The sequence below is a fragment of the Bombina bombina genome, chromosome 1, assembly GCF_027579735.1.
Source record: "Bombina bombina isolate aBomBom1 chromosome 1, aBomBom1.pri, whole genome shotgun sequence".
Lineage (NCBI taxonomy): Eukaryota > Metazoa > Chordata > Amphibia > Anura > Bombinatoridae > Bombina > Bombina bombina.
Genome location: NC_069499.1, coordinates 700,959,155 through 701,031,243, shown reverse-complemented (window position 1 = coordinate 701,031,243; position 72,089 = coordinate 700,959,155).

Below are 72,089 nucleotides of genomic sequence, written 5' to 3'. Positions count from 1 at the left end.
AAAAAACTTTGCCCACAATTTTGGCGCAAAAAAACGTCTGAACGTCAAAAAATAGACGCAACCATGCATAAACTTCCGGCGTCAATTAGGGTGCCGGAAATGAATTTTTTGCTCCAAAAAAGTCAGCGCCAAGAATGACGCAATAAATTGAAGCATTTTCAGCCCCCGCGAGCCTAACAGCCCACAGGGAAAAAAGGTCAATTGAAAAAAATTCTTTAAAGGTAAGAAATAAATATTTCATATGCATTATCCCAATAATGAAACTGACTATCTGAAAATAAGGAATACTGATTATCCTGAATCAAGGCAAATATAAGTTTAAAGACATATATTTAGAACTTTACATATAAAGTGCCCAACCATAGCTTTGAGTGTCATAATAAAATAAGACTTACTTACCCTAAGACACTCATCTACATATAGTAGACAGCCAAACCAGTACTGAAACGAGAATCAGTAGAGGTAATGGTATATAAGAGTATATCGTCGATCTGAAAAGGGAGGTAAGAGATGAATCTCTATGACCTATAACAGAGAACCTATGAAATAGATCCCGTAGAAGGAGACCATTGAATTCAAATAAGCAATACTCTCTTCACATCCCTCGGACATTCACTGCACTCTGAGAGGAAAACCGGGCTCCAGCCTTGCTGCGAAGCGCATATCAACGTAGAATCTAGCACAAACTTACTTCACCACCTCCATGGGAGGCAAATTTTGTAAAAACTGAATTGTGGGTGTGGTGAGGGGTGTATTTATAGGCATTTTGAGGTTTTGGAAACTTTGCCCCTCCTGGTAGGAATGTATATCCCATACGTCACTAGCTCATGGACTCTTGCTAATTACATGAAAGAAATGCAATATTCAATACACAGGAGAAACAGAAAGGACCATACTTAAAAGGTTAAGAGAACATATTTTGTCTATTGAGAATTCAGAAGATAAAAGTAATCTAGAACTCCCATTTCCAAAGCACTTTAGATTGTGCAATAATAGTTATCTAAAAAATTTTCACTTTACTGCCATAGAAAAAATAAGAAAAAGTTGTAGGGGAGGAAACCATTCGAAAACACTCCTACAAGCAGAAGCAAAGTGGATATTCCAATTACAAACACTACAACCAAAAGGTGTTAATATAGATTTCAACCTAAATAGCTTTTTCAAAGACTAATAAATATCAAAAACAGGTTAAAAAATGTTTTTTAAATGATCGTAGTAAACTTCCAATATATATATATATATATATATATATATATATATATATATATATATATATATATATATATATATTTATTATATATTTTTTTATACATTTTTTGTATACACATTCTTTCCAAATATTATGTATGCATCTGTCTATTGCACATATATTGATAGACATTTTCAATGACTCAGATCCATTTTTGATCCATCAGTTTTGATCAATATTTTTACCAATCTACATCATCCAATTAAAAGCAACCATTTACTAATTTATTTACTATTTATTTTACTATCTATTTTTCTATTATAATAAAAAAAATTAGATCTTTTTAGATCTATATTTATATTGGAAATCGTTGCACAAAAAAATGAATTGATAATTAATTGATATTTGCAGTGTACAACCTTCTTTAAAGCAACAGACATGATACACAAGTTATATTACATTATTTTATCTAACATTACTAGCAGCCTTCCCATAACTATATTTATGTCCTAATTGCCCCGGCAACATATATCTTCGCCCAAAACTCCAATTTGTATACCAATGAATATAAACACGATATACAGACACTTTTTTCTGTCCACCATTAATAATAGTAGGATATGAAACTCTTTTAACTTTTTTGACTTTTATTATTGTTGTTGAACGGAATTAATAATTTTTCTACTTGATGATAATATGCTAGATAGCTACTTTATTCACAAACTGTAATTAAACACTTCACCAAATACTAGCAGCAGCTTAATATGTACCTTCTTATCAACGTTTATCATATATTAGCAACTGTCTTTATGGAAACAGATACTGCCATATAAAAACATTGTAAACATGATTGAGAAATTCCATTGATGTATACACTCGTCTAATCATCTGAAGCATGAGTTTCAAGTATTCCAGACGGTTTCTAAATAACATGCAAATTGCCAAACACTGCAATAAGTGAAAGACTTCAGAGTTATTGCCTAATTGCTTAATTGTCCGACAGCGGTTAGACAGAAAGAATAAAAAGCCAGCCAATAATCTCAGCAGTAGTAATGCTTGAAAAAAGCCGATACTCACTACCAAAATGCGTAGCGAACTACTGCTCTAAAAACTGTCTAAATCACATTGCTAGAATCCACTAAGTATCCGTACGGAATTTCATTTTCTACAACCTAACAGCTGTTTGAGGAAGCTGAAAGCAACAGTGGATTGAGGAAGCTGAAAACAAAACCTTACTAAAGATCCAGCATATGGAAAAGTGTATCCCTTGCGCTCAAGTTCCCCACAGCGTTTAGGCAGATACCTCTACTATAACTACACAGAAGATTGGGGACTTCATCTACACTAAATCCGAGGAGAGGCCGCAGAGCCGAGGAACACTAGACACCACCCGAATCTACAACCAGGCTCCAGAATCGGCTAAGAGACAGTAAGTAAAAACTTTGATATTGCACCGCTTCTTACTGTGTTCCTCTCTTAAGCCCGTAGAGCCCTGGCAACGTACAAAAACATTTGCACATCTACTCATTGCTATACAATACTGGCTCCAGAACCGGCCTCCCCGAAAGCAAACAACAGAAGGATATACAACCCCATCATAATTTGCACATACGAATCCACTGGTGGTAGAACATTTTAAACAACAAAAATGTCTTTTAAAAAAGGAAAAGCTTTTTTCTGTACAGTCGGCCGACTGCATTTTTACCTGCACTTTTACCTATATTTTAACTGCATTTTCCTGTTGATTAAGAGAGTATTAGCTTCTACAAAGTGGCATTTTATTTGGGTACTACTTATACTATTGGTATTATCCACATTATTGGCAACACTTACAGTATTCGTATCTTTTGCAACATTTGCAACATCTGCAATATTACACTAAGTGTATCAATGCACTAGATGTAACATCTGCACTTCCATTTATCCTACTTTCATTTTGTTTGTATTACACTAGGTGTTTCAATGTACTAGGTGTAACACATAAATTATTTACATATATTATTTGTTTTATCTGTTTAATTGGATATCAGTGTTTCATATACTTCCTAGAGTTATATATATTTATATATTTTTTTCAAAAATAATAATAAAAAAAAAATTCTATAGATTTCAGTGTCATCAAATTGATATATCCCTAATGAATAGCAACACTTAAGAAATACAGATTTTATTAAATAAACACATACATCTATTTGTTATTAAATTAATACACATTTGTCCTCAAAGGTTTTAGCATTCATTTGCGCTCTATACTCCAAACCTCTTTTTTCCCACACATTCTTAAAAGATATCTCTTGGGGAAATATCATAGGAGTTAAAGCTTACTTCTAATAGGCAGCACAGAAAAGTTTTAATTATCCCATTCTTCTTCAATCATAATCTATCTGTTGTTATTGCATGGAGCTGAAATTTTCTTTATACGTTTTAACAGGTTCTCAAGACCATTTTACATTTACTGAATTTGACTCCTATATGCACTTGATATCATCCTGAACTGGGCTTTTTGACATATTTGCAAGTAATCCCAGACAATTTTAAATAATTATATTATGCTACACATATGCAAAACACTGAAATGGCCACAGACAAAACTGTAAAGGAATATTTGTTTACATGGTTTATATTCAAAGCTCTGTTCATCACTATTGTATAGTCAGACTGCAGCAGTCAGGGCACCAATTTACATATCTATATGTCTTTAATACATGATATCTCATACAGTTAAAGAACAAGGGAGATCAGAACCTTAAAATCTTGTAATGGAGTTCAGCAATCACTTTCTGTAAAACTTTGTAATACACAATCACATTTTAGTCACATTCAGTACAGTTGTCTAATGGGCTTCCAAACAGGAATACAGTTTACAGTATGAAAAATGTTAAAAATCACATTTAAGAAGATAAGATATTTTGTGGCCACTTCCTTGTAATAGAAACCTATGTTCTTTTGATATCAGAATATTAAAATATTAAGGGCCAGATTACGAGTGGAGTGCTATCTTATTGTGAGCACCTAAACGGGGAAATTTGCCTGTTTACGGACGAACGTTAAATAAGCAGCCATTACGAATGGCTGGTTAATGCTACCGCAAGTTCACAGTTTCACTTTGCACTAGAAATCATTAACCAGAGATCATATCTGGTTAGTGAAAAAAATTACCCCAATTACCCCCAAAATAAAGAGGTCAGTAGTGTATTATTAAATAAACATAAGTAGCTTTATTTTTTTTATTTTTTTAAAACCGCACAAAGCGGTTATAAAGGGTTAAAGTGAGAGGATGTGGGGTGTTAGGGAAAAAAGGCGCTGAAAGTGCCTTTACATGGAGGTCAATGGGAGACTGTGTTTTCACTATAAATATATGTGTATACAGGGAGTGCAGAATTATTAGGCAAGTTGTATTTTTGAGGATTAATTTTATTATTGAACAACAACCATGTTCTCAATGAACCCAAAAAACTAATTATATCAAAGCTGAATAGTTTTGGAAGTAGTTTTTAGATTGTTTTTAGTTATAGCTATTTTAGGGGGATATCTGTGTGTGCAGGTGACTATTATTGTGCATAATTATTAGGCAACTTAACAAAAAACAAATATATACCCATTTCAATTATTTATTTTTACCAGTGAAACCAATATAACATCTCAACATTCACAAATATACATTTCTGACATTCAAAAACAAAACAAAAACAAATCAGTGACCAATATAGCCACCTTTCTTTGCAAGGACACTCAAAAGCCTGCTATCAATGGATTCTGTAAGTGTTCTGATCTGTTCACCATCAACATTGCATGCAGCAGCAACCACAGCCTCCCAGACACTGTTCAGAAAGGTGTACTGTTTTCCCTCCTTGTAAATCTCACATTTGATGATGGACCACAGGTTCTCAATGGGGTTCAGATCAGGTGAACAAGGAGGCCATGTCCTTAGATTTTCTTCTTTTATACCCTTTCTTGCCAGCCACGCTGTGGAGTACTTGGACGCGTGTGATGGAGCATTGTCCTGCATGAAAATCATGTTTTTCTTGAAGGATGCAGACTTCTTCCTGTACCACTGCTTGAAGAAGGTGTCTTCCAGAAACTGGCAGTAGGACTGGGAGCTGAGCTTGACTCCATCCTCAACCCGAAAAGGCCCCACAAGCTCATCTTTGATGATACCAGCCCAAACCAGTACTCCACCTCCACCTTGCTGGTGTCTGAGTCGGACTGGAGCTCTCTGCCCTTTACCAATCCAGCCACGGGCCCATCCATCTGGCCCATCAAGACTCACTCTCATTTTATCAGTCCATAAAACCTTAGAAAAATCAGTCTTGAGATATTTCTTGGCCCAGTCTTGATGTTTCAGCTTGTGTGTCTTGTTCAGTGGTGGTCGTCTTTCAGCCTTTCTTACCTTGGCCATGTCTCTGAGTATTGCACACCTTGTGCTTTTGGGCACTCCAGTGATGTTGCAGCTCTGAAATATGGCCAAACTGGTGGCAAGTGGCATCTTGGCAGCTGCACGCTTGACTTTTCTCAGTTCATGGGCAGTTATTTTGCGCCTTGGTTTTTCCACACGCTTCTTGCGACCCTGTTGACTATTTTGAATGAAATGCTTGATTGTTCGATGATCACGCTTCAGAAGCTTTGCAATTTTAAGAGTGCTGCATCCCTCTGCAAGATATCTCACTATTTTTGACTTTTCTGAGCCTGTCAAGTCCTTCTTTTGACCCATTTTGCCAAAGGAAAGGAAGTTGCCTAATAATTATGCACACCTGATATACGGCTAGATTTAGAGTTCGGCGGTAAAAGGGCTGTTAACGCTCCGCGGGTTTTTTTCTGGCCGCACCATAAATTTAACTCTGGTATCGAGAGTTCAAACAAATGCTGCGTTAGGCTCCAAAAAAGGAGCGTAGAGCATTTTTACCGCAAATACAACTCTCGATACCAGAGTTGCTTACGGACGCGGCCGGCCTCAAAAACGTGCTCGTGCACGATTCTCCCATAGGAAACAATGGGGCTGTTTGAGCTGAAAAAAAACCTAACACCTGCAAAAAAGCAGCGTTCAGCTCCTAACGCAGCCCCATTGTTTCCTATGGGGAAACACTTCCTACGTCTGCACCTAACACTCTAACATGTACCCCGAGTCTAAACACCCCTAGCCTTACACTTATTAACCCCTAATCTGCCGCCCCCGCTATCGCTGACCCCTGCATTACACTTTTAACCCCTAATCTGCCGCTCCGTAAACCGCCGCCACCTACGTTATCCCTATGTACCCCTAATCTGCTGCCCTAACATCGCCGACCCCTATGTTATATTTATTAACCCCTAATCTGCCCCCCACAATGTCGCCGACACCTACCTACACTTATTAACCCCTAATCTGCCGAGCGGACCTGAGCGCTACTATAATAAAGTTATTAACCCCTAACCCGCCTCACTAACCCTATCATAAATAGTATTAACCCCTAATCTGCCCTCCCTAACATCGCCGACACCTACCTTCAATTATTAACCCCTAATCTGCCGACCGGAGCTCACCGCTATTCTAATAAATGTATTAACCCCTAAAGCTAAGTCTAACCCTAACACTAACACCCCCCTAAGTTAAATATAATTTTTATCTAACGAAATAAATTAACTCTTATTAAATAAATGATTCCTATTTAAAGCTAAATACTTACCTGTAAAATAAATCCTAATATAGCTACAATATAAATTACATTTATATTATAGCTATTTTAGGATTAATATTTATTTTACAGGTAACTTTGTATTTATTTTAACCAGGTACAATAGCTATTAAATAGTTAAGAACTATTTAATAGTTACCTAGTTAAAATAATTACAAATTTACCTGTAAAATAAATCCTAACCTAAGTTATAATTAAACCTAACACTACCCTATCAATAAAATAATTAAATAAACTACCTACAATTACCTACAATTAACCTAACACTACACTATCAATAAATTAATTAAACACAATTGCTACAAATAAATAAAATTAAATAAACTATCTAAAGTACAAAAAATAAAAAAGAACTAAGTTACAGAAAATAAAAAAATATTTACAAACATAAGAAAAATATTACAACAATTTTAAACTAATTACACCTACTCTAAGCCCCCTAATAAAATAACAAAGACCCCCAAAATAAAAAATTCCCTACCCTATTCTAAAATACAAAAATTACAAGCTCTTTTACCTTACCAGCCCTGAACAGGGCCCTTTGCGGGGCATGCCCCAAGAATTTCAGCTCTTTTGCCTGTAAAAAAAAACATACAATACCCCCCCCCCCAACATTACAACCCACCACCCACATACCCCTAATCTAACCCAAACCCCCCTTAAATAAACCTAACACTACCCCCCTGATGATCTTCCTACCTTGTCTTCACCATGCCAGGTTCACCGATCCGTCCTGGCTCCAAGATCTTCATCCAACCCAAGCGGGGGCTAGACATCCACTGAAGAAGTCCAGAAGAGGGTCCAAAGTCTTCCTCCTATCCGGCAAGAAGAGGACATCCGGACCGGCAAACATCTTCTCCAAGCGGCATCTTCTATGTTCTTCCATCCGATGACGACCGGCTCCATCTTGAAGACCTCCAGCGCGGATCCATCCTCTTCTTCCGACGACTAGACGACGAATGACGGTTCCTTTAAGGGACGTCATCCAAGATGGCGTCCCTCGAATTCCGATTGGCTGATAGGATTCTATCAGCCAATCGGAATTAAGGTAGGAATTTTCTGATTGGCTGATGGAATCAGCCAATCAGAATCAAGTTCAATCCGATTGGCTGATCCAATCAGCCAATCAGATTGAGCTCGCATTGTATTGGCTGATCGGAACAGCCAATAGAATGCGAGCTCAATCTGATTGGCTGATTGGATCAGCCAATCGGATTGAACTTGATTCTGATTGGCTGATTCCATCAGCCAATCAGAAAATTCCTACCTTAATTCCGATTGGCTGATAGAATCCTATCAGCCAATCGGAATTCGAGGGACGCCATCTTGGATGACGTCCCTTAAAGGAACCGTCATTCGTCGTCTAGTCGTCGGAAGAAGAGGATGGATCCGCGCTGGAGGTCTTCAAGATGGAGCCGGTCGTCATCGGATGGAAGAACATAGAAGATGCCGCTTGGAGAAGATGTTTGCCGGTCCGGATGTCCTCTTCTTGCCGGATAGGAGGAAGACTTTGGACCCTCTTCTGGACTTCTTCAGTGGATGTCTAGCCCTCGCTTGGGTTGGATGAAGATCTTGGAGCCAGGACGGATCGGTGAACCTGGCATGGTGAAGACAAGGTAGGAAGATCATCAGGGGGGTAGTGTTAGGTTTATTTAAGGGGGGTTTGGGTTAGATTAGGGGTATGTGGGTGGTGGGTTGTAATGTTGGGGGGGGGGTATTGTATGTTTTTTTTTACAGGCAAAAGAGCTGAAATTCTTGGGGCATGCCCCGCAAAGGGCCCTGTTCAGGGCTGGTAAGGTAAAAGAGCTTGTAATTTTTGTATTTTAGAATAGGGTAGGGAATTTTTTATTTTGGGGGTCTTTGTTATTTTATTAGGGGGCTTAGAGTAGGTGTAATTAGTTTAAAATTGTTGTAATATTTTTCTTATGTTTGTAAATATTTTTTTATTTTCTGTAACTTAGTTCTTTTTTATTTTTTGTACTTTAGATAGTTTATTTAATTTTATTTATTTGTAGCAATTGTGTTTAATTAATTTATTGATAATGTAGTGTTAGGTTAATTGTAGGTAATTGTAGGTAGTTTATTTAATTATTTTATTGATAGGGTAGTGTTAGGTTTAATTATAACTTAGGTTAGGATTTATTTTACAGGTAAATTTGTAATTATTTTAACTAGGTAACTATTAAATAGTTCTTAACTATTTAATAGCTATTGTACCTGGTTAAAATAAATACAAAGTTACCTGTAAAATAAATATTAATCCTAAAATAGCTATAATATAATTATAATTTATATTGTAGCTATATTAGGATTTATTTTACAGGTAAGTATTTAGCTTTAAATATGAATCATTTATTTAATAAGAGTTAATTAATTTCGTTAGATAAATATTATATTTAACTTAGGGGGGTGTTAGTGTTAGGGTTAGACTTAGCTTTAGGGGTTAATCCATTTATTAGAATAGCGGTGAGCTCCGATCGGCAGATTAGGGGTTAATAAGTGTAGGTAGGTGTCGGCGACGTTGTGGGGGGCAGATTAGGGGTTAATAAATATAACATAGGGGTCGGCGATGTTAGGGGCAGAAGATTAGGGGTACATAGGGATAACGTAGGTGGCGGCGATTTGCGGTCGGAAGATTAGGGGTTAATTATTTTAAGTAGCTTGCGGCGACGTTGTGTGGGGCAAGTTAGGGGTTAATAAATATAATATAGGGGTCGGCGGGGTTAGGGGCAGCAGATTAGGGGTACATAAGTATAACGTAAGTGGCGGTCGGCAGATTAGGGGTTAAAAATTTTAATCGAGTGGCGGCGATGTGGGGGGACCTCGGTTTAGGGGTACATAGGTAGTTTATGGGTGTTAGTGTAGTTTAGGGTACAGTAGTTAAGAGCTTTATGAACCGGCGTTAGCCAGAAAGCTCTTAACTCCTGCTTTTTTCAGGCGGCTGGAATCTTGTCGTTAGAGCTCTAACGCTCACTGCAGAAACGACTCTAAATACCAGCGTTAGAAAGATCCCATTGAAAAGATAGGCTACGCAAATGGCGTAGGGGGATCTGCGGTATGGAAAAGTCGCGGCTGTAAAGTGAGCGTTAGACCCTTTAATCACTGACTCCAAATACCAGCGGGCGCCCAAAACCAGCGTTAGGAGCCTCTAACGCTGGTTTTGACGGCTACCGCCGAACTCTAAATCTAGGCCATAGGGTGTTGATGTCATTAGACCACACCCCTTCTCATTACAGAGATGCACATCACCTAATATGCTTAATTGGTAGTAGGCTTTCGAGCCTATACAGCTTGGAGTAAGACAACATGCATAAAGAGGATGATGTGGTCAAAATACTAATTTGCCTAATAATTCTGCACTTCCTGTATGCTTATAAACATATATTTTTATGTGCTAATATATGTATATAAACATATAAACACATAAATATTCATGTATATATTCATATAGATACATTATATATTTATTGCTGTCCAAGGCTGCACAAATAGTTCCCTGCACTGCGCTAGGTGATTTGCTGTGTCTTTCAGCATCAGAACAAAGCTCCCATTGAAGTCTATGGAAGCGAGCTCTTGTGAGGGCAAGGCTTCCAGGCAATGCGAGCGCAAATTTGTGTTCGCATTGCACCTCACTTGTAATACCACTGCACATTTCCGTGCACTGGTATTACTAAGTAAAGCGCAAATATTGCACTCGCTTAAGCGCAATATTGCGCTCCACTCTTAATCTAGCCCTAAAAGTCTAAAATTAAAAATAGTGTTGAAAGTTAGGATTTATAGGAAATTGATTTCCTTTTGTGTTTTTACTCACATTAGGTGTACCACAAAAGTTAATTTTCTTATTCAATTATTAAACATGTCAATATAATTCTTGAGCAAACATACTCATTATACCCATCATGCCTCACAAATAGAATTCATATTATTTTCCTGTTATCAGTATGGATTCAGATTACTATAGGTTAATCTCATGTAAATCACATGTAAATTATGATTTTACTTGCACAAAGGGCTTTATTTTAAATACATGTAGTGTAACCTCAGGAGGTGTGAAAGAGTAAATGTATATGTCAGTTTCAATTGGATTCCCAGTTTCATTCACACAAAGGCCAGCTGTTATCAACTGCCGGATGGACAGTGTTCGCTCGCACAAACCTGTCCGCCCAGTTGCTGCCCATATTTAACATTGCTCAAGCGGTTATCAATCAACCCGAGGGGAATGTACCTGGGGTAATTTAATCCACCAACAAATAGCTGACATACTGGTTTGGAATCTGTGGTCAGATGAAAGTTGCTTCCTAATTTTCGGCCACAGGCTCACTCATGCAAGCCTGCAGCGATGAGCCCCCAGAACTGCATACATGCTTGATAAATCGGTGTCTAAATACTTAGCAACCAAAAACAGGTTTTCAGGATTTTTTCTTTCAAAAACTTGTTTGTAGCTGTGATCTTTTAGTGGACAGATCTATTTTGGTTTGTGATCACTCAAAAAAACATGCTTCCCATATCAGTCAAAACTGAAGTATCGGGAGCAGTTATCAGAAATATTATCATGAAGGTCAGGGTTATCTAGGGCTAGCAATGATATTATATGTTCAAATCAGTAAGTGCATGAAATTTTAGAGTGCATACATAGGGCTAGATGACGAGTGGTGCACTAACTGTTGCACATGAGTCATAAGGGATTTTATTGTGGCTCTTTGCGTGCGTCGGATGTAGTGTGCCTATTACAAGTTGAAAGTAAATACCTTCACCTGAACTTAATTGAATAAAATGTGCATCGGAATATCACAACTTCAGAGCACTTTTTAACTGTTAGAAAGTTAAAAAAAATTGACAAAACACATCAAAAAAACATAAAAAAGTACAGTTACACTCATGGTTACACTGTCTAATAAAAAAAAAAATTATAAGGGCTCAAAGATATTAGGCCTCATGTGTTAGGAAGAGATACAAACATATACATGTCTAAATATGTATATAAATATATACCCTGTATATATATATATATATATATATATATATATATATATATATATATATATATATATGTGTGTGTGTGTGTGTGTTTGTGCATATGTATTTATGTGTATATATGTATATATGTCCTACCGACTGGATTTCGGTTAGAAGCTATTATATGCTTGGAAATGTATGGTTAAAGACACCGTCATTTACGGCTGGAAGTCTGTGGTAATCAGAGGAAACAGATGGTAGACAGCGGTTTGGTGGTAAGACTTTTTTCACTACTACTATATTTTCTGGGATTTAAACAGGTACTCTCCTGGTTATACAGTGTATATCTCTATAAAAGATACAAATTATTGTAACAAGAGCAATCAACACAAACACCCCACAGCTCTGAATTATCAAAATTGATGTAATTTTCTCCATAAGGGATTGTTTGATGTCTGCTGATATCGTCCCAGAAAGATTTAATATGGTGCTTTCTAAGGAATCGGACAGGAGAGCAACGTTTGTCAATTTATTTAAAGGCACAGCATCGGTCACTGATTTTAAAGAAAAAGAGGATTTAGGTACTCTATTCTCTAAAAAAGAGAAATTGTCTATTAAAGAATAGAAGTTGTGGTGGGGCATAGAGTTTATTGACTTGTATGTAAAAGAACAGAAAATACCCAGGGGACTGAGAATGAAGAAGTTTCCAGCTTTCCAGAATATCCTGAGTTCATGATAGAGTGGAATTACACACTGTCAGACTGCTCTATCATCTTAATGGAGAAATGAATACACTTCAAGAAGGAACAGCAGAAAGCAGTCCTATTGGAGATAAAAGAATTGGATATAAAAATGGAAGATTTGAAAGAAAACATCAATTTTGAAATGTTCCAGAAACAACTCGATGAAACTTGGAACAACTGGGAAATTAACTTTCTGATAACAAATACAAAAAATATGAAAGGGATTAAAAGGACTATGAACTGACAATTGTTTATAATTGGAATACCGCTAATAAATTACAAAGAAACAAATTTGCCAAGAACAACAAAAAAGATAAGACAAAGAGTCCAAAATAGTAACTTTTTCAAGTTTTGAAAGTTCTATTGCATCATCTGGGAAGGAATCAAGGAGGGTTCTACCAATGGGACAGCATCCACATCCACCCCAATTAGTCCACAAGAAAGCCCAGTGTAAGCACTAAGAGCAAGGCCAAAAAACGGGGGAGCGATACCTTCAAGAGCAGAGGCCAAAGTGGTGGTGACAATAGAGGCTCCTCAAGTGCCCAGGTATCCAACTCTACAGAACCAGAGGAGGAGAAGAAATGTAAAAAATTTAAGATCATCAACCTGTCATCTGTACAACTAACAAATTATGAAGAGTCATTTTTTTCTAAAGGTCTGGGGTTTTCTCCTGCCTAGGATTTCAATTTATTTGACACCATTCTTGATCTAAACAAGTTTGTAAGGAAAATTACTTTAAAAAAACAATAATGTAATGAACAAGATCATGGGGAGAGTTCCATGTGTTTGGGTGATAATAAAAAGGTAATGTTATATGATAACTGTGGGTTTGATGAATTATGTGATATAGCAACCCTGTGTAATCTACAGGAGGATGCTAAAAGATTAGAGTTTTACACTACACAAAAACATATACAAAAGTCTAAATCTAGTTATTTTTACCCTTTGCATGCCCGTAATGACATTATAGAGGTTTTTCACTCTATTATAGAACAGGATCTGATTTTCTTATCCCAAAATATACACACTAGGAATAAACCTAGGAGAAACATAAATATAAAAGAACAAAAAAGCCCTTGACAAGTTAAAAAAAAATCCTGATAAAGTAGTTGTTGATTCAGACAAGGAAGGCTCAATAGTTGTACTTGGCAAACAACAATATATGGATGAGTCATACAGACAATTAGGTGATAGGGAAACTTATAAAAAACGTACTTTTAATCCTACGAAAAAAATTACAGAAATAATTACAGTCTACTGGATACAGGAGTTGAGTGCAAAGTTCTTAATAACAGACTATGTGATTACATAAACGTTGAATCTCCCAGGGTACCGCTATTTAAATATCTGCCTAAGGTACACAAATCCCTTACTAATCCTCCAGGGCACCCTAGTATTTCAGCAATAGGGTCCCTAGGTGAAAGACTGGGACAATGGGTGGATGCCCAATTGCAACCAGTGGTACAGTCCTTGCCTGGATTCTTAGGGGATACTAAACATCTAATAAGGATATTAGAAAACTTTGAATGGAGAGATAGCTTTATGTTTGTTACCATTGATGTGGTTTCTTTAAACTCCTGTATACCACATGCCTTAGGCATTAGATCTGTGAGAAGAATGCTAGAGCGATACTCTGACTATGAACCTAGCCTTATTGATTATACACTAGAAGCGATTACATTCTTGTTAAGTCAAAACTATTTTGTTTTAATAGTGATTTTTTTGTTCAGAGGCACTGGGATGGGGGCAAAATTTGCCCCCTCGTATGCCAATTTATTCTTAGCTGATTTTGAAGTATGGGTAATATTTGGGGAAGGTAACCCTGTCAGACAAAATATCAATTTTTTTTACCAGCTATATCGATGACATGCTATTGGTATGGGAGGGCAGTATTGAATCCTTAAATGACTTTTTAATACATCTAAATATGAATAATGACAATCTAAAATTTACTTACAGTCATTCTAATGTAACTATGCCCTATTTGGATGTCCTACTTAGCCATGATGGAACAAAAATATCAACTGAGGTCTACAGAATAAAGATTTCAGGTAATACCATACTCAGAGCAGATTCCTCACATCCTATGCACCTGAAAAGAGGTATACCAAAGGGTCAATATATGCGACTGAGACGTAATTGCACCAGTTTGAAAAGTTATTGGCATCATGCAATCGATGTAACTGAACAACTTATTGAAAGGGGATATGATGCTCATATGTTAGCCAAGATATCTAAAGAAATTTCCAGTTTGACCAGAGATTGCTAGAAGATAGGTTGAAACCTGAGGGTAGTAATGATGGCATTAATTTTATAACTACATATAGCAATCAGTACAATGACATTTGTAACATTGTTAGAAAAAGACTATCAATACTAGAAAGGGATAAATATCAATGTATACTTCAGAATAAATGTAAATTTATCCCATGTAGGTCAAAAAAGATTTGTGATTTAATAAGGAAGGATTTCAGCATCAGTGGTACAAAAGAAAAATTAAGGAATACAGGTTGGCTTTCAACACAACCAGGTTTCTCTAGATGTGGAATTAGGCCGTGCAAAAGTTGTAAGTATGCAAAAGTAGGGGATACTTTTATCTCTGCACAAACTAATATGACATATAAAATTGCAATTCAACTTATATTGTATATTTGATCACCTGTAAAGTGTGTAATTTTCAATATGTAGGCCTTACCTCAAGAATGTTAAAGCATAGAGTCAGGGAACATCTATTGTCACTTGATGCAGAAATACCTAAAACTCCAGTGGCAAAACATTTTGCCTTACATGATGTAGGATGTGAAGCGTTTAGTTTCCAAGGGATTGAACAGGTTTCATTGGAACTTAGAGCGGGCGACAGATACCAAGCGCTCAGTAAAAGAGAGGTCTATTGGATTTTTTTATGTTATTTACAGGATCCCCTCTGGGCATCAAGAAAATCAGTTACATTAAGTTGTTTATAGATGATGGGTTAACTAGTAAATCTAATAGCCTATAGTCTGTTGTTTATTTTTTATTTTATATTTCATATTCTCTGAATGGAACTTACATATGCCTTAGAATGCAATTATTTCTGCTGTTTGCATGGGGATAATTTGCTTTTTTTTACTCCTAATGTCTTAGTATTGATATTCAACTTGGTTTGCTAAATGCTATTATAAGAGATTTGAGTTGACTGTTCTATATTAAAATAGGTTAGGATTGATGATGTATTATTTGACATTTTCCTCTAAAACAATCCACTCAGTTCGTGTTTGAATCTCCGTACTTACATGTATACTGTCATGGAGTTAGATGTACAGTCAAATTTATCTTTACCTTTGTATAGTATTTGTCTTTTATAAGCGGACATGTATTTTGTCTGTGCCTCTACCCTATCATGGTATTTGTATTGTATGTAAAATACGATAGTACTATGTGATAATATTATGTGGGTGGATGTTATTAATATTATGGAACATCATTGTAATATCTGTTTATATATAGAGACGAGTATCTGAATGCTCATTGTGCAATTAGAATTTTGTATCTGATAACAATAGTATTTGTCTTTTAAATTAAGCTATTTACACTTGATATAAGTGAAGAGGTTTCTTTTTCAGCTAAGTTAATAAGGTTGTTAACGTTGGATATATACATGAACTTAAGGATATTTAATTTAATATACAAGTCGTATGCAAAAGTTTAGGCACCTCTGACAATTTCCATGATTTTCATTTATAAATAATTGGGTGTTTGGATCAGCAATTTAATTTTGATCTATCAATTAACTGAAGGACGCAGTAATTTTTCAGTAGTGAAATTAGGTTTATTGGATTAACAGAAAATGTGCAATATGCATCAAAACAAAATTAGACAGGTGCATACATTTAGGTACCCCAACAGAAATATTGCAATAATATTTAGTAGAGCCTCCTTTAGCAGAAATAACATCCTCTAGACACTTCCTGTAGCCTGTAATGAGTGTCTGGATTCTGGAAGAAGGTATATTGGACCATTCCTCCTTGCAAAACATCTTCAGTTCAGTTAGGTTTGATGGTTGCCGAGCATGGACAGCCCGCTTCAAATCACCCCACAGATTTTCAATGATATTCAGGTCTGGGGACTGGGATTGCCATTCCATAACATTGTACTTGTTCTGCTGCATAAATTTTGAGCAGTGTTTTGGGTCGTTGTCTTGTTGAAATATCCAGCTCCGGCGTAACTTCAACTTTGTGACTGATTCCCCAACATTTTTCTCAAATATCTGCTAATATTGAGTGTAATTTATGCGACCCTCAACTTTAACAAGATTCCCAGTACCAGCACTGGCCACACAGCCCCACAGCATGATGGAATATCCACTAAATTTTACTGTGGCTAGCAAGTGTTTGTCTTGGAACAATGTGTTTTTTTGCTGCCATGCATAACGCCCCTTGTTATGACCAAATAACTCAATCTTTGTTTCATCAGTCCACAGCACCTTCTCCCAAAATGAAGCTGGCTTGTCCAAATGTGCGTTTTCATACCTCAGAAAATAAACTACCAATAGCCATTAAAAGGGTCTTTTGTAGGACATTGCCCTAAGTTAAACAGCTCTTTTACCTGTAAAAAAATACAAAGTCCCCCCAACAGTAAAACCACCCAACCAACCCCCCAAAATAAAAAAACTTAACTTAAAAAAAGCAATCTATATATTGCCCCTAAAGGGGCATTTGTGTGGGCTTTGCATTCAGCTCTTTTACTGCCCTTAAAAGAGCATTCAGCTCTTTTAGAATTGCCCAAAGCCCTAATCTAAAAAAAAAAAAATGAAAAAAATGAAAGAAAAAAAAAAAACCCCATAAAATCTACTCACAGTAGATTTGATTCTTCAAATTCAAATAATCCAATAGGATGAGAGCTTCTGAAATCAAATCAGCCAATAGAAATGCAAGGTATGCCATTTTAAAATGGCTACCTTGCATTGAAGCTTCAGTGTACCGCGGTGAGCGTATGAAGAGGACGCTCCGTGCAATATGGCATCAGCTTCCAGGATAGCTCAGCTATGCCAGGATGAAGATAGAAGATGCCCCTGGGATGGAAAGACTTCTCGCTGCCTGGATAAAAATGGATGTCCAGACTTCAGGAACCGTGAGTAGATTTTATGGGGTTAGTGTTATTTTGTAAAAAAAATTTTGGGGTGTGGTTTTTTTTAGATTAGGGCTTTGGGCAATTGTAAAAAAGCTGAATGCCCTTTTAAGGGCAATAAAAGTGCTGGATTTTTTTAAAATTAGCCTTTTTATTTTGGGGGCTTGGTTGGGTGGTGGGGTTTACTGTTGGGGGACTTTTTATTTTTTTACAGATAAAAGAGCTGCTTAACTTAGGGCAATGTCCTACAAAAGGCCCTTTTAATGGCTATTGGAAGTTTATTGTAGGCTAGGGGGTGTTTTTATTTTTGGCTGCTTTTTTATTTTTTTAGGGCTATTAGATTAGGTGTAATTGTTTTTATTTATGATAATTTAGTTTATTATTCTTTGTAATCTTTTTGTATTTTTTGTAATTTAAGTGTTTTTTGTAATGTTAGATTTTTTAAATTATTTTGTAGGATTAGTTTTTTATAATTTGTAATTTAGGATTTTTAATTGGTAGTTTTTTTTAATTTTATTAGAATAGCAAGGTTAGGTTAATTTATAGTTTAATGTTAGGTTTATTTTTATTTCACAGGTAAGTCGTTATTTATTTAAATATAGTTATATTGTAATTTTAATTTAAATTTAGGGGGGTGTTAAGTTTAGGGGTTAATAGTTAAATTGAGTGTTTTGCAATGTGGGGGGCTGGAGGTTTAGGGGTTAATCTTTTTTTTAGTGGCTGCGATGTGTGAGGCCAGAGGTTTAGGGGTTAATAATAATATTTAGTGGCAGCGATGTCGGGGAGCATCAGTTTAGGGGTTAATAACTTTTATTTAGTGTTGGCGATGTCGGGGAGTGGCGGATTAGGGGTAAATCACTTTATTTAGTGTTGGTGATGTCGGGGAGCAACGTATTAGGTGTTAATTACTTTATTTAGTGGCAGCGATGTCGGGGGTGGCAGATTAGGGGTGTTTCTATGTTAGGGTGTTAGGTTTAAACATAACTTTCTTTCCCCCATAGACATCAAGGGGGTTGCATTATAGCGATCACCATTCTGCACTTCAGGTGTTAGTTTTTTTTTTCTAACACTTTCTCCCTATTGATGTCTATGGGGGAAAGCGTGCACAAGCACGTCAAATCAGCCCTCAACTTTTGTGTGGCATGGAGCTTAATGCAAAAAAACACACAGCATAAGAAGGCTTTTCAGTAACTTGTAATGACAGCGATATGGAGAGTGAAATAACTTAAAAATGTTGGCGTTAATTTTGCACCATGTTTAGCACAAAACTCATAATATAGGCGATAGAGAATTAAAAACTCTGTAGTATACGTATATGTCATTAGTGTGCTGCATTGTATAACAGATAATACTATAAAAACAAAGCATATATATCCCTAATAAAATTGAAAGCAATTTTTTTATATGTTCATTAATAATATAAATGCCTTTTTTATCTACATTATATTTTTTATATAAAATCCTCTATCACAAGTCTCTGTTAATTGGCTTAACTCTCTATACCTCATTGTTGAACTTACAATTATGTCATTCAATAAACATTTTTTATTTTAGTTCTCAGTATATACCAAAGGTTACTAGTAAAGTATGTATGCACATGTCCTTTTGTAATAATACAGTTATGCAATGGAAATTATATATACTTAAAAGCAGCATGTAAATACTGTGAAAATAAACTGTATACATCTCTGGAGTGTTGAAAACTAAACCATCTCATATTATATCTTCAATGTTCAGAATGTCACCCCATAAGATTACCAAAATTGCTTCCTTAAAATTATCCTCATTGAGATCAGTTAATGGGATTAGCCATCTATGTAAAATACTTGCATACATCTGTAGAGATAATTTTCTGCATAATGATTAGTCTATTATTTTAGATAAACTGCATTTTAACGTCTTCAAGCTGTAGTGTTACCAGATGAATTTACAATTACAATGGAGGGTCCAGTCACACTTGATTTATAGTTAGTATGTTAGAGCAATTTTAGTAAGCTTGACCCCTCTAATAGGTACTTCCTTGAATAAAAACACAACTCAAAATCTTGGTTACAAAGGCCGCAGCTTTTATTTTAACAATTACATTATAACCATAAATAACATTAAATACCCCAACCAGTGCTTGCCCCCATAGCATCCCCATTTTACCAGATAACATTTCAACCTATTCCTCTCCTAAAATCAGGAGGTACCCATACAAATGCTATTCCACCAAGCAAGCACTCCGCCACCACAGCTGTGACAATCACCTCTGCTCTTAAAATAGGGGAGGGAGGGTGGGAGCTTTCTTCCACACTTACCCTCTTACTCCAACTTTTGGCTCTCTTTTTAGCCCCTCCTATCTGTTTTATATCTTCTACCAAGCCCCACCTATCTCCACCCTTTATCTCCCATCAACTTATCCTCTCTGCACACCTATACAGGGGTCAAAATGCCCTTCGCCTGCATAGATGCCGTCCAGGGCTTGCTTGACCCCCTCTAATAGGTACTTCCTTAAATAAAAACACAACTCAAAATCTGGGTTACAAAGGCCGCAGCTTTTATTTTAACAATTACATTATAACCATAAATAACTGAAAAATTAAAATACCCCAACCAGTGTTTGCCCCCATAGCATCCCCATTTTACCAGATAACATTTCCACCTATTCCTCTCCTAAAATCAGGAGGTACCCATACAAATGCTATTCCAACAAGCAAGAACTCTGCCACCAGCAAGGCCTAATTCCCACCCCGCCAACCAACTCCAAGGCCTTTGAAACCTGTTCCTTCACATTAAAATTAAAAAAATGCAAACCCACCTCGTTCAAATGAACCTCATATTTTAGGAAGACACATTTCCCAGACTCCCCTTCAAACTCAACATGCCGTAGAGACAGCCCACCAACCCCTTTTACAAAAACCATCCTATTCACTTTTCTCCATGATGCATCCAATTTCTTCCCATCCCAAGCTGCCCTCCAATATAGCCTTGGTTCAATCTCAGACCACAAGATCACCAATTTCGGAAACAGCGTAAGTAACCTCCTCACATCCCTTTTCATCTCATCCACCAACTCCTTCTGAGACCTGGCACCCAAATCATTCCCCCCCCAGGTGTATCAATAAAATATCTGGAGGGCAAAATAACCTGGCATATTCCACAATTTTTTAAATTAATTGGTCCCACCTCATGCCTCTGATTCCAAACCAACGGATGCTGACCTCTGCAAATGAAAACCCCATCTGGACCCCATCCTCTCTAACCATAGCCGCCTTCCTAGCCCAGTAGATATAGGAATGGCCCATGAGCCAACACTGTATTGAACCTGAAACGAGACAATAAGCATCACTAGACTAAAGCAGGTCTAACATATGAAACATATCTGTTTGAAGCTCACCTCCCAATCCTCTTGATCCCATCTGCCCCCATCCCCAGTGCATGAGCCTCTGTGGCTTCCCCGATTCTAAAGGAATGCATGCCAAAATCCCTTGGGTTTAAACCATTCCTCTCTAAGCCTTGTCTAAGCACCGCTTGAAATTGAAACAGTGATAATGAAGAACCATCATTATGCACAAACAGTGGGCAGTTCAGATATCCTAAATGCTCCGAAAAAAGCTACCACAAAAGCTGCTTGGAACAATGCCTTTTCATAGTCCGAGCTACACCACCCTTTGTAGGTTTGAGAAAACCACTGGTCGCCTACCATCTGTCACCACCCTTGCCGCTAACTGCACCAGTAAATGTTTCAACACATCCTCCCAACCCATAAACTGAAACAAAAAGGCCATAGCAGCCAGCCACCTTCTCACCATGGACCTTGATATTATCTTGGCCTCCCTTCATGCATCCACTCCAACAAAGCCCTTACCCTTCCTTCAGAAGAATCAACTGGCCCCCACTCTTGCAGCCTCTTACCCCATAATCCCCATACCTGGGTCTATGCCCTCCATGTTCCCAAAGTTATTTCCCGCAGCTCCTCTGGAAACCGTTCCCCAAAAACCTCTGCCTCTGGGCCAAATGATGAAACTGGTCCCACTGCAAATGGGAAAGAGCATCAGCAACCTCATTTTTCTTCCCCGGAATATGTACAGCTCTAAACAAGACATTGCATTGCATACATTTTAGCACAAATATCCTTAACAACCGTACCACCGGAGGGGACAATGCTGACAATCTATTCAAAGCCATCACCCCCCCCCATATTGTCAGAATGGAATATCACCCTTTTATTGGCCAATTGCTGCGGCCATACATGCAATGCCACCACCAATGGAAAAAGCTCCAGGAGCAACAAATTCTTAGTAAAACCCAATTCAGCCCACCCCTCCGGCCACTGTCCCACACACCACTTGCCATTCAAATATGCCCCGAAACCAATGGCCCCTGAAGCATCCGTAAACAAATCCAGATCTGTGTCCCTTACACCTCCTTCCTGCACCATTGCCCTCCCATTAAACTCCCTCAAAAAACCCAGCCAAACTTCCAAATCCTCCTTGAGCTCCTTCTTCAACCAAATTCGGTAAAACGGCTCCTTCACTCCTACAGTCGCCTGGGACAGGCTCCTCAGAAACACCCTCCCCACCGGAATGATCTTGCAAGCAAAGTTGAGCTTCCCAATCAATGACTGGAGTTCCCTTAATTTGAGCTTCTGCTTCCCCAAGGCCCTGTCAATCGTTTTCACCAAGTCAACTAGTTTCTCCTCCGGCAACCTACATTCCATCCTGACTGAATCAATTTTGATAAAAAAAACAACAAATACTCCAAAAGCGCCAACTAGAGGCAAAGGAAGATTCTAACAAATAAATCAATGATAATCAGACATTTATTTGACATATAATTAATAGCATGGATCCATGTAACATATATACTAAAAATACAATTGTAGATAATAATAACATGCAAATGAAAAATATTAAAAACAATATTAAAAAACAAATAATGTCACCAATTACGGAGATAAACTAAATGTGAGTCACATGAAATGATCTCTAGAAGAAGGATAAGAAAGTCCAATAAGTTATATAATTCCCTTGGTATAAAAAATATATTTATTAAAAGTCAAGTGAAAAAATCCAGTGAAGAAATCCAGTGAAAAAAATCAGATGAAAAAAGTGAAAATAAACTGATGAATCAAAGAAAAAATATGTGTGAAAAAAATTATGTGAAAAAAATTGATATAAAAAAATTGTCTATATATGTGAAAAAGATAACAATAAAAGTAAAAAAATAAATAAAAAATAAATAAAAGCGGGGGACCCCCAAAAAAGTAAATATAAAAATAATATAAAATGAAAAATTGTAAATAGTGTTAAAAATAAGTGTGTGTGAAAAAAGGTGTTTGAAAATCAAAAATAGTATATGTAAATTGAAAAAGTGTGGTATATAAATAATCCAAGTTAAAAGTGTCAGTTATTAAATGTTAATGAATATTCCTCCTTATGAGTGATGATGCTAAATTCTCCCCTGCTACCTGTAGGAATGTTGCCATGAGGTGCCCACAGTCCCTTGACCCCTCCGGGCCCACAAATAGGAAATCGTCCAAATAATGGACCAATGACCTCACACCCGTCTGCTGGCTCACCACCCACTCCACGAAGCAACTGAATTTTTCAAAATAGGAGCAGGAAATCGAACACCCCATGGCAGGCACAAATACACAAAATATGAATCATCAAAAATACAACCAAACAGATGGTGACATCTGGGGTGCACAGGTAACAGGTGGAACACAGCCTCAACATCAACTTTAGCCAACAATGCCCCCCTACCTGCCGACCGAACCCAACCCACCACCTTATCGAAAGATGCATAGCAAACTGCCATCAACTCAGCATCAATCCCATCATTCACAGAAGCCCCTTTTGGGTAGGACAGATGGTGTATCATTCTATACTGCCCCAGTGATTTCTTTGGCATTACCCCTAACGGGGGAAATCCTTAGATTAGCCAAAGGCAGCGCCTGAAATGGACCCGCCATCCTACCCAAAGAAACCTCTTTCTTTAACTTGTCCCTTAGAATCTCCGGGAATTCCTCTGCGGATTTTAAATTTCCAGATGCCCTGGCCTCCGCCCCTTCCATGAACGGAATCCAAAACCCCGAACTAAAACCTGTTAACAGCATCTCTGCATCTGCATTCCTCGAGCCCCCCCTAGCATAACGTTCTAACCACGGGACCATCCTTACGACCTACACCGGCATCTGCGCCCTGTACAGCCACCTCCCCTGCTCTATCTGGCAACCACCCTCGCTTGAAACACTTAGAGAAAGAGTGGGCCCCCCCACATCCCGAGCACTCCTGTTTATACTTACATGTCCCAACGCACCGACATTGGCCATCATTAAATTGGAAACACAGTCCTTTTCGGAGCGCCACTGCTGTTGTTGTTCCGGCCCCACCAGCACTTGCTCCTGCCCCGGGAAAGGACTGCCCGCCACGAAGATGTGTCATCATCTTTAACCATATCCCCATGTCCCGGTCATCCCACTTCATATCCGGGCGCACTGCTATCCGTTGGCGGAACTGCTCATCGTACCGCCACCACGCCATGCCACCATATGTTTGGTATGCTGCTGATATTTCTTCACACTAGCCAGGATACAGAATGCCCGCAATCAATTGCCAAACATCTTTGGCAGCTTCCTGTACCTCTTTTTGTGCTCCTCTTCCTCCTTTTTCCCTTCTCCACTTTCGGGTCCTCCTTAATCTCCACAAATTGCTCAAGAGGAAGCAGCAAAAAGATCTCCAAAAACTCCCTCTTCCAAATCTTGTCCTTAATCTCCTGTGTCAAATGTATGCCCAATGGCCCAATTGTGCACAGACACTGCCTGCTCATGGCTACTTCTGCCACCTTAATAATGCCTCCCCCCGACCCATTGGTCACCGTGGGTGCTGCCCCCCTGAGCTCTGGACCACTGGGTTCTGGACCCCTTGTTGACCCCACACACCAGCCACCCCACTTCCTTAGCTGCACTTTTTTTCCACCTGAGCAACCAAATCTTTTAACCCCTTCAACAATACCAAATTCAAACCCCCCCTCCCAGTGGCCCCTGCGTTGTTGGTTACAGCAGTGTTAGCCCCAATCCCTGGCTCCTCACCTGTCGTAGTCAGAGCCGTAGCTGGTCCCGAACTGCTGCTGCCCCTGCTGTCCAGCTCCCCTGTTTCCGTCCTCCTAGCTCCCTCCCCTTATCTTCCAGATGATCTCCTGATTATCTCCCTCCGTCGCACCGGTGAACGTGCCATCCGTTGATCCCTATCCCTTTCTGGGTGATTCCTCCTCCCTGGAGACCTGTCCAGTCTCCCCCATGTTGGTGATGTGTGCATGGCTCTACTCCTCCATGCATCCACTGGTGAGTGGGAACTCCCTTGCCGTCTACTGCTCCCGGCCCCGCTGGATCCTTGGCCCCCACTTCTGGGGCCGCCCTCCCCTCCAGCATGTGAAGGAAACAGAACTTCAGAACTGGTCCTACCAGACCGTCCCGTTCCATTCCCGACCCTGCCGTCCTCCCCACAGTGCCTCCTACCTGTGCCCTGGCCATTGCTCCCCTCTGCCTCCACCATGCTCCTGGTAGCACTAGGTGACCACAACTGTAAAAACTGAGCCAAAGCCCTCACATCCTATACCTGGTCCACCGTCCCAGGTCCGGCCTCCTCTACCCTTCCTTGTCCTTCTTCCTCAAATTCATTTTTAGGAATCCCCTAGAAATATGGTGTCCATTTCATTGAAGTCCAAATCCTGCAGGGGCAGCGCCCGCCTGGCAGGCCCACCGTCACTGGTCCCGGGTAACTCTGGAGGAAGGAGAGAGGGAAGTGGGGAAAACAGCCTCACGTCAATGCCTTAAACAACTACTGCGATGTGGGGGGCTGGAGGTTTAATGGGTTAATAGGTTTATTTAGTGGCTGCGATGTGTGAGGCCAGAGGTTTAGGGGTTAATAATAATATTTAGTGACGGTGATGTCGGGGAGCATCAGTTTAGGGGTTAATAACTTTTTTTAGTGTTGGCGATGTCGGGGAGTGGCGGATTGGGGTAAATCACTTTATTTAGTGTTGGCGATGTTGGGGAGCGACATCTTAGGGGTTAATTACTTTATTTCAGTGTGGGGGTGGCCGATTAGGGGTGTTTTTATGTTAGGATGTTAGGTTTAAACGTAACTTTCTTTACTCCATAAACATCAAGGGGGTTGCGTTATAGTGATCGTCATTCTGCACTTCAGGTGTTAGTTTTTTTTTCTAACACTTTCTCCCTATTGATGTCTATGGGGGAAAGCGTGCACAAGCACGTCAAATCAGCCCTCGACTTTTGTGCGGCATGGAGCTTAACGCACCATAAAGCACAGCATGAGGCTTTTCAGTAACTCGTTATGGCAGCGATATGTTGAGTGAAATAACGAAAAATTTTGGTGTTATTTTCGCACCATGTTTAGCCCAAAACTCGTAATATAGGCGATAGAGAATTAAAAACTCTGTAGTATACGTATATGTCATTAGTGTGCTGCATTGTATAACAGATAATACTATAAAAACAAAGCATAGATATCCCTAATAAAATTGAAAGTAATTTTTTTACATGTTCATCAAAATATAAATGCCTTTTTTTATCTACATTATATTTTTTATATAAAATCCTCTATCACAAGTCTCTGTTAATTGGTTTAACTCTCTATACTTACAATTATGTCATTCATTAAACATTTTTTATTTTAGTTCTCAGTATATACCAATGGTTACTAGTAAAGTATCTATGCACATGTCCTTTTGTAATAATACAGTTATGCAATGGAAATTATATATACTTAAAAGCAGCATGTATATAGTGTGAAAATAAACTGCATAAATCTCTGGAGTGTTGAAAACTAAACCATCTCATATTATATCTTCAATGTTCAGAATGTCACCCCATAAGATTACCAAAATTGCTTCCTTAAAATTATCGTCATTGAGATCAGTTAATGGGATTAGCCATCTATTTAAATTACTTGCATACATCTGTAGAGATAATCTTCTGCATAATGATTAGTCTATTATTTTAGATAAACTGCATTTTAACTTCTTCAAGCTGTAGTGTTACCAGATGAATTTACAATTACAATGGAGGGTCCAGTCACACTTGATTTATAGTTAGTATGTTTGAAGAATTTTAGTAAGCTATATTTTAGTATGGCAGGCAGGCTGCAGTATTCAAGACAAAGCAACAACAACAACAACATCTCTTTTCTCTCCCTATTTGTTTCTCTCTCCTTCACAAACTGGGCTCCATTTATCAATCTGTGGGCAGCAGATTGGGAGCCTTTGCAGTGCCGGTGTATTTAGCAAGCCAAGTTAAAAGGCATCTGCTTTCTGAACTCTCCACCACTTCAAAGGTGGCTACGTTAAATCCTCCTAGATTAATTTGTTTCTGTTTATTGGTAAGCCCTGCGCTTGTACAATTGGTTTTGTAAGAAAAGGAGGTGGTGGTGCAAAAGGCTTGTGCAATTTTAAAGGTGGATAGTGGATGCTGCTTTGCAAGTCCTAAATGTGAGCAGACAAATTCCCTAGCACACTGTCTCTATCTTATCTTCACATTCTTGGTAGCTCACAGTACAGGCAAAATAAACAAATAAACAAATAAATACATACACAAATAAATAAATACATAAATAAATGGCAGTATACCCTCTCCCATTTTCTCTTTTTCTCCATTATTCACTGTCTCTCTCTATATATATAGGTATAGATATTTAAAAAAAAAACACACACACACACACATATATATATATATATATATATATATATATATATATATATATATATATATATATATATATATATATATATAAAGATGTATATAGTAATTTATATTAAAAAAATAAATTCCCATCCACAGGACTTCTACAGAATGGCCCCTATCTTGTAGAACTCTGCCTCACTCCACAAAACTCTCCCCTAGTTTTGAAAGTTTCAACCACTCCCTAAAAACTTTACTATTTAGAGATGCATACAACCTACACTAACATGTCCTAACTCCCAGTTCCTCTCCTCCTTTGTTATCCCCTTGAACCTCCTTAGCATGTAAGCCATTGAGACCTGCTGTTTGTAGATCACCTTCATAAGATTCAGCGCTGCAGAATCTGTTGGCGCTCTACAAATACCTGATAATATTAATAATAAGAGCTGACTACAACTCTCAGCAGGTCCTTCTAGACACTTGATACCTATAAATGTTACCTTGCATATCATGCCTATGTTTATAGCGCTAGCAATCTGTTGGCGCTTCACAAATAACTAATAATCATAATTATATTTGAATAATGTTGGAATGTAAAATATGCATAACTACCTTTGGCTTCAACAATATAGGTCTAACGCAATATCGGGTTAGTGCACAAGCAATAAGCCTTAGGATTTTTAAAAGTGCTCTAAAGGGAGAAGACATTAACACGATTGTGATATCCGAAGTCCTGAAGTTAGCGTGCATCTGGTTTTGCTTGTACACAATCTTTTTACTTTCAACCTGTAATACACAAGCTAATCCACCGCAAATTAAAAGCTAACTACTAGCAAAATTAGTACACCATTTGTAATTTGGCCCAATGTGTAGCGTTGTCGGTACTGGAACCAAAGGTCCCTAGCTTTCAGAATTCAGAGCTCCAGCTGATCCCTTGCCCTCAATTACTAACCTCTATACCTCATAGATCTGGCTGATGCCAGGACCTCCCTTCCTAGCCTCCAGAGCCCACAATTCCAGCTAATCCCAGGCCTTTCCTTACTAGCCTCCAGACCCCACCTTCCTCTAATAGCACTTCCAGTCCCACAAGATTTTACAAGTTGTGCAGTGACCAAAGCAAAATTAGCCAACAGTTGTCTGTTGTGGGGATATATAGCTGTCGTATCTGGAAAATATAGTCCCCCTATAACAGACCTCACATATATATGAAAATACATGCACCACTGTGCATTCCATTTCATGACATGTCTTATTGCCCATCAGTATTCCAAGTTTCATAAAAGATACATTCAGCCATGTTTTCATTAAAGCTTGTCAGAAATCCCAAGTGAAAAATAGCAGATGTCTTATTTTGGGTTCAAATATTCTGATAATCCCTAATAGGGACAAAAAATAGCTTTTTTAACATTCATCTACCATTCATATATCTCAAATGAGTTAGCACATTTATTTTAGATATTATGGTTGTTAGTAATACCCATTTTCTTACGAATACATTATTAAAAAATGTAATTTATTAACATTTACAAAATTAGTCTTATATTGGAACCTTTAAAACAGTTTATATAAGATTAAAGATTAAAAGTAGAGCACTAAATTATAGCGCTTCCACACACGGGCAAATTTATACTACAAGTGGCTGTTATTGCTACCGAAACCTGGTTAATTTTCTAAAATTTTCCCAAATGCCCTCAAAATAGAGGGCATTGTAGCTTTTTTTAAAATAAAAAGCAACTGCACTAGGCAGTTTTTTGGGGTCTAAAGTTGGTGGGAGTTGGTGTTAGAAAAAAACAGCACTTAAAGTGCCTTTACATTGTGGTCTAAAATATATATGCATATATACATATATATTTAAGTGTTATTAAGTCTATATATATATATATATATATATATATATATATATATATATATATATATATATAGTGCATAAGAGCATTGTGAACGTGAAAGGCAGACCAATTGTGTCTGGTATCGGTTCGCTTTGCGAACCCCTATCAGAATGGCTGGACAGCATACTGCAGCCACTTGTTATTACCTTACCAAGTTTTCTGAAAGACACTAAACATGTACTCCAAATTGTTGATGTTTTTACATGGCAAGAAGATTTTTCTTGGCTAACAGTAGATGTTGTAGCATTATACTCATCTATCCCCCACACTATGGGGATCCTTGCTGTTAAATTCTATCTGGAGAATAAAACAAATTACACCAAAGAATTTATCCAATTTGTTCTAGATGTGTTACAATTTTTATTGACACACAACTATTTCAAGTTTGATGACTCTTTTTATCTCCAATTGCAAGGTACGGCAATGGGGGCGAAATTTGCGCCCTCATATGCTAATCTAGTAATGGGTTGGTTTGAACTTAGCATGATATATGGGGATCAGAACCCCTTTCTCCAGCATATTAAAAGCTACCATCGTTTTATTGACGATTTACTGTTGATTTGGATTGGCCAGCCCTCACTCATTGAAGAGTTCATTAGATATCTAAATGAGAATGAATGGGGTTTGAAGTTCACTTTTGAAACAAACAAAACATCTATTAATTTTTTAGATGTCCAGCTAAGTAATTCGGCCAGTACTAACAACATAAAAACACAAATTTACAGGAAGCCTATATCAGGCAATACACTCCTACATGGTAGGAGTAACCATCCTTTAAATGTTCCTTATGCCATAGCAAAGGGACAGTATATCAGAATAAAAAGGAACTGTTCTAAAAAACAAGATTGTGTTGCACAAAGTGAAGACCTCACCCACAGACTCATAAGTAGGGGTTATCACAACACTGCCATCCAAAAGGCCAAAAATGAAGTGGATTGTCTAGATAGGAAAACTCTGCTGGCTAATAAACCAAAAAGGAATGAATCCACTAGTGACCGGGTTACCTTTGTTACCCAATATTCATCTGACTACAATAATATTTGTAAGATTGTTCGCAAACACTTACCTATGCTCAAGGCAGATGAGGGATTGGTTCCTTTTATTGACAAAGGATGTAGATTTTCCTATAGAAAAGGATGCACTATAGGAAATATTATTTCCCCAAGTGCTTTACCAAAGGAAAAAGCACCTACAAGCTCGTGGTTACAATCTAGGGGCATGTACAAATGTGGATACAGTGCGTGTATTCCTTGCAGCTTTATCCACAAGGGAAAAGTCTTTTCTTCCACCACTACGAACAAATCATACACGGTGCAAAGTTGCGTCATTTGCCGAACAAAATTTGCAGTATATATGATTTGGTGCACATGTACCCCTAAACAATATGTGGGATGCACCTCAAGGGAGGTAAGAGAACGCATACGACAACATCTATCCGATATCAAACGATCGGAGCCAGTGTCCGATATGGCTAAACATTTAATTCAGAAACATGCCAGTAACAACACAACCATTAGATGGATGGTTATTGATCATATACAAGTACAAAATAGGGGAGGTGATCGTAACAAAGCCCTTTTGAAAAAAGAGGCATTTTGGATCTTCACTTTGAAATCACGCATCCCTGATGGATATAATTCCAGTAATGACATTATCAACTTTTGGGAATAATTCATCAAAGTATTATATGAACATGTATCTATCCAATCATTTGTTTTGGAATAGTTTTTTACTATTATTCATACAAAATGGGTTTCTATATGCCTACTACACAATATAGCTTTCGCCCTACCCCATACGTTTGGACAACCTAAAATGTCTCTTTTTGAGCAAAGTAAGCAATTAATTAATTTAGCTTCAAGTACAATTTTTAACACATATAGGTTGATCACTCTGATTGCATTTTTCCCCTTGTATTTGCTCCATATACCATAAGTATGATCTGTGTCATTATGACATATTCTTCAATCGTCAAAAGTCTCTTTTCTAGTATTAAACTATTAAAACAACCTATATATATTAAGCTTTAGATGACTAAACTCCCCTTGTGTTTGTTTCTAACACTAACAGGAAGATCTGTGTTACTAAACAAAGGTGATCATTATTATTATTATTTTTGTTAATATGTATTCTTTCATTTATAAATATCAGTCTATAAAACTGAGGTGATCTTTATTTATTTTTGTTACATGTAACAGCGATCACAAGCAATTATTTCAGGCTGATGTATTTACATATAGGACCACTAGTGCTTTGGATTACACATTGCCAGAGTCCATTAATGAAAATATGCCTTTTATGTTTTATCGGTGCAACATTGCATTCTGTCTGTGTTTAATTCAATTTAATTTAAACTAGCTGCTATATATGGTGTATTTATTATTTTGTCTGAAATTTATATGCAATTTATTTATGTTAATACCATATGGGCTTGCAGCAATTATGTGTTTATTCAACAGTACTGCCAGTTAGGTTCTCCACTGTGTTTAAATAAATTAACACTTGTTACCTGTTAGCAATTAATGACAACCAATAGATACTCACTACTGCTTTTAAATACTGGCGGTTTTCACTAAGAAAATGATGTCTATGAGTAAGGCCGTGTGCCGAAACATGTTAGACTTTTTCGTTTGAGTACTGTCAATACTTTTAAGATTGACCAATAAACTGGACATTTATTTAAGACCGCATATGGCTTTGTTCTTTCTACATTTATATAAACATATAAATATATATATATATATATATATATATATATATATATATATATCTCAAAGTCAATAGAGTAGAGTAGGCACTCCATATTCCAAAGAATCAACTCCCAGGGTGCACTCCAGAGAAAATATCCAGTACAATGATATAAAAGGCACTCACTGGTATAGGTAATAAAACATAACATTTAATTCAGTCCATTAAAAAGCATAACGTTTCAAGAACATTACGTTCCCTTTGTCAAATGCCAGATATAGCAAAAAAATAAATAAATACAGAGCTATATAGCCCTGTATTTATTATTTTGCTATATCTGGCATTCGACAAAGGGAACGTAATGTTCTTGAAACGTTATGCTTTTTAATGGACTGAATTAAATTTTATGTTTTATTACCTATACCAGTGAGTGCCTTTTATGTTGTTGTTTTACTATATATATATATATATATATATATATATATATATATATATATATATATATATATATATATATATATATATATATATATATACATATTAACACATAAATATATGTATATAGTCATATTCATATTTAAAAATTGCTGCTCTGACGGCATCAGAATGAGGTTCCCATTAGAGAGCTCTCATGAAGGCAATGCTTCCCAGCAATGTGAATGTGAGCTCGTTTTTGCATTGCTGTAAAACCAGAGCACATTAGCGTACTCTGGTATTACACAGTGGAGCACAAATATAGTTTTCATGAAAGCAATATTTAGCGCACCACTTGTAATCTGGCCCTAATTATGGCATAAAATAATTTAAAACAACTATCTACTGAACAACATTTATGAAGTTTAGGGCACTTTCACCTGCCTTTGGTCTTTGCACTGGGTTAGGCACAAAAAAAAACAAAAAAATCCTAAAATGCATATATTTGAATTCTCCTAAGCATTAACTATGAATATTTTAAACTTAATACAATCTCGTTGGCCCATGTGGCACATATGCATATTTCTTTAAAACCCATACAAATATTGCATTTATTTCCTCTACTAAAAGGCATACATTAGTATAGTCACTCAATAAACAATTTAAGTCTCTTTGTTTTCTATTTAGCATTTTAGAGCATCTTAAACAGACAAGATGAAATATGTTTGGTGTTTTATAGTAGCTGAACAGATTTTCAAACTGTGTTGACTGTCATCTTAGTCTATCACATTACATTTTTAGAAACCTAGGAAAATGTTATATTTGTTGTAAAGAAAGCAAAATAAATATTTGTCTAGGTAACAATCTTTATTATGAAATAGCTCCAAGTTGTTTCTTCCTTTCTTTTTTTTTATTTTTAATTCCTAACACAACCAAGTATAAAAAGTTTTCCTGCCAAGCATTTCTAAACAGTAGAGGCAATAGCACAACTGAATTGAAAAATAAATAAATACATTGAAATTAAATAAATGGGGTGTCCTTTTTTTTAAGGAGCAGCTTCAAATTTGAATAATAAATTGGAATAGAAGAAAGGCTAATTTCTAGCATGACTCCCTCACACTCAATACCTCTGAAAAATTACTTAAGATTTAACAAAATACGACATAAATTATCCAACTTCTGCATGATACAAAGATAATGATGTATTTCTGAATTCAGACGAAAGGATGAAAATATCATAAGATCTATTGGAGAGGTGATTGACAGCTCTAGAATATATGGATGCCACACCTGTAAGGGCCAATGTGGAACTCCAACTCCTAACAATGCTAAAATACATGATAATACCATTAACCTCTTAAGGACATATGATATTTGAGCAAACTGAAAGCTGTGTCCTTAAAGGGTTAATACATCCAGAGTTGTGTGTTTACATAATTATTATCAACAAATGTCAATAGCCCAACGCTATAGTGTAGATATCTCAATTAGTTTTACTGACTGAAATTAATTGTAATGGCTTAAAAAAATGAAGCAAAAGAATATTTAATTATACTCAGTAAACTTTCATTATTTATTTTGCCTGATTCCCAAAATTTTAATTTAAAAATGTCCACTGCCTACAGAGAGGCTGGAGTGCATTCTGTGGAATTCCGAGTTTTGTTCCACCTACATGCTGCATACTGATTGCTTGATATTTGCAACAAAGCATTCAAGAGGTATTTTAAGGTGTGTGACCTTTTATTGCAAAACAATACACATTTTGCTAACAAAATTACTGTTTTAAATATTTTTATTGTATTTTTTTGTCAATACATTTAGGGCTAGATACAAAGTGGCATGCTATCAGTAACACATGATTATCTTACCCACGTTACCTTGTGCATGTATTACAAGTTGAAAGTAAATGCGACATCACAAGCACAAACTAGATTTGCGCTCATCGGTTTAGTTCGACTGAAGCCCTCATGTAAAGGGTTAGGGCTAAATAAAAAGTTGCACCAAACACAACATACATACATTATAATGCACTCAAATATTTAAAATATCTGACAAATATCTGACAAAAATACATATACAGTACATGTCTTAATATATAATAGTATGTATGTATAAATACATTTGAATATATATATATATATATGTGTGTGTATATATGTATTTGTGTATATATGTGTATACATACATAAATACAAATATGAAAATATATATACACATGTATACACACACACACACACATATATATATATATATATATATATATATATATATATACTGTATATATACACAAACACATATGTAAATATAGTTTTGAGACCTTTTCGCTCAAATACCTGAAAACAAGAAAAATAATTTCATTAAATATTAATAACCATCACCTAGATTACAAATTTTGCACTATTGAGGGTGCAAAACGAACGCAACAAAAGTTGCGTTATTTATTTCACTCTCCAAAGCGCTGCAATTGCAAGTTTCTAGAAAGCCACCTTGTGGTTGCGATATGGTTGCGATGAGCGCCATATCGCACAAAGCCAAGGGCAGCTTTGACATTCTCGTGTACGCTTTCCCCATAGACATCAATGGGGAAAAGGTGTAAGAAAAAAAACTAACACCTGAACCGCGGAATGGCGATCGCCGTAATGCAACCCCATTGATGTCTATAGGGAAAAAAGTTATGTTTAAACACCCTGACATAAACCCCAAGTCTAAACACCCCTAATCTGCCTCCCCCGACATTGCTGACACCTAAATAAAGTTATTAACCCCTAATCTGCCGCTCCTGACATCGCCGCCTCTAATAAAAGTTATTAACCCCTATTCTGCCACTCCCCCAACATCACCGCCACTATGATAAAGCTATTAACCACTATTCCCCCGCACCTCAACATCGCCCACACTATAATAAAGCTATTCCACTGTTCCCCGACATTGCCGTCACTAAATAAAGTTATTAACCCCTAAACCTCTGGCCTCCAAACTTCACCACCTCTAAATAAACCGATTAACCCCTAAACCACCAGCCCCCCCACATTGAAAAAAACTAAATTAAACTATTAACTCCTATACCTAACTACCCCCTAACTTTAAATTAAAATTACAATAGCCCTATCTTAAAATAAATAAAAACTTACCAGTGAAATAAAAAAAAAAACTAAGTTTAAACTAACAATTAACCTAACATAACTATTATACTAAAATTAAAATATTTACCAATTAAATAAACTAAATTACACATTAAAAAATTAACACTACTAAAAAAAATTAAATCTAAAATTACAAAAAATAAAAAATAATAAATTACAAAAAATAGCAAACACTAAATTGCAAAAAATAACAAACACTAAATTACGAAAAAGGGCATTTAGCTCTTTTTAAAAAGCCCAAACCCTAATCTAAAAAAAAAAAACACCCAAAAAAAGTAAAAAAAAAAGCCCTAACACTAACCCCTGATGATCCACTTCCAGTTTCTGAAGTCCGGACATTCAGGTGGCGAGAAGTCTTCATCCAGGCAGCGAGGTCTTCATCCATCCAGGAGGCATCTTCTATCTTCATCCAGGCAGCATCTTCTATCTTCATCCCGGCGGCGTCTTCATACACTGAATCTTCAATGCAAGGAATCCTTTTCAAAACGGTGTCTCTTGCATTCCTATTGGCTGATTTGATTTTTGAAATTCAAATCAGCCAATAGGATGAGAGCTACTGAATTACTATTGGCTGTTTAAATCAGCTAACAGGATGAGAGCTACTGAAATTCTATTGGCTGATTTAAATAGCCAATAGGAATGCAATGAATGCCATTTTGAAAAGGCTCCCTTGTATTGAAGATTCAGTGTACAGCAGTGACCATATGAAGAGGACGCTCCGCGAGGATGTCTTGAAAGATGAACACGCTCCACGCCGCCGGGATGAAGATAGAAGACACCGCCGGGATGAAGATAGAAGATGCCGTCTGGATGAAGGTAGAAGTTGCCGTCTGGATGGATGAAGACCTCGCTGCCTGGATGAAGATTTCTCGCCTTCTGGATGTCCAGACTTAAGAAACTGTAAGAAAATCGTCGGGGGTTAGTGTAAGATTTTTTTTTATCTTTTTTGGGTGTTTTTTTTTTTATTAGGGTTTGGGCTTTTTTAAAAGAGCTAAATGCAAAAGTGCTAAATGCCATTTTAAGGGCAATGCCCATACAAATGCCCTTTTTAGGGCAATGGGTAGCTTAGGTTTTTGTTAGAGTTAAGTTTTTTATTTTGGGGATTCCAACAAAGGAAGATAAGGTGTACACCAGTGTCTTGTTTCCTTAAAAGACTCTTTATTAAGTAATTTTAAAACTTTCTTGTTAGTTTAAAAAAAACAGCTTATGATCACTTTGTCTCTTGGTTGGCTGTGACAAAAGCTGACATTTTTCGGCTACTTCTGCCATAATCATAGCTTAATTTGTGACCTGCAAACCAATGTTTAAAAAAGGGAGATATTCACCCTAGTGGTTAAAACAATCTGGCATTCAACCAATCACCAATCTCTAACAAATTAAATTAAAGGGCCAGCTCTGAAACCTTTACAAATAGCTGTGTGTTATTTAAGTATCACATTTAATTGGAATTAAAGTAATCTGTTTCTCACTCTTTAACTTTACACTAAGTTAATCATTACCTCTTATATGTTAATTGCCATTCTTGTTCCTATTTCCATTTATATTTTATAGTCTTACATATTTATAAACTCATCGCTTTTAACGTTTTCTGCTTATTAATTCCAATTACAGGTCCGGTTAAGCTATTGAGTGCATCATAGTTAGCTATACCATAATTATGCCCCATACCGGCAATATTTTACAGTGTATGCTTGGTAATAAACGATTAGCAATACAGTATCGTACTATTATTTTTTCGTCTATCAATTCCAATAATTTATCAAATCATATTCACTGTTCAGGCCTGTTGGTTTTCTAGTCTTTAATCTCAGAATCCAATATCCTTCCTGCCTGGCTAGTACTTGATCCCTGTCCCCTCCTCGTTTTGGTGGGGGAATATATTTAACTATAGTCCACCTCAGGCTATTAGGACTTCTTTTGTGTTGGTAATAAAGTGCATGATCAAGGGTGTAGTCAATATACCTGATTTTATATTGCCTACATGCTCATGAATTAGTGACCTGACCTCCTGTGTGGTCATACCTACATACTGTAGGTTAAAAAGGGAGCATGTTAACAAATAAATTACATCGGTATGTCTACAGTTGTAACATTTTTTGTGTAGAAACGTTTCCCTAGTTGCCTCACTTTGAAAACCATTGCCTTGTTGTACATGTGCACAGGCTATACAATTAGTTTTATGGCATTTAAACACCCCTTTTGTTGTCAACCAAGAACTTTGAGTACTTTGTTCATTGCTCTTTAAATTGGTAGGAGCTACTCTGTTTTCTATGGTTAAACCTCTTTTAAAGGCAAACCTACAACCCTTCCTAGCTGTTTCCGCTAAATCATCATCTGCTGATAAAACAGAGAAATGCTTAGAAACTATTTTGCAAATTTGGCAATATTGTTCACTATAAGTGGTCAGGAATGTTACTCCTTGTCTCCCATAGTTTGCCCGTGGATGTGTACTCTTTTTCATGTCTAACAATTCACTTATTTCTCGTTTTTCTACCTTTTCCCTGATACCTGTTACCATTTCCCTAGGATAGTCTCTTGACACTAATCTTTCTGTCAACTCATTTGCTTGTCTTTTGAAAATGGTTTTATCTGAACAGTGTCTTAGTGTTAGTACAAACTGTTCCTTTGTGATTTTTTATGTGGCCCCCATTCTCATCTAGCACTCCATTTAGTGTAATACTGGATCTATCCAGTTCATGTGTAAAACTCAAACCTATTACATTGCTGTTTAGCTCCTCCATAAAAATTTGTTACCTCATTTTCATTTCCCCTCCAGATCAGTATCAAATCATCAATGAACCTCTTATAAAAGGTTATTCTGGTTCTGAATGTGTTATTCTCTCCATAGATTTGGGACTTCTCCCACCAACCCATGTAGAGGTTGGCGTATGATGGTGCAAAATTAGGCCCCATCACAGTCCCACATCTCTGGAGAAAGAACTCACCCTCAAAACAAAAATAATTGTGAGTGAGCAAACATTTGGTCACTCTAAGTATAAACTCACATTGTTCTTCATTAAACTGACTTGATCTGGCAAGGAAATACTCTACTGCTCTAAGGCCTTTCTTATGAGGTATGGAGGAGTACAAAGATTTCACATCAATTGTAAGCCAAATCATGTTGCTGGTCCATTCCCGTCCTGTTAGTAACCCTACAAGATGTTTTGTATCCTTTAAATGGTTTAACAATCTCTCAACAAATGGTTGAAGGATGGCATCTAGCTATTGGGAGAGCCTTTCATTTAATGAACCTATCTCACTGATTATTAGGCGACCCTGTATATTCAGATCCGGCTTATGCATTTTAGGCAGGTGATTGAATACAGGTCTAACTGTGTTAATTACTTGCAAATATTCAAAGGTGTTGTCATCAAACATACCTATGACCCTTCCTTCATCTAACAGATGTCTTAGCTCTCTATCAAATCTTAATGTGGGGTCACTTTTTAATGGGGTATATTGCTCCTTTTCATCTAATTGTCTTCTAGCCTCATTCACAAAGTGTTCCCTACTCATCACTACTATTGAGCCCCCTTTGTCTGTGGCCTTAAGGATTAGATCTTTATTGTCCTGCAAGTTTTTTAATGCTATACTTTAATTTCTGGATAGATTGTGATTGTTTGTAGTTGTTTTTACTTTTTTCTGATAATTTTGTTTCCAGTATCTGACCTCTTGACTGTATAGGGTAGAAAGAGGACTTATTTTTTAACTCAAGTAGCCTAACAGGTTCCAGAGGACCCAACGCTCCTGTAGAGTATAATTCATTCAATGCAGTAAAGTCACAATCTTCATCAAATGTTAGGTACTGACCATTCCCAACAATCACACCTGAGTTGTCCCCTTCCTCTACTTCATCAGTTTTGTAAAAAAAAATTAAAGTCAAGTTCGTGATAAGCTTATTCACATTGAAGTTAGAGGAAGGTAAAAAACGTAATAATTTATTTTAAACCTTTCCCTCCATCTCACTTAACTCATAATCTGAGATGTTAATTACATTGTCAAATGGTATTTTGTGTAATGTCCCCTCCTTTGGGGATACCGAGTGGACCTGGTTTGTGCCTGTAATTGCTGATTCTGTTTGGGGACTGCTTGTTTGCATACTAGTACCCCCCTTTCTGGTCCTTTTGGCCCCAACTGAAAAACCTTGTCTATGTCACTATTGCTGCTGCTAACATGTATTACTTTCTGCATAGGTTTGTACTTACTATTACTGTTCATATTAATATCATCCCTATATTCTTGTCTCATTAAGGGATGGGTTAGAATGGACTTAACCTTAGGTCTGACTACCTGCTCTTCTGTGTTGGGGTCTTGTGTGCGGGGGTGCAGAAATCATATCAGTTGAATTAATTGTCAGTTCCTCACCGCCTGACGCTGAGTACTCATCTATAGACTCTGCCTCACTTTCTGAAAACTTTCCTATCTTCATTATAGTGGTTGTTTCTACCCCTTCTGCCTCTCTCACATATCCCTCTGTATCCCCTATTTGAATATTGGTTATTCCTAAATTGGGACCGCTCCTTTCTGTTCCACACATACAATTTATTTTGGTCATAGTCAGATTGATTTTTGAGGTATTTCTTGTGTTTTATTTCTAATAATAACTTTTCTGCTTCAACAATACTTTATCAAAACTTAGAAAATCAGGTGCCTCTTGTCTTTTATTGAGCTCCGTCTGAGTTAGACCAATTTGCACAGTAATTTCCCTTAACAACAATTCTTTGTATTCAACAATTTGCAAAATAAATTTAAGGGAACATTCAAATAATGTGTAATTCCTACGTGTAATAAAGTCCTTATCGTCAGTTATAAATGTAGGATAATTCCCATACCATGATATATTTTCAAAATGTGTATATCACATTTAATTTTGTTTTGTTTTTTCAACCAGACTTCCATCTCTTCAAAAAGTGAACTAAGTGATAACTGAGACTTGTCCGTTGTAAATACTTTCTCAAATTCTTTATCATTTCCATGTCTTTCCACCGTTTTTTGAAGGAAAAATTTCACAGTATTCATTGGTTTCAGTCATTGTCACTGTTATAATAAAGATAGCCCAAATGTTAGTCTGCTGTTTGAACAAAGCTTAGGGAGTCTTTGATTAATTACCTTTTGGAAGTCTGCATATAACATATATGGTAGTATATCTGTTCAATTGAATCAATAGATTCACTAAAATACTGAACTCACAGCACCAGGGATTAATGAGGCAGCCAGATCCCCTATCCACTCAGTGAAATTTATTAGCTATTTTATTCCCTGGGCTGTTCCACATTCAGTGCCTATTTTCCGCATACCCTCTTTATGACCAGGATCTTTTTCTGAATCACTTGGTTAACCGGAGGTACCACGCTGCAAACCACGCTACAAATATCCCTTTTTATCTTTTTAAAATGGGATTGTCTTTTTATAGAAAACCACTTAAATGCTTTAGCATTTGGGTGGTGGGATTTACTGTTGGGGGGGGTCTTTGTATTTTTTTTACAGGTAAAAGAGCTGATTTCTTTAGGGCAATGCCCTACAAAAGGCCCTTTTAAGGACTATTGGTAGTTTATTGTAGACTAGGTTTTTTTTTTTTTATTTTGGGGGGCTTTTTTATTTTTATAGGGCTATTAGATTAGGTGTAATTGTTTTTATTTTGGATAATTTTGTTTGTTATTTTTTGTAATTTAGTGTTTGTTAATTTATGTAATTTAGTGTTTGTTAATTTATGTAATTTAGTATTTTTTATTTTTTGTGATTTTAGATTTACATTTTTTTAGTAGTGTTAGTTTTTTTAATGCGTAATTTTGTTTATTTAATTGGTAGTTATTTTAATTTTAGTATAATAGTTATGATAGGTTAATTGTTAGTTTAAACTTAGGTTTTTTTAATTTTACTGGTAAGTTTTTATTTATTTTAAGATAGGGATATTGTAATTTTAATTTAAAGTAACTGGGTTGTTAGGTATAGGGGTTAATAGTTTAATTTAGTTTTTTGCGATGTGGGGGGCTGGCAGTTTAGGGGTTAATAGGTTTATTTAGTGGCAGTGATATTGGAGGCCAGAGTTTAGGGGTTAATAACTTTATTTAGTGGTGGCTATGCCGGGAAGCGGTGGAATTGGGGTTAATAGCTTTATTATAGTGTCGGCGATGTTTGGATGAGGGGGAATAGGGGTTAATAACTTTATTATAGTGGTGGCAATCTCGGGAGCATCGGAATAGGGGTTAATAACTTTTATTAGTGGCGACAACGTCGGGAGCGGCAGATTAGTGATTAATAACTTAATTATAGTGTTTGCTATGCGGGAAGGCGGCGGAATATGGGTTAATAGGTAGTTTATGGGTGTTAGTGTACTTTGTAACATTTTAGTTATGAGTTTTGTGTAACAGTTTTGTTGCGCAAAACTCATAACTACTGGTCTCAGATAGTAGAACGGATCGTGTTGGTATAGGCTGAAACGCATTTTAGCCTCACTGCACATCTTGTAATTCCGGCGCTATGGAAATCCCACACAAAATTTTTTTTGAGTGGGGGATTGACATTGCGTTAATGGCTAAAATGCTTATGGTACAGCTATACCGACAAGACTCGTAATGGCTGCATTACGGTTTTTACGCTGAAATGGCCATTTTTCAGCGTTAAAACCGTAACACAAAACTCTTAATCTAGGAGCATGTATTTTACTGTGTTTTACTCAAATTAACGTGTGACTAAAAGATGTGCGCTCCATTGATGTCTATGGGGAGAAAAAAAATAGTGTGGTCACGATATTCGATTTCCTGGAAGATAGCATGCGTCAGCTTTTACTAACCTGCAAACAATTTACTTTCAAATTGTAATATTTTTATAAATTAGAATGAGACCAGTTATATGTTGCTTACATGCTTACAGTACAGCTAGATCAACATTCTGATATAGAATGTGATAAAAGACATTGAGACTTACGTTGCATATTATGTACAAAATGTGCTCTCTTGTAAGAACAAATTCAATGACAAGTGTTGCTTGTAGATCACCCTTGTCATAACCTAATACATCTTGAAAAATTCAAACATCACTCCTAGAACACAATATTTAGAACCAGCGGAAAAAAAATGTCAACTCCTGCATAGACCTAAGAGGCCGATCTAAAAGTTCAGGGAAGCGTGAAATGAGTTTAGAGTTTTCTTTTTTTGTTTTCATTCAAACTAAACACAAAGCAGTATATTTATTTTAGTTATTTTAACTAAAAAAAAAGATTTGCATTGACTTCAAATTTTTAGCTCTACTTTATAGCTTTAAATTAAATATCTAATTGCATATTCAGATCAAAGCAGAAAAGTATTGATTATGTAGATATGTGTTGGAAAACACATTCCACGCAGTTTTTATTTTTTATAAATACAAAAATTTTAACCACTTGAAATCTTATTTTTACTTGATTCAAATACTGTCCATTGGCTGTTTAATTTTTTATGCATATTCAATTTACATTTTAACACTTGGTTGTTGTTTCTTTGTTCTATAAAATTATACAAATATATATAAAACAATACAAATACACATGAAATCAACTAAAGAATAAAACTTGTACACAGTGAAAATACATTCAGAATGTTCATTTTTCATTGCAATTACTTGTTTGAATTTTTTTTTTTTTTTTTTTTAAGTGTTAAATACAAAATACCTATAAGCAGCCCTGGAAAAATATGAAGACCAGACATATTTTCTGTTGAGTTGGTAGAATGCACATGCCCCATTCTTCTCAAAGGGGTTTTTAATATTTTTAAGAATTAAATTGTATTCCTTTGTATTAAATACAGTTGTCAGATTGATATTCTATAGCAACCCTACAACCCAATTGCGTTTATTAATCACCCCTTTAAATTGTTGTTTTCCAGCCCCAGCTTCTGCAGCCCACCAGGAAATCTCCTGGTATCCTGGTAGGCCAATCCAGCCCTGCTTATAATGAACATTTGCAAAGCCATTTCTTGAAAAGGCCACTGACTATTGTATTTGTCATAAGGGTCCTCTTTCATGGTAACTAATATTAACCAGTCATTATTAGTGATGTCGCGAACCTACAAATTTAGGTTTGCGAACGGCGGACTCGAACTTCCACAAATGTTCGCGAACCGGCGAACCGCCATTGACTTCAATAGGCAGGCGAACTTTAAAACCCACAAGGACTCTTTCTGGCCACAATAGTGATGGAAAAGTTGTTAAAAGAGGACTAACACCTGGACTGTGGCATGCCGCAGGGGGATCCATGGCAAAACTCCCACAGAAATTTACATAGTTGATGCAGAGTCTGGTTTTAACCCATAAAGGGCCTAAATCACATAACATTCCTAAATTGTTTGGAATAACGTGCTTTAAAACCTCAGGTATGATGTTGTATCGATCAGGTAGTGTAAGGGTTATGCCCGCTTTACAGTGACAGACCAAACTCCCCGTGTAACGCACCGCAAACAACCGCAAATAGTCCATTTGCACAACTACGAGATAGATAGATTTGATAGATAGATACATTGAAGGCATCTTCAATAAGATTACACTAGCAGACTGATGTTTCACAGTCAAAAAATATTTTTTTTAAATATTTACACTACTGTTATAACAAATATGATTGGTGGCACTAGTTGGCAAGTGGGCCTGGCACACACGCTGGGAGGACGGCAACTGCAATTTAGATTACACTAGATGACTGATGTTTCTCAGTCAAAAAAGTTTTTATTTTAAATATTTACAATACTGTTATAACAAATATGATTGGTGGCACAAGTTGGCAAGTGGGCCTGGCACACACGCTGGCAGGCAGGCAGGCAACTGCAATTCAATTGCACTAGCAGACTGATGATTCACAATCAAAAAGGTTTTTATTTAAAACATTTACACTACTGTTATAACAAATATGATTCGTAGCACTAGTTGGAAAGTGGGCCTGGCACACACGCTGGCAGACAGGCAACTGCAATTAAATAACAATAGCAGACTGATGTAAAAGTTGTTTTTTTAAAGTTACACTAATGTTACAACAGATAGGAGTGATGGCACTCAGGATAGAAGTAGGCACAGTATGTGCTGGCAGCCTGACACACAGGCTGGCACTAGTGGCAGGCTGGCCTGGCAACTAAAATTAAATAACACTAGAAGACTGATGTAAAAGTTTTTTTTTAACAAAATTTAAACTAATGTTACACCAGATAGGAGTGGTGGACTGGCACTGAGGATGGAAGTAGGCACAGTATATGCTGGCAGCCTGACACACAGGCTGGCACTAATGGCAGCCAGGCTGGCCTGGCAACTAAAATTAAATAACACTGTAAGAGGACTGATGTAAAAAAAAAAAAATTAAAAAAATTTACACTAATGGTGGTGGAAAAAAGAGCTATTAATTACACTCTATGATGTGGGCCTGACACACAGGCCTGATGGAAAATGAAATTAGATTACACTAGCAAAATGATTTAAAAGTTTTTTTGTTTAAATTTACAATATTGTCAAGCAGATATGAGTGGTGGCTGTCACAGAGCAATTAACCACAGTATATGCTGTGTGAGCCTGAGACACAGGCCTGATAGAAAATGAAATTAGATTACAGTAGCAAAATGATTTAAAAGTTTTGTTGTTTAAATTTACACTAATGTTAAGCAGATATGAGTGGTGGCACTAATCACAGTATATGCTGTGAGCCTCACAGACAGACTGAAAGCCAGGCAAATGCAAATAAAATTACAAATAATAATAAATAAAAAAAACGACTGAAGTTCTAGCCCTAAAAAGGGCTTTTTGGGATGCTGTCCTTACAGCAGAGATTAGATGAGTCCTTCAGGACTGTAGTGGACACTAAATACACTAGCCTAGCTATTTATTTCCCTATGTCAGCAGCAGCAACACTAAACCTCCTCTCACTAAGAAAGCAGGATCGTAATGAATCTAAAATGGCTGCTGCCCTGGAGCTGGGAGGGTCTGTGAGGGAGTGTCTGCTGCTGATTGGCTCAAATGTGTCTGAAGGCTGTGAGATACAGGGTCAAAGTTTCCTCAATGATGATGAATAGTGGGCGGATCGAACATCGCATATGTTCGCCCACAGCGGCGAACGCGAACAAGCTATGTTCGCCTGGAACTGTTCTCCGGCTAACTGTTTGCGACATCACTAGTCATTATTACTATTGAATCATTGAGGGTCTTGTTTAACTTTTGCTTTGGTTGTGTCGTTTGCTGAAAATCAGGAAATCTTCATGAATCGTATGAGAAAAGGCTTTATCTTATAGTTGTTCAAGAATTTTCACTACTTGTATGTAAATAAATCATATTTGTTGCACTTATCAAATATGTTATTTAGGCAGCTTAAAGATATATCAAATCCACTTTTTCATGATTCAGGCAGAGCATGTAATTTTAAAAACAACTTTCTAATGTACTTCTATTAGCAACATGTTCTTGGTTATCTTTTATTGAAAAGTAGGGGTATAAGCTCAGGAGCGTGCACGTGTCTGGAGCATTATATGGCAGCAGTTTTGCAAGAATGTTATCCATTTGCAAGTTAACTAGATGGCAGCACTACTTCCTGCCATTTAGTACTCCAGATATATTTCTTAAACAAATAATACAATGGAAATTAAGTGAATTTGATAAGAAGTAAATTAAAAAAGTTTTTTTTTAACTTTGATGCTCTATGAATCACAAAAGAACATTTTTGTTTTAATATCCCTTTAAAGGGCCGGTAAATACAGTAGATTCTCATAACCAACAAATTCAAGATAAAAAACACAATGCAATAGCACATAGGGGCCGATTTATCATATGTTGGGCGGACATGATCCACTGAGCATCGCATGGAAACAGCTGCATTGGGGCCGATTGACCGTTTGGTAAATTGGGCCCATTGTCTGAACTTCAAATGAGTAGTAGATTTTTTTTCTGACAAATCTCAGTTATGTCTATTTACACTCTTCCTGTATCATGTGACAGCCATCACAAATGCATATACGTGTATTCTGTGAATTCTTGCACATATTCAGTAGCAACTGGTGTCTAAAAGGTGTAAATATAAAAAATACTGTGCACATTTTGTTAATGGAAGTAAACTGGAATGTTGTTTAAACGTGCATGCTCTTTCTGAATCATGAAAGTTTAATTTTGACTTGAGTGTCCCATTAAGCATATCAAGAGGTAGACTGGAATGTATAGTGAGCAAAACCAAAAATGATTTGACAGGATGTTTATTGCCATGCTAGAGTCAACACATCTAGCCTGTTGTGGTGCTCACTTCATCACAGAACTTTGTATATTATCTTTAAAAAACTGTTTCATTCAATAAATAACAGTTTTATCACAACCTACAGTCCGTGAAGGAGCCTCTCTGATTGGATGAACACAGGTCACGTGACCGGAAAAATCCCAGGAATGGATTACAGAGCCCGAGCTCCAATCTATCCTCTTAGAGAGGTTAAGGTACTTTTTTGCTGTGCACAGCAGATGGACAGTATATATCAAAAAAGACATTTAGCCACAATATCCACGTTATATAGTGTCATCTTTTAATTCATATTATAACGTTACTTAAGTCAGTTCATGCTCCTGAGATTTTAAGCAAAGGTTGTATTGGATCTGTGTTCCACCTAACTGATGTGTTATATGATATCAGCTAATACTGTATGTGTATTTAATACCAATTACTAACTGTAGTTAACTGTTTTTATTGTAATCCATTGGTCACTATTCTGCCTTTTATATTAGTATTTTACTTTGTATTAGTTTGATGCCGGCATCTGATATATCTTGTCTATATTTAGGCATTTAATGCTTTGATATTTTTTTTACAAACAAGTATTCACTTATTTTTCATTAAAAGCATATTATTATACATTTAATACATTTCTTTATGTGACAGTCAGCTCTATCAGGAACGCTTTTCCCTATTTTTATTCAAACTTTGTTTTTTTCATATTTTGAGAGATTTATGTGATTTTTAGGGCTTAGCAGTTAACTGTATTAAGAGAGCTATCATACTACTCTTCCTGTTGACATTTTGTATACAGAGGTAGGTAGGATTATAAGGTCTGTTGTTTCTGCAGGTTCAGTCCATTTATATAGGCACGTTCATGAGAACTATGGAGTAAAGAATCAATTTTTAAATAGAGCTATTTTGTATACAAAAATAAATATAATTAGCAATTTCCAATACATTTTTACTCTGCATCTATACTATAAAAAGTCATTGGGAACACTTAAATGGTAAAATCATTTTACAGTAAATTGGCACTTTATGTTACATAAAGAAGGTAGAGAAAGAAGAAGCAGTGGCACCTCTTAATAAAAAGGTCTAAATTCATAATAAAAAATGTGTCAGGATAGGGTTCTAGGGGGTTACAAGGATATTTACATTTTAATAAAAGTGTGTTAATCTTGTTCAGATTTTGTTGCACGCATTATGTATTGAAGGAAACAAGGAGTGTTTGGAAACCCCAAATTTGCTATATATATATATATATATATATCTTTTTTGTGTGTGGGGGGGGGTACTCACGCAAAATACATCAAACATTGTAAATAATGTCCCTTTGCTTTTTTCAAAATTACTGAACAGAATATATCAATAAATAATCAATGAGTACCGGCACCTTTTTTTGAGTACCCGGCACCATTTCTTTTTTAAAAAAAGTAAAAGCACTGTATATATATATATATATATATATATATATATATATATATATATATATATATATATACAGTATATATGTATCAAATGTTGGTTTCAAAGCACTCCTTGTTTCCTTCTATTCTGCTTGGGTGAAAATACTGTAGCGTAATCCTATATCCCTTTGTAACGAATAGCACTCACAGGTCTTATTTGCAGTAAAAATTCTAAACATTCCTTAAAACATCAGGTTGACGTTTTGGTTATTACTTGAACATTTTTCAAGACCAAATTGTTTTGCAATTACCATAAAAATAAACAATGCATAAATGTACACTAATTACAATCTTATCCAAGCACATATACAGTTTTTTTAACAATGTCAAAAGTGTGTCAATTTTACTAATTGTTTTCTCACAAATAAAGTATAACCATACCTGTATTTTATTACTAAATACATACACCATATATAGAAACTTATTACAAAAACAACCTGATGTTTTAAAGGGACATTAAGCACTAAATAAATGCTAGATAGAATGATTCATTCAAAGAAAAGAGTAGTCTGAGAATAACATGTAGATGTATTTTTAAAGTTTTATTAGCTGTTTATATATTTACAAAGTAAGTGTATAGTTGTAGTATCTAAAAAAAAACAATGGGAGCGGCCATGTTGTAACTTAGGTTACTTTCTCTGCTGTGGCCAATTAGAGACACTTATAAATAAGTCACTAGATTGTGCAGCCAATGGCTGTGTGGAATAAAACAGTGTTCTGCACTGAAAAGCTCACAACTTTAGAGTGGAATTACAGGAAAAGGGGACAAAATAAAAAAAGTATATTGCAAAGTTTTATTTTTATATAGGATTTATCATTTTATATTACCATCTAAAAAGTGATTAATGTCCCTTTAAGCAATGTTTTGAATAAAGAATTACATTTTTACTGCACATAAGACCTGTGAGTGCTATACGTTAGAAATGGATACACACACATATGTGTAACCCATAGAAGATCAGTACCCTCAACAAACATAAACCATAACTTGCCATAAAGATAGCACAATGATAAATTCTTTAAATGAAGCATTAGTTTATTTTAATTATTGTATTCAGAAAGATCCCATTTGTTTTTTAATAGCCCATTTTATAAAAAACAACATTGTAAAAATCAAGCTTTAAAAGGTGCTGCAGTTTGTTTTTATTTGTTCCAAAACATTTCAAATTACAACAAATTATAGGATGCATTTAATACCACACAAAAAAAAGAGTGCAGGCATTTTAATCCTAAATTGATTGCTCATCAAGAACTTTAAGTATCCAAACTAAAGTAATACATAAGAACAAATGTTGCCAAGCAAATGACCAACAGATTCTATAATGAATAATGTAAGTCATTTATATTTTTCACAAGGAAATCAAAATCATTGAGCTGAGTTGATCAGTATGCAGAAAACATTTGTCATTAGAGAAGGTTTTTATATTCAAAAAAACTGTTTGCTGACATTTTAAAAACATAATGTTTACTTTAGTCATTTGCTGTTTGCGTGGTAGTTTCAGAGTTTTATGCATTGATAATATCCCCATGCGCACATTATTGCTTGAATAAAAATTGGCAGTGGCATAAAAATAAATGTTTGATCCAAAGATATGTGATATACCTTTATCTGGCAGGAAGAATTTCTTCAGTACATGAGTCTATATAAAAGAGTTGAACTAGTTTAAACTGCTTGCATACTGCCTTATGCATATTTAGAGCTAGCAATCATATTAACTATAAAAAATAATTGGCTAAAACGTTTTTAACTGGTTTGCTGTAGCTTTCTCACAATGCATTGCTTGTCACAATGCTGTAACATTTTTAAAAAAATGACAAGATTTTTTGCAATCTTAGACCTAGATTTGGAGTTTGGCGGTAGCCGTGAAAACCAGCGTTAGAGGCTCCTAACGCTGGTTTTAGGCTACCGCCGGTATTTGGAGTCACTCAAAATAGGGTCTAACGCTCACTTTTCAGCCGCGACTTTTCCATACCGCAGATCCCCTTACGTAAATTGCGTATCCTATCTTTTCAATGGGATTTTTCTAACTCCGGTATTTAGAGTCGTGTCTGAAGTGAGCGTTAGACATCTAACGACAAAACTCCAGCCGCAGGAAAAAAGTCAGTAGTTAAGAGCTTTCTGGGCTAACGCCGGTTTCTAAAGCTCTTAACTACTGTACTCTAAAGTACACTAACACCCATAAACTACCTATGTACCCCTAAACCGAGGTCCCCCCACATCGCCGACACTCAAATACATTTTTTTAACCCCCTAATCTGCCGACCCGCCACCTACGTTATCCTTATGTACCCCTAATCTGCTCCCCCTAACACCGCCGACCTCTGTATTATATTTATTAACCCCTAATCTGCCCCCCTCAACGTCGCCTCCATCTGCCTACACTTATTAACCCCTAATCTGCCGACCGCAAAGCGCCGCCAACAAAGTTATCCTTATGTACCCCTAATCTGCTGCCCCTAACACCGCCGACCCCTATATTATATTTATTAACCCCTAATCTGCCCCCCACAACGTCGCCTCCACCTGCCTACACTTATTAACCCCTAATCTGCCGACCGGAGCTCACCGCTATTCTAATAAATGTATTAACCCCTAAAGCTAAGTCTTACCCTAACACTAACACCGCCCTAAGTTAAATATAATTTACATCTAACGAAATTAATTAACTCTTATTAAATAAATTATTCCGATTTAAAGATAAATACTTACCTGTAAAATAAATCCTAATATAGCTACAATATAAATTATAATTATATTGTAGCTATTTTAGGATTAATATTTATTTTACAGGCAACTTTGTAATTATTTTAACCAGGTACAATAGCTATTAAATAGTTAAGAACTATTTAATAGCTAAAATAGTTAAAATAATTACAAAATTACCTGTAAAATAAATACTAATCTAAGTTACAATTAAACCTAACACTACACTATCAATAAATTAATTAAATAAACTACCTACAATTACCTACAATTAACCTAACACTACACTATCAATAAATTAATTAAATACAATTCCTACAAATAAATACAATTAAATAAACTAGCTAAAGTACAAAAAATAAAAAAGAACTAAGTTACAAAAAATAAAAAAATATTTACAAACATAAGAAAAATATTACAACAATTTTAAACTAATTACACCTACTCTAAGCCCCCTAATAAAACAACAAAGCCCCCCAAAATAAAAAATGCCCCCCCCCTATTCTAAATTACTAAAGTTAAAAGCTCTTTTACCTTACCAGCCCTGAACAGGGCCCTTTGCGGGGCATGCCCCAAGAAGTTCAGCTCTTTTGCCTGTAAAAAAAAACATACAATACCCCCCCAACATTGCAACCCACCACCCACATACCCCTAATCTAACCCAAACTCCCCTTAAATAAACCTAACACTAAGCCCCTGAAGATCTTCCTACCTTGTCTTCACCTCACCGGGTATCGCTGCTTTTTTGCATGTGGCTCCGATATCTTCATCCAACCCAAGCGGGGGCTAGACATCCACTGAAGAAGTCCAGAAGAGGGTCCAAAGTCTTCATCCTATCCGGGAAGAAGAGGTGATCCGGACCGGCAACCATCTTGATCCAAGCGGCATCTTCTATCTTCATCCGATGACGACCGGCTCCATCCTGAAGACCTCCACCGCGGACCCATCTTCTTCCGGCGACGTCCAACTGAAGAATGACGGTTCCTTTAAGGGACGTCATCCAAGATGGCGTCCCTTAAATTCCTATTGGCTGATAGGATTCTATCAGCCAATCGGAATTAAGGTAGGAATATTCTGATTGGCTGATGGAATCAGCCAATCAGAATCAAGTTCAATCCGATTGGCTGATCCAATCAGCCAATCAGATTGAGCTCGCATTCTATTGGCTGATCGGAACAGCCAATAGAATGCAAGCTCAATCTGATTGGCTGATTGGATCAGCCAATCGGATTGAACTTGATTCTGATTGGCTGATTCCATCAGCCAATCAGAATATTCCTACCTTAATTCCGATTGGCTGATAGAATCCTATCAGCCAATCGGAATTCGAGGGACGCCATCTTGGATGACGTCCCTTAAAGGAACCGTCATTCTTCAGTTGGACGTCGCCGGAAGAAGATGGGTCCGCGGTGGAGGTCTTCAGGATGGAGCCGGTCGTCATCGGATGAAGATAGAAGATGCTGCTTGGATCAAGATGGTTGCCGGTCCAGATCGCCTCTTCTTCCCGGATAGGATGAAGACTTTGGACCCTCTTCTGGACTTCTTCAGTGGATGTCTAGCCCTCGCTTGGGTTGGATGAAGATATCGGAGCCAGGACCGATCGGTGATACCCGGTGAGGTGAAGACAAGGTAGGAAGATCTTCAGGGGCTTAGTGTTAGGTTTATTTAAGGGGGGGTTTGGGTTAGATTAGGGGTATGTGGGTGGTGGGTTGTAATGTTGGGGGGGTATTGTATGTTTTTTTTTTACAGGCAAAAGAGCTGAACTTCTTGGGGCATGCCCCGCAAAGGGCCCTGTTCAGGGCTGGTAAGGTAAAAGAGCTTTTAACTTTAGTAATTTAGAATAGGGTAGGGCATTTTTTATTTTGGGGGGCTTTGTTGTTTTATTAGGGGGCTTAGAGTAGGTGTAATTAGTTTAAAATTGTTGTAATATTTTTCTTATGTTTGTAAATATTTTTTTATTTTTTGTAACTTAGTTCTTTTTTATTTTTTGTACTTTAGCTAGTTTATTTAATTGTATTTATTTGTAGGAATTGTAATTAATTAATTTATTGATAGTGTAGTGTTAGTTTAATTGTAGGTAATTATAGGTAGTTTATTTAATTAATTTATTGATAGTATAGTGTTAGGTTTAATTGTAACTTAGGTTAGTATTTATTTTACAGGTAATTTTGTAATTATTTTAACTATTTTAGCTATTAAATAGTTATTAACTATTTAATAGCTATTGTACCTGGTTAAAATAATTACAAAGTTGCCTGTAAAATAAATATTAATCCTAAAATAGCTACAATATAATTATAATTTATATTGTAGCTATATTAGGGTTTATTTTACATGTAAGTATTTATCTTTAAATAGGAATAATTTATTTAATAAGAGTTAATTAATTTCGTTAGATGTAAATTATATTTAACTTAGGGGGGTGTTAGTGTTAGGGTTAGACTTAGCTTTAGGGGTTAATACATTTATTAGAATAGCGGTGAGCTCCGGTCGGTAGATTAGGGGTTAATAAATATAATACAGGGGTCGGCGGTGTTAGGGGCAGCAGATTAGGGGTACATAGGGATTATGTAAGTAGCGGCGGTTTACGGAGAGGCAGATTAGGGGTTAAAAATAAAATGCAGGTGTCAGCGATAGCGGGGGCGGCAGATTAGGGGTTAATAAGTGTAAGGTTAGGGGTGTTTAGACTCGGGGTACATGTTAGGGTGTTAGGTGCAGACGTAGGAAGTGTTTCCCCATAGCAAACAATGGGGCTGCGTTAAGAGCTGAACGCGGCTTTTTTGCAGGTGTTAGGTTTTTTTTCAGCTCAAACAGCCCCATTGTTTCCTATGGGGGAATCGTGCACAAGCACGTTTTTGAGGCTGGCCGCGTCCGTAAGCAACTCTGGTATTGAGAGTTGAAGCTGCGTTAAAAATGCTCTATGCTCCTTTTTTGGAGCCTAACGCAGCCTTTATGTGGACTCTCAATACCAGAGTTATTTTTATGGTGCGGCCAGAAAAAAGTCGGCGTTAGTTTTTCGGGTCGTTACCGACAAAACTCCAAATCTAGCGGTTATACTTTGGATACTGGCGGATATTTAAAATATTAACAGGAAAGAAATGATTAGTTGGTGCACCATTTGCCTACATAAATCTGTCATTATGTGTCGCCTGCACTTTTCTTGAAAGACTGCTGTGCTGTGTGTTAGGAATAGTTATAAGGTAAATAATAATGTACACATGAAAGCATCCCACGGCATGGTGTATGTGCAAAATTATTGTGTATAAAATGGTAGAACTACAAAACAGTGGAAGAAGCAACCTAACCTTATATTGAGCCAGCTTACAATTGGGGTGTTATTTAGAAGTAAGGTTGTTGGGCGCCGCTCGTATTACAAGTTGAAAGTAAAAAGTTTTTGCTTGCACGATAACCCGATGTGGGCAAAAAGCCAAACTTCGAATATTGCGTCCCCATTAACATATTCCCCTATGGAAGTCAATGGAGCAAAAAAAAGTGGGGGGAAAAAAACACTCCACTCATGCGTAAACCTGATCGTATATTCTCAAGTGCGTTAACCCGATATGAAAATATGAATATATCACATCCCAATGTTCCTCACATAGCAGGATATGTTTTATTTATTAATAAATACATACATCTAAATATCTATTTATATACCGCTAGATTTGGAGTTTTGTCGGTAACGACACGAAAAACTAACGCCGGCTTTTTTCTGGCCGCACCATAAAAATAACTCTGGTATTGAGAGTCCACATAAAGGCTGCGTTTGGCTCCAAAAAAGGAGCGTAGAGCATTTTTAACGCAGCTTCAACTCTCAATACCAGCGGTGCTTACGGACGCGGCCAGCCTCAAAAACGTGCTCGTGCACGATTCCCCCATAGGAAACAATGGGGCTGTTTGAGCTGAAAAAAAACCTAACACCTGCAAAAAAGCCGCGTTCAGCTCTTAACGCAGCCCCATTGTTTGCTATGGGGAAACACTTCCTACGTCTGCACCTAACACTCTAACATGTACCCCGAGTCTAAACACCCCTAACCTTACACTTATTAACCCCTAATCTGCCGCCCCCGCTATCGCTGACACCTGCATTTTATTTTTAACCCCTAATCTGCCGCTCCGTAAACCGCCACTACTTACATTATCCCTATGTACCCCTAATCTGCTGCCCCTAACACCGCCGACCCCTATATTATATTTATTAACCCCTAATCTGCCCCCCACAATGTCGCCTCCACCTGCCTACACTTATTAACCCCTAATCTGCCGACCGGAGCTCACCGCTATTCTAATAAATGTATTAACCCCTAAAGCTAAGTCTAACCCTAACACTAACACCCCCCTAAGTTAAATATAATTTACATCTAACGAAATTAATTAACTCTTATTAAATAAATTATTCCGATTTAAAGATAAATACTTACCTGTAAAATAAATCCTAATATAGCTACAATATAAATTATAATTATATTGTAGCTATTTTAGGATTAATATTTATTTTACAGGCAACTTTGTAATTATTTTAAACAGGTACAATAGCTATTAAATAGTTATTAACTATTTAATAGCTATTGTACCTGGTTAAAATAATTACAAAGTTGCCTGTAGTTAAGAACTATTTAATAGCTATTGTACCTGGTTAAAATAATTACAAAGTTGCCTGTAAAATAAATATTATAGGATACGCAATTTACATAAGGGGATCTGCGGTATGGAAAAGTCGCGGCTGAAAAGTGAGCGTTAGACCCTATTTTGAGTGACTCCAAATACCGGCGGTAGCCTAAAACCAGCGTTAGGAGCCTCTAACGCTGGTTTTCACGGCTACCGCCAAACTCCAAATCTAGGTCATAGATAGCTATATATAGCTATATATACTGTATATACAGAAATGTATAGGAATATTTATTTAGAAATACATAGAACATATTCTTATACGTGCAAAATATTGGAATGTGATTGTTTTACAATAAATATAGAGTATAACACTTTATTAAATATGAATATTGCATAAATATGCTTTTTCATGTTTTCATCTACTTGACTGCAAACTGCTCCAAATGCACTTATATATATGTAGACATATATATATATGAAAATCATGTTTTTCTTGAAGGATGCAGACTTCTTCCTGTACCACTACTTGAATAAGGTGTCTTCCAGAAACTGGCAGTAGGACTGGGAGTTGAGCTTGACTCCATCCTCAACCCGAAAAGGCCCCACAAGCTCATCTTTGATGATACCAGCCCAAACCAGTACTCCACCTCCACCTTGCTGGCGTCTGAGTCGGACTGGAGCTCTCTGCCCTTTACCAATCCAGCCACGGGCCCATCCATCTGGCCCATCAAGACTCACTCTCATTTCATCAGTCCATAAAACCTTAGAAAAATCAGTCTTGAGATATTTCTTGGCCCAGTCTTGAAGTTTCAGCTTGTGGTCATTAGACCACACCCCTTCTCATTACAGAGATGCCCATCACCTAATATGCTTAATTGGTAGTAGGCTTTCGAGCCTATACAGCTTGGAGTAAGACAACATGCATAAAGAGGATGATGTGGTCAAAATACTCATTTGCCTAATAATTCTGCACTCCCTGTATATATATGTGTGTGTATATATATATATGTCTGTAAATACATCTATTCACATATAAATATAAATATATAAATACATCTGTACACACATTTAAATATATATATATATATATATATATATAATCCAAGAATTTATATATATATATATAATCCAAGCGCGTGCAATTTCTGTCCGAGGACTGGATTCTGATTTGATGATCATTTGAAGAAGAAGGCAGCTACGTAACGGTGGGGGGAGTCCGGCTGCCATATTTACCCGGTATTAGACAAGTTAGCGAAAGTGATTACTACAGAAGCAAGGCGGCATGGCAGAAGGGGTATAGTGCAGGCGGATCTTCGGTTCTTATATTTCTATCTCAAATAATGTTAACGGAAGTGTTGACTGTCCCTTTAAGTTAGTTCATAAAATAGTGTATTCCCAACGCAAAAAGGTGGATTTCCAAATGAAAAAAAATTGTATTTCAAAACAATGAAAAAGGAGAGGTTGGTTTGAAGTCAAATGAAGTCAAATGAAAAATAGTACTTTAGTGCCCCGACTTCAGTGTTTATATATTAGTAACGGCTCCCATGTTCAATAGGTGAAATGTTGTTTGGACGATAAGATGTAAATTTAAATCAATGTTGTTGAATGATCCTTCTACCAAAGGAAGAGATATACAATAGTGTAGATTGCTTACAAAGGGTATAGTAATAGAATTATCCTTACCTAGTCAACGCGTTTCAGTCTCACAGTGACCTTTATCAAGACTAGTTTTCAGTTAGAATATACAATCTTAAATACTCTCTTAGTTTAAAACAGCTGTGGTGTTATACCAGAAGTAGATGTTTAGTAGTTCCGGTTTTGAATAAATAATCTGTGGCACAAAGCGTGTATATATAAATCATTATGTGTGTCAAGACAATTCTTATTTCACTACTGCCATATGAAATATATAGTATATCTTTGTGGCTTGTATCAAGCATAACCAGACGTTTATTGTCTCTGTCGGTTTTCGATGGTTTTGATTGGTTCAATGTTTTTACAGGCTTTGTTCAATGCATGTTCCTGATTGTGCAAGAAAAAGGCGTGTATCAGATACATACACCGTCTGATTGGACAGCTACTTCATCCTCAGTGTAGAGCTATTCATGTTTAGTTCATAAATAATTAAGTGTATAGATGTTAATATTAGTATTATACTACCGCTAAAAATACACATCAGATGTGAATGTTAATCGGTACATGATTGTCCACATATATAACTTTGTAAACTACTTGTAATAGTCTTAGCGTGTCAGCCTTATGTATAACTTGTTACAATTTAAAGTACATAACAAATGTTAATATTGTAATTGGTTATTATATATATATATATATACACACACCATTCCTGCAAATATACAGACCTAACCTTTTGGCAGGCCAAAGGTGTACATTCTAAAATGGCTACGTTATAAAAAAGACAGTTCTCCCAGTTTATCATAATTGATGTTTAACTAGCTTGTAGAATTCTTATATACGCATCCGAAACAAACGCCTAGATTTAGAGTTTGACATTAGCCGTCAAAAGCAGCGTTAAGGGGTCCTAACCTTGCTTTTTACTGCCCGCTGGTATTTAGAGTCAGCCAGGACAGGGTCTACCGCTCACTTCCTTTCCAGGCTACCGCAGATCCCCTTACGTCAATTGCGCATCCTATCTTTTCAATGGGATTTGCCTAACGCTGATATTTGGAGTCTTGGAAGAACTGAGCGGAAGAGCCTCTACCGACAAGACTCCTACCGCCAAAAAAAGTCAGTAGTTAAGAGCTTTATGGGCTAACGCCGGAATATAAAGCTCCTAACTACTGTGCTACAAAGTACACTAACACCCATAAACTACCTATGTAGCCCTAAACCGAGCCACCCCCACATCGCAAACCCTCTAATAAAATTATTTAACCCCTAATCTGCCGACCATACACCGCCGCCACCTACATTATAGCTATGAACCCCTAATCTGCTGCCCCTAACATCACCGACACCTATATTATATTTATTAACCCCTAATCTGCCCCCCCCCCAACGTCGCTGCTACCTTACCTACACTTATTAACCCCTAATCTGCCGACCGGACCTCGCCACCACTAAAATAAATGTATTAACCCGTAAACCGCCGCACTCCCGCCTCGCAAACACTATAATAAATTTTATTAACCCCTAATCTGTCCTCCCTAACATCGCCGCCACCTACCTACAATTATTAACCCCTAATCTCCCGCCCACAATGTCGCCGCTACTATAATAAAGTTATTAACCCCTAAACCTAAGTCTAACCCTAACCCTAACACCCCCCTAACTTACATATAATTTAAATTAAACAAAATAATATTCCTATAATTAAATAAATTATTCCTATTTAAAACTAAATACTTACCTATAAAATAAACCCTAAGATAGGTACAATATAACTAATAGTTACATTGTAGCTATTTTAGGATTTATTTTTATTTTACAGGCAACTTTCTATTTATTTTAACTAGGTACAATAGCTATTAAATAGTTAATAACTATGTAATAGCTACCTAGTTAAAATAAGTACACAATTACCTGTAAAATAAATCCTAACCTAAGTTACAAATACACCTAACACTACACTATCATTAAATTAATTAAATAAATTAACTACAATTAGCTAAACTAAAATACAATTAAATAAACTAATCTATAATACAAAAAAAACAAAACACTAAATTACAAAAAATAAAAAAAAATTACAAGAAGTTTAAACTAATTATAGCTAATCTAAGCCCCCTAATAAAATAAAAAATCCCCCCCAAAATAAAAAAATGCCCTACCCTATTCTAAATTACAAAAGTAATCAGCTCTTTACCAGCCCTTAAAAGGTCTTTTTGCGGGGCATTGTCCCAAAGTAATCAGCTCTTTTACCTGTAAAAAAAATACAACCCCCCCAACATTAAAACCCACCACCCACATACCCCTACTCTAACCCACCCAAACCCCCCTTAAAAAAACCTAACGCTAACCCCCTGAATATCTCCCTACCTTGAGTCGTCTTCACCCAACCGGGCTGAAATCTTCATCCAAGGTGCCCAGAGAAGGTCCTTCATCCAGTAGAAGTCTTCAGCCAGGCGGCGTCTTCAATCTTCATCCATCCGGAGCGGAGCAGAGCCATCTTCAAAGGAGCCGACGTGGAGCCATCCTCTTCAACCCACGACTGAACGACGAATGAAGGTTCCTTTAAGGGACGTCATCCAAGATGGCGTCCCTTCAATTCCGATTGGCTGATAGGATTCTATAAGCCAATTGGAATTAAGGTAGGAAAAATCTGATTGACTGATCCAATCAGCCAATCAGATTGAAGTTCAATCCGATTGGCTGGTCCAATCAGCCAATCGTATTGAGCTCACATTCTATTGGCTGTTCCAATCAGCCAATAGAATACGAGCTCAATACGATTGGCTGATTTATCAGCCAATCGGATTAAACTTCAATCGGATTGGCTGATTGAATCAGCCAATCAGATTTTTCCTACCTTAATTCTGATTGGCTGATAGAATCCTATCAGCCAATCGGAATTGAAGGGACGCCATCTTGGATGACGTCCCTTAAAGGAACCTTCATTCGTCGTTCAGTCATCGGTTGAAGAGGATGGCTCCGCGTCGGCTCCTTTGAAGATGGCTCTGCTCAGCTCCGGATGGATGAAGATTGAAGATGCCGCCTGGATGAAGACTTCTACCGGATGAAGGACCTTCTCTGCGCACCTTGGATGAAGATTTCGGCCCGGTTGGGTGAAGACGACTCAAGGTAGAGAGATCTTTAGGGGGTTAGCGTTAGGTTTTTTTAAGGGGGATTTGGGTGAGTTAGAGTAGGGGTATGTGGGTGCTAGGTTTTAATGTTGGGGGGGTTGTATTTTTTTTACAGGTAAAAGAGCTGATTACTTTGGGGCAATGCCCCGCAAAAAGCCCTTTTAAGGGCTGGTAAAAGAGCTGATTACTTTTGTAATTTAGAATAGGGTAGGGCATTTTTAATTTTGGGGGGATTTTTTATTTTATTAGGGGGCTTAGATTAGGTGTAATTAGTTTAAACTTCTTGTAATTTTTTTTAATTTTTTGTAATTTAGTGTTTGTTTGTTTTTTTTTGTATTATAGATTAGTTTATTTAATTGTATTTTAGTTTAGCTAATTGAAGTTAATTTATTTAATTAATTTAATGATAGTGTAGTGTTAGGTGTATTTGTAACTTAGGTTAGGATTTTTTTTACAGGTAATTTTGTACTTATTTTAACTAGGTAGCTATTAAATAGTTATTAACTATTTAATAGCTATTGTACCTAGTTAAAATAAATACAAAGTTGCCTGTAAAATAAATATAAATCCTAAAATAGCTACAATGTAACTATTAGTTATATTGTAGCTATCTTAGGGTTTATTTTATAGGTAAGTATTTAGTTTTAAATAGGAATAATTTATTTAATTATAGGAATATTATTTAGTTTAATTTAAATTATATTTAAGTTAGGGGGGTTTTAGGGTTAGACTTAGGTTTAGGGGTTAATAACTTTATTATAGTAGCGGCGACATTGCGGGTGGGAGATTAGGGGTTAATAATTGTAGGTAGGTGGCGGCGATGTTAGGGAGGGCAGATTAGGGGTTAATAAAATGTATTATAGTGTTTGCGAGGCGGGAGTGCGGCGGTTTAGGGGTTAATACATTTATTATTGTGGCGGCGAGGTCCGGTTGGCAGATTAGGGGTTAATAAGTGTAGGTAAGGTAGCGGCGACGTTGGGGGGGAAAGATTAGAGGTTAATAATTATAAATATAATATAGGTGTCGGCGATGTTAGGGGCAGCAGATTAGGGGTTCATAGAGATAATGTAGGTTGCGGAGTTGTCCGGAGTGGCAGATTAGGGGTTAATAATATAATGCAGGTGTCAGTGATAGCGGGGGCGGCATATTAGGGGTTAATAAGTGTAAGGTTAGTTGTGTTTAAACTCGGGCTTCATGTTAGGGTGTTAGGTGCAGACTTAGAGAGTGTTTCCCCATAGGAAACAATGGGGCTGCGCTAGGGGCTGAACGCTGCTTTTTTGCAGGTGTTAGGTTTTTTTTCCAGCCAGCTCAGCCCCATTGTTTCCTATGGGGATATCGTGCACGAGCACGTTTTTCCAGCTTACCGCTACCGTAGGCAACACTGGTATTGAGAGTTGAAGGGAAGGTAAATTATGCTCAACGCTCCCTTTTCTGTGCCTAACGCAGCCATTCAGAAAACTTGTAATACCAGCATTGTTTAACGTGTGCGCTGGAAAAAAAAAGGCTCATTAGCACCGCAAGTTTTTACCGACAAAACTCTAAATCTAGGCCAAATTTAATTTGTGCAGTGGGTATATACTTTATTACTGCTGATAAGCAGACCCAGCCTTTTGATATGGCAAAATTTTGGTTCGATTTAGCATGATTGATGTTTAACTGGCTTGTAGCAGTATTGTATACGCGGCCGATGCAAAATTAGTTTATACAGTGTATATACAGGGAGTGCAGAATTATTAGGCAAGTTGTATTTTTGAGGATTAATTTTATTATTGAACAACAACCATGTTCTCAATGAACCCAAAAAACTCATTAATATCAAAGCTGAATATTTTTGGAAGTAGTTTTTAGTTTGTTTTTAGTTTTAGCTATTTTAGGGGGATATCTGTGTGTGCAGGTGACTATTACTGTGCATAATTATTAGGCAACTTAACAAAAAACAAATATATACCAATTTCAATTATTTATTTTTACCAGTGAAACCAATATAACATCTCAACATTCACAAATATACATTTCTGACATTCAAAAACAAAACAAAAACAAATCAGTGAACAATATAGCCACCTTTCTTTGCAAGGACACTCAAAAGCCTGCCATCCATGGATTCTGTCAGTGTTTTGATCTGTTCACCATCAACATTGCGTGCAGCAGCAACCACAGCCTCCCAGACACTGTTCAGAGAGGTGTACTGTTTTCCCTCCTTGTAAATCTCACATTGATGATGGACCACAGGTTCTCAATGGGGTTCAGATCAGGTGAACAAGGAGGCCATGTCATTAGATTTTCTTCTTTTATACCCTTTCTTGCCAGCCACGCTGTGGAGTACTTGGACGCGTGTGATGGAGCATTGTCCTGCATGAAAATCATGTTTTTCTTGAAGGATGCAGACTTCTTCCTGTACCACTGCTTGAAGAAGGTGTCTTCCAGAAACTGGCAGTAGGACTGGGAGTTGAGCTTGACTCCATCCTCAACCCGAAAAGGCCCCACAAGCTCATCTTTGATGATACCAGCCCAAACCAGTACTCCATCTCCACCTTGCTGGCGTCTGAGTCGGACTGGAGCTCTCTACCCTTTACCAATCCAGCCACGGGCCCATCCATCTGGCCCATCAAGACTCACTCTCATTTCATCAGTCCATAAAACCTTAGAAAAATCAGTCTTGAGATATTTCTTGGCCCAGTCTTGACGTTTCAGCTTGTGTGTCTTGTTCAGTGGTGGTCGTCTTTCAGCCTTTCTTACCTTGGCCATGTCTCTGAGTATTGCACACCTTGTGCTTTTGGGCACTCCAGTGATGTCGCAGCTCTGAAATATGGCCAAACTGGTGGCAAGTGGCATCTTGGCAGCTGCACGCTTGACTTTTCTCAGTTCATGGGCAGTTATTTTGTGCCTTGGTTTTTCCACACACTTCTTGCGACCCTGTTGACTATTTTGAATGAAACGCTTGATTGTTTGATGATCACGCTTCAGAAGCTTTGCAATTTTAAGAGTGCTGCATCCCTCTGCAAGATATCTCACTATTTTTTACTTTTCTGAGCCTGTCAAGTCCTTCTTTTGACCCATTTTGCCAAAGGAAAGGAAGTTGCCTAATAATTATGCACACCTGATATAGGGTGTCGATGTCATTAGACCACACCCCTTCTCATTACAGAGATGCACATCACCTAATATGTTTAATTGGTAGTAGGCTTTCGAGCCTATACAGCTTGGAGTAAGACAACATGCATAAAGAGGATGATGTGGTCAAAATACTCATTTGCCTAATAATTCTGCACTCCCTGTATACTTTATTCCTGCTGATAAGCAGATCCAACCTTTTAGTGTGGCCAAATTGGTAATAGAGAGTGGATATTACTTAGAATAAATGTATTTATATTTTGTTTTAAACATAAGTATTTGTGGTTATTCAGATTCCTTATATTAACTATAACACTTTCAGACGATTCTTTAAGTATATTTCTGATTACAAGCAAAGGAGAGGGATTGTTTTAGATAGACTATCCTTTTTAACTGGCCTAGATTAGCCTTTTGGTAAACTGCCAGATTTTATTGTTATATCTCACTGAAATTGGTCATATTAGGAGAAGGGATGAATTGCATATAAAACTTTATTTAACTATCAAAACTTGATTATTCTATCCTACTAAAAATTCTTGTGATAAAATTAAAAAATAAAAATAAAATTGAGATAAGATATATTACAGGGGTTGTTCCATTGGGCCTTAAATCTCTTTGTCAACTCTTGTGTAACTTTAGTGTTAGTTTAGTTTTCTTAAATTGGACAATGTTTATTTGAGATGATTCTTTGGTGAATTTTAAGATCCGGTTGTATTGGAATTTATATCGCGTCTCTTTTTCTTTATACTTATCTGTTGCTAAAGATCTTGTCTAAAATGAGAGATTATTTATACATCCTTGGCTAAGTATGTCAGTTTATAGGGAGGAATTTCTCTCTGTGTAGGTTGTACTATTCTCCTAGGAGGTTTTGAATTCACCTCTCATATAATATAGGAGTCAGTCTTTAGTACTATTAGCTGACCTAATTCAACTAACTTATATCTATCAAACTCTATAAGTTTAGAGATCACTTTCAACTGATAGCCTTATCGCATTATTAAATAAATTACATGGGCATATTCAAAAAGTCTGATTCCAGTTTTACTCTTAAGTTTTATGTATCAGCACTCTTTTAACTAGTGAATGGCCTTATTTTTCTCGTATATATCCCACTTCCATTATAGGTTCAAATAGGTGCATGTATACCCGGTCAAATGTCTACGAATAGTTTTATAGAGATAAACACATATATAGTACTCTTATATATGTGTACAATTTTCTGATATATGTGGATATAATTTACAGAATTTTATTTCTCCCAATATCAGCCGGGAATTGAATTAATATTGTTATTGAAACATTGCTAAGCGTCATCTTATAAAACAAGATTGTCTAATTTTATCCATTTTTATTCTTTTATTTTCATCAACTATATTTTAATCACTTTGTCAAACCCATTGTTTGAACCGTTGTATTAGATGTAACATTGTTAACCACATGGATCCATGATATATGTACTGTTATAAATTTGTTATTAATAAAGTGTTATTTTAATAGTAAGAACTGTCACCAGTGGCTCTTTATACATAGTCCCACTCAGACCCAGCCTCTTTTGTGGTGGCACTTTGGTACATTTCTGATTACTGTTAAACTTTAGTTGACAACTAGGTGTCAACCCATCAAAGCCAGAGGTCTGTACGTAGTAGGCGCTTAGTGTATCCACACCACTGGGTCCCTAATACAGCCAAACAATGCAAGCTCTCAATCAAACAAACTGGGACCAAGTCAAAGGTGCACAGACTTATGTAATCATCCTAGACATATGCTAATCACAGAATTCTTATAGTGTTATGAGTATAACTGTACTTTATAATGTGTTTTTGATGAGTTTTGTGCAAATTTTTTGTTCCGAGAAACTGTTAACCAGAGCTCTGAGGACACGGAAATCATTCTAGCATAAAACACAATTGCGCTCATGAGATTACGTTCAACTTGTAATATGAGTGCTAAACCTGACATATGCAAACAGCTGCAATAAACCCCTTTTTGCTTGCACCTAACTGTAATTTAAAACATCTTGGAGTTATTCATCCAGGATGAATGACAAACTCTGCTCTCTTGCTATTGAATGAACAGTATTAAACATCAGAGAGCTGGTTGTGGTGAGTATTGTGTCTGTAAATAATTAATTTGTGTCATGTTAGTCAAAGCTGACTCTCTGAGAAGGTGTAGTGTTTGAATACTGGTGCACAGGCCCTCAACGCATACGTGTGTATGCGGTGAAAAGACAACAATAACTTTTACTAGAAGCATTTTTTATAATGGAAGTTTATTGCAAAAATACTTTGAAATGCACCCATACACATTTCAATGTTGACCTTTCTATCTCTTTAAATTACTACTACAGCAATTTACCAAATTGTATGTATATTGATTGTTCTTGTTAAAATTTGCATAACAAAATATGTTTATTAAACAAATGTATATATACTGTACTTCCTTTCTCGCTCACCCTCTCTCTCCCTATCACCACCACTCATACCAAGCTCTCAAAACACTCACAATGCAAAAAATAAATAAAACTGTGCATGTGTATTTGATGCAGTATGTTGGACTCTTGTAAGTGCGTATGAGATATACTGTATATGTAAAATATAAAAATCATTTTTTTGCCATCATTTCTAGCTTCTTTGTCTCTCTCTTTTAAATTGTTACTATGCTACTAAAAGTCACCTCAACATATTTAGAGTGCAATACATATCCCATTTTTGATGATATAGTTGCTTATTTTTAGATGATTATACATACCTCCATGAAGATGTGTGAAATGCCAGCAAATATCTCATGATGGTGAATGTAATGTGCACAAGAATGCAATAATGCACAGGTTTTCATGTGTTTAAACAAGCACAAGCAAACAAACAAAAAAGTATTTTATAGGGACAGTTTATCTAATTCAAATGACAACTGTTCTAATAGATTAGAATGACATAGAAAATGAAGCCAATGCTTACTGTAGATACATACAATAATTATACACAGACATTTTTAAACACATCACCATTAGTAATTCTATAAATATGATTAATGGATGTAAAATTAAATTTGATCCTGCAATCTTTCTGTTAAATATTCCAGTAAATCATCATTGCAAATAAATAGCCAGCCTTTTCCAAACACTGACAAACAGAACTAAAATATTAATTTCTAGATTAATGAAAACATGTTGCTACCTATCATTCAGGGATACATGTAAGTTAGAATTTATCAAATGTGTTTAATTCCACTCAATATTTTTGGAAATCCTGGTTATCTGACATGCAACTTATTGAATGCATTTCTCCTTTTTTTCTTATTAAGATGGTGCATTTGTTAAACATTCTAGTAAATTATGATTGATTTTAAATAACAGAGATATAGTTCATATATTTACTTTCATTTATACCATTAATTATTATTAGATTTGATTGAAGAATTATTTAGTTTATAATGCAATTTAAACACTGTCAATTATTAACTGTTTTTTCTAAAAAAAACAATTTAGTGGTCGATTCAAATCCGTCTGTGATTTGCTCCAAAAATGGATTTTCCCTTGTGCAAGATAATAAACTGTTTCCAAATAGTCTTGAAATATTGGCAAAATTTATAAAATTTAATTTTGTGGATTTATTAAGTGTCTTGAGGTGTCAAATATGAAAAGTCAAAACTGGTCTATAAAAAAGGTGTTGAAAAGGCTTTGGAAAATGGATTGTGATTGCAGAGAACTTTTCGGCCCCATAATAAAAATAGGGCTTTAAGCAAGGATCCGAAAACTCAATCATGGGTGCGTGAAAGAGCTAGTTTGTTTGATTGTGTTGAATCGAAAATTGACCTTTTCATGCAAAAAAAAAGAGCAGAAAATTCCTTGGATACACTGCAACTTGAGCGTTTTATAACACTTTATTGTATATTAATTTATTTTATAATTTATATTCTCAATCAAATAAATATGAATATATATATATATATATATATATATATATATATATATATATATATATATATATACAGAAAATGTTAGTGAGAGGCGAGAGATAATACATAGATCCACCGATTTCAATAGTATAAATAATTTGATGCAGTCATATCTAATGGTGCGGACCCTTATAAATTTAGATATGTATAACCTTGACAAGAAAGATAAAGTTATGGAATTTCGACAAATACCATAAAAAAGTAAGGGATATAAGCACTCTTTTGTTGAGAAAAGTCATATAAATTTATTTCAGAGAAAGATCCAACAAACAGTGCACCCCTGTCTCATCAATGAGCAGAATACCTGTACATAATGAAAACACATTAAAACAGATGCCTAACACACAATTGACTGGCCAGTCATATCTAGCGTTAACCCAATTTGATTATTATACCTCGTTAACAGACAACATTATATAAAAAGAAATTCAATAATGTCTGCTCAAAAACATGCTATCTAATCAAAACAGCAATGTATAAACAGCGTATAACAAGTTTAAAAGTGTATCTCTATAACAATATAGCGTAAGACTAGAGACACTAAACAGATTGTAAATGCTGCTGACTGTCACAGCTTGGTTAACAGGATTTGACTGTCCCACAGATATATAGCAAGTAATCTCTGTGAAAGTCTTTAGAACTTCCCATGCTAGCGTAGCTGAAATAGTGGATATATACACACACTTAGCACTATAGTGGAAACAAACATGTCCCGTAAAAAAAGATACAGCAAACTGTTCACTTCAGTATTTTTTATCCATATCGCTCTCAACTTTGAAGTTACTGGCAGGTTGATATACTGTAAAGACCATGTATTTTAGTTACCGTATCATCAGGTGAGTCGCCTGTTAGATCTCCCGGTATACATACATTGCGCTTAGTCCAGCGCTACTCCGCCTCTTCAGGGCTGTATGTCTCTCCAAGGCAGACTATACGAAGCAAAAGTGCACACATCCAGGCTGTGAGCGGTGATATCCAGTCCCTTTATCTTTCTCCTGTGAATGTCCTCGTTACACAGGCAGGGATCTTTCCAGGGACAGTAAGCAAACTGCTCACTCTTCCTCCACCATTTCAGTCTCTGGGACGCTCAGGTGTGCGCTGCTTACAATCAGGAACTGACTCACGCCTGTGAACAGGTGTTGTTTTCCACTGCTTCTGGTGCAAATCGATCCGTGGGATTTCTGTTGCCAAAAGTCAATTAGTGTGGCATCACAGGGAGCTTGCCTACGTACGTTTCACCCCTATATCGCTCCAAACATATCGGGGCTTCCTCAGGGCTAATTAGTTCAGGTTTAGGTGCTTCCTTTAATACCCACAACTCCACCCCTATTCATTACATCATAGAGGTAATAGCAGACCCAGTCTGTTATTGTGATTAAAGGTACCGTAATACCTGACATATATAAAATTTTAGCATATATACAATTGTACTTTTAAATGTGTCATCAAAAAGCACAGGATATGACAGACACCATATCAATTTTAATTATTGATATCCCTAGAGAAATGAAGCAAACTCCAATCTCTCATTTAAACCTCTAGGGTATCTAGTTTTCAGCATATAAATCCAACAAGTTTCTTTCTGTAATAATATTGTATCATTATCACCACCTCTATTATTCACTATGCCTTTGTCAATCCCCATTATTTTTAACTGTGTTGCATCAGATTGATGGCACTGTGTGAAATGTCTAGCTATGGTAGTGTCTCTATTGTGTGAGATGTCATCTCTGTGTTCTTGGATTCGATCTTTCAAAAACCTTTTCGTTTTTCCTACATAGAATTTGGGGCAGGAGCAGTGTATTAAATACACTACACCCACTGAGTTACAAGCGTCCCAGAGACCGAAATGGTGGAGGAAGAGTGAGCAGTTTGCTTACTGGCCCTGGAAAGATCCCTGCCTGTGTAACGAGGACATTCACAGGAGAAAGATAAAGGGACTGGATATCACAGCTCACAGCCTGGATGTGTGCACTTTTGCTTCGTATAGTCTGCCTTGGAGAGACATACAGCCCTGAAGAGGCGGAGTAGCGCTGGACTAAGCGCAATGTATGTATACCGGGAGATCTAACAGGCGACTCACCTGATGAAATGGTAACTAAAATACATGGTCTTTACAGTATATCAACCTGCCAGTAACTTCAAAGTTGAGAGCGATATGGATAAAAAATACTGAAGTGAACTGTTTGCTGTATCTTTTTTACGGGACATGTTTGTTTCCACTATGGTGCTAAGTGTGTGTATATATCCACTATTTCAGCTACGCTAGCATGGGAAGTTCTAAAGACTTTCACAGAGATTACTTGCTATATATCTGTGGGACAGTCAAATCCTGTTAACCAAGCTGTGACAGTCAGCAGCATTTACAATCTGTTTAGTGTCTCTAGTCTTACGCTATATTGTTATAGAGATACACTTTTAAACTTGTTATAAGCTGTTTATACATTGCTGTTTTGATTAGATAGCATGTTTTTGAGCAGACATTATTAAATTTCTTTTTATATAATGTTGTCTGTTAACGAGGTATAATAATCAGATTGGGTTAACGCTAGATATGACTGGCCAGTCAATTGTGTGTTAGGCATCTGTTTTAATGTGTTTTCATTATGTACAGGTATTCTGCTCATTGATGAGAAAGGGGTCCGCTTTTTATATATACATATAAACAATATACAGGGAGTGCAGAATTATTAGGCAAGTTGTATTTTTGAGGATTAATTTTATTATTGAACAACAACCATGTTCTCAATGAACCCAAAAAACTCATTAATATCAAAGCTGAATATTTTTGGAAGTAGTTTTTAGTTTGTTTTTAGTTTTAGCTATTTTAGGGGGATATCTGTGTGTGCAGGTGACTATTACTGTGCATAATTATTAGGCAACTTAACAAAAAATAAATATATACCCATTTCAATTATTTATTTTTACCAGTGAAACCAATATAACATCTCAACATTCACAAATATACATTTCTGACATTCAAAAACAAAACAAAAACAAATCAGTGACCAATATAGCCACCTTTCTTTGCAAGGATACTCAAAAGCCTGCCATCCATGGATTCTGTCAGTGTTTTGATCTGTTCACCATCAACATTGCGTGCAGCAGCAATCACAGCCTCCCAGACACTGTTCAGAGAGGTGTACTGTTTTCTCTCCTTGTAAATCTCACATTTGATGATGGACCACAGGTTCTCAATGGGATTCAGATCAGGTGAACAAGGATGCCATGTCATTAGATTTTCTTCTTTTATACCCTTTGTTGCCAGCCACGCTGTGGAGTACTTGGACGCGTGTGATGGAGCATTGTCCTGCATGAAAATCATGTTTTTCTTGAAGGATGCAGACTTCTTCCTGTACCACTGCTTGAAGAAGGTGTCTTCCAGAAACTGGCAGTAGGACTGGGAGTTGAGCTTGACTCCATCCTCAACCCGAAAAGGCCCCACAAGCTCATCTTTGATGATACCAGCCCAAACCAGTACTCCACCTCCACCTTGCTGGCGTCTGAGTCGGACTGGAGATCTCTGCCCTTTACCAATCCAGCCACGGGCCCATCTATCTGGCCCATCACGACTCACTCTCATTTCATCAGTCCATAAAACCTTAGAAAAATCAGTCTTGAGAAATTTCTTGGCCCAGTCTTGACATTTCAGCTTGTGTGTCTTGATCAGTGGTGGTCGTCTTTCAGCCTTTCTTACCTTGGCCATGTCTCTGAGTATTGCACACCTTGTGCTTTTGGGCACTCCAGTGATGTTGCAGCTCTGAAATATGGCCAAACTGGTGGCAAGTGGCATCTTGGCAGCTGCACGCTTGACTTTTCTCTGTTATGGGGCAGTTATTTTGCGCCTTGGTTTTTCCCCACGCTTCTTGCGACCCTGTTGACTATTTTGAATGAAACGCTTGATTGTTCGATGATCACGCTTCAGAAGCTTTGCAATTTTAAGAGTGCTGCATCCCTCTGCAAGATATCTCACTATTTTTGACTTTTCTGAGCCTGTCAAGTCCTTCTTTTGACCCATTTTGCCAAAGGAAAGGAAGTTGCCTAATAATTATGCACACCTGATATAGGGTGTTGATGTCATTAGACCACACCCCTTCTCATTACAGAGATGCACATCACCTAATATGCTTAATTGGTAGTAGACTTTCGAGCCTATACAGCTTGGAGTAAGACAACATGCATAAAGAGGATGATGTGGTCAAAATACTCATTTGCCTAATAATTCTGCACTCCCTGTAGATATAGATAGATGATAGGTAAATATATAGATGATAGATATAGTAGATAGCAAGTACACATTACAGTTAAAATACTTGTGTGAGAAATAACTAATCCATATATATACAAATGTACATATTCATAATATTTTATATATAAATTATTCAACACAAAAATATTTTAACCACAGCCAGCTCTAGGATTTGTGAGACTAGGGGCTCGATGACTGAAAGCTCTCTGGGCTGATGAGATTATTAAAGAATGCTCGCCAGTCCTTCTATTTCCCTGGTGGAATGATCTAAAGCCACTTTTTACCCTGAAAACACAGTGTCTCGCTAAGAGGCGTATACTGCATTTTCATATGAAATGTGCACAACAAAATTCATATTTTAAACATGATACAAAACAAATATTTGAACCATTCACACAAAAATAAGAAGGGAAAAATTGTATTGTTAAGGTGCATCAAAAATCAATACAAAATTCTTCACCAAAAATCATATGTTAACAAAAAAGTAAAATTTGTATGTAATTTACACAGGAATAAATCAAATTAAATATTCACAACGTAAATCGT